Source organism: Drosophila melanogaster, chromosome 2L (genome assembly GCF_000001215.4).
Source record: "Drosophila melanogaster chromosome 2L".
Classification (NCBI taxonomy): Eukaryota; Metazoa; Arthropoda; class Insecta; order Diptera; family Drosophilidae; genus Drosophila; species Drosophila melanogaster.
Window position 1 is genome coordinate 15,459,890 of NT_033779.5, and position 69,489 is coordinate 15,529,378.

The 69,489-nt window shown below is 42.6% G+C and overlaps 3 protein-coding genes and 5 long non-coding RNA genes across 11 annotated transcripts; 4 read left to right on the forward strand and 4 right to left on the reverse strand.

Moving 5' to 3' along the window:
* Positions 1-3,364: 3,364 nt before the first annotated feature.
* Positions 3,365-3,777, forward strand: lncRNA:CR44863 (long non-coding RNA:CR44863). Its single transcript, NR_124283.1, has one exon. It is a non-coding gene; the product is annotated as a long non-coding RNA:CR44863 (long non-coding RNA).
* A 5,277-nt stretch (positions 3,778-9,054) lies between these two features.
* Positions 9,055-9,638, reverse strand: lncRNA:CR45353 (long non-coding RNA:CR45353). The gene has a single exon (NR_124284.1). It is a non-coding gene; the product is annotated as a long non-coding RNA:CR45353 (long non-coding RNA).
* Positions 9,639-16,703: 7,065 nt separating this feature from the next.
* Positions 16,704-18,371, reverse strand: sna (snail). Its single transcript, NM_057384.4, has one exon. It carries the CDS (start codon positions 18,216-18,218, stop codon positions 17,046-17,048), a length of 1,173 nt encoding a protein of 390 aa, NP_476732.1. The 5' UTR covers positions 18,219-18,371; the 3' UTR covers positions 16,704-17,045.
* Positions 18,372-24,839: 6,468 nt separating this feature from the next.
* Positions 24,840-25,656, forward strand: Tim17b2 (Translocase inner membrane 17). 2 transcript variants are annotated; one of them, NM_001299027.1, is made up of 1 exon: positions 24,840-25,656. In NM_001299027.1, exon 1 carries the CDS (start codon positions 24,948-24,950, stop codon positions 25,476-25,478), a length of 531 nt encoding a protein of 176 aa, NP_001285956.1. In that variant the 5' UTR covers positions 24,840-24,947; the 3' UTR covers positions 25,479-25,656. The 2 variants fall into 2 exon arrangements, with proteins under 2 accessions (NP_001285956.1, NP_524746.2); NM_080007.3 differs by having other exon boundaries at positions 24,840-25,600.
* A 151-nt stretch (positions 25,657-25,807) lies between these two features.
* On the reverse strand, positions 25,808-26,062 carry lncRNA:CR45293 (long non-coding RNA:CR45293). The gene has a single exon (NR_124285.1). It is a non-coding gene; the product is annotated as a long non-coding RNA:CR45293 (long non-coding RNA).
* Positions 26,063-39,237: 13,175 nt separating this feature from the next.
* On the forward strand, positions 39,238-45,129 carry lace. 2 transcript variants are annotated; one of them, NM_057266.5, is made up of 4 exons: positions 39,238-39,535; positions 42,228-43,337; positions 43,402-43,664; positions 43,810-45,129. In NM_057266.5, the coding sequence occupies exons 1-4, from the start codon at positions 39,332-39,334 to the stop codon at positions 44,024-44,026; spliced, it is 1,794 nt and encodes a 597-aa protein (NP_476614.1). In that variant the 5' UTR covers positions 39,238-39,331; the 3' UTR covers positions 44,027-45,129. The 2 variants fall into 2 exon arrangements, with proteins under 2 accessions (NP_476614.1, NP_001285957.1); NM_001299028.1 differs by having other exon boundaries at positions 43,810-44,702.
* Positions 45,130-55,931: 10,802 nt separating this feature from the next.
* On the reverse strand, positions 55,932-56,838 carry lncRNA:CR44864 (long non-coding RNA:CR44864). Its single transcript, NR_124286.1, has one exon. It is a non-coding gene; the product is annotated as a long non-coding RNA:CR44864 (long non-coding RNA).
* A 5,274-nt stretch (positions 56,839-62,112) lies between these two features.
* lncRNA:CR43761 (long non-coding RNA:CR43761) lies at positions 62,113-64,104 on the forward strand. 2 transcript variants are annotated; one of them, NR_073783.2, is made up of 3 exons: positions 62,113-62,962; positions 63,037-63,484; positions 63,542-64,104. It is a non-coding gene; the product is annotated as a long non-coding RNA:CR43761 (long non-coding RNA). The 2 variants fall into 2 exon arrangements; NR_073784.2 differs by having other exon boundaries at positions 63,037-63,314; positions 63,372-64,104.
* Positions 64,105-69,489: the final 5,385 nt, after the last annotated feature.

Here is a 69,489-nt window from a genome sequence, read left to right on the forward strand (position 1 = left end):
GCCCAAAATCCGATCAAATTGCACAGAGACCCAGATCGCCGAAAAACAAACCGAACGGCTAAAACAAACTAAGACCCCGAATTAATACTAATTGGACTGTCACAATCCATTTGGCAGGCTAAATGCCGGTTGTGCCAGCAGCCCCACATGCATCTATTGGATGCAGTTTCAATTTTTGGATACAGATACAGATACAGCCACCCACCGCATGATCGAATCATTAGTGAAAGGTTTTAGGGCACTTGATCGATCGGGCTGGCTCGTTAGGCCCCAATAAATGCACTTAGCCATCGAATACAAGTCAAATATTTGCACAACCAAACGGACTTGGCAAAAGATTGATTGTGTTGACTGATGGTGTTGTGGATCGTTCGCCGCAATTGGCCATATTTTCTCCACTGCAACAGTGGCAACTGCAACCTCCGACTTGCAGATATCGTGATGGCCCCGTTTTATTGATGGATTAAGGGCGATTACGCGATCGTTGTCCGATTCAAGTTAGCATAGAAAAGGCAAAGTGGCTGAAGGGCCAAAAAGCAGTCGTAGCTCTCGTTGTTTGCTGAAGACCATAAAACCCCGATCCGAAGATGCCGAGGATAGTACTCTCGAGGGAATATTGCGCAATCGATAATCATGACATCGGCGGGCCCGAATTGAGCTGTCATGTCAGACGGCAGTTAATCAATGCGGCCCAGCGGAAAATACATAATCAAATTAACTGCCAGAAGAGAAGTCCGAGTCAGGACAATGCTGCCAATGTAGGCCACAACGGAACGAACAAGACGATTGTTGTCTAGCAATCTCTTGGGCTAGAAAATACAGGGTATTAAGGGGGTGATGAGCTTTGTGGGGATACTTGATGCATTTAAAATAAAGAATATAGCCGGATCACTGTTAGTGCAGTTATACAATTAAAGTTTAATTATAATCAATACTTCAAATAGCTGATATATGTAAACATTATAGTTATCATCTTGTAAGTAATTCCCAGCACATAAAGAATATGTGCAGAATATTTGGATTCAAACTGAGAACCTACCATTCGAATCCGCGATTTCTAAGATTGACTCGATTTAGAGGTCCGCTTGGGGCGGCAAGTGATTTGATTGCTGGCCATTGCCCGGGGTCGGGTTGCGGATAGGATTCGGGTTGGGATTGAGTCGCCGATTGAAGACCGGATCGGGGTTGGGGTCCGGCAGTGGCTGACTCAGTTCAAACAAGTTGCTGGCGGGAGTTATGAAATAATGCATTATAATTTGCAGGCAATTGGCTGGATGGGAGATGCACCTTGTGGTATGGGCATGTTTGTTTCTGCCCCTTTTCCACCCGCTCCTCGTAGAGGCACTTTGGCTCCCTCTTTGTTTTGCATAATTGTGGGAAACAACCAGCGGGTTTTTTTTCGGCCAATCGAGCTGGACTTGCTAAGTAGGCTAAGGTTCGTTATGGCATGCCTGGCCACTGACTCAGTCCCTCCGAAATCCGTCCCCATCCAGCCTTCTGGTATTTGATAAATTGAGCGCCTGCTATCGAGGGCTATCGGAACGACGAAGTGCAGGCAGCTATCGAAGGCGATCGCCGTTGAATCGCAGTGATTAATACGGAGTCCCAGAACGGAGATGACGATGCCTGGGGAACAGGTTTCCCCTGCACTTGGCGCCTGCTGCACAGGAACAAAATTCAATATATATTTATGATTCCATGAATGAGAAAGCTGGTAATAAGGCCGCATTTATAAATTGCATGTACCAAATAAAATAATACGAATCATTACAATTATAAGCCGAAAAATATAGCATATAATGCCAGTTGTAAGAAACTTTTTTTAACATAGCCAAATAGTTAATATATATTTGGTATCTCCATCTAGTTGAAGCCATTTTAAGCCTTTTTTTCCTGACTGACAGATCTGTCACCTCTCCCCCCAGCTTCAGCACACATCCAGCCTGGACACGATTCCAACCCATCCGATCGGATTCAATCTGTCCCGGGGCGATCCTCATTAGCCTTGCGCGCCTTGCTCCGTCGCTCGCTAATCAATTGTCGCCGTATTAAGGTCGCACTCCACTGCCTTTTTCAGTCGCTATCAGCACTGCCATCCCATTTTGGCGCTTCATTTAAATCATAAAACAAAGTACGACTCCCAGATTTATGATGTGAGATGAGCGACTGCAAAATGCGCTGCACTTGAGGGAGAAGGTAAAGTAGTTATCATAACTAAAACAATGCCTTGGCCATATGATATTTTAGACTATTAAAAATCTTTAGAGATTTTAATATTTATAAATTATACTATAGAGAAAATCAAGAAAACTGATTCACTGCATGCTCTACACAGATTTCGCAGATTCACTCAAGTGTGTGACAGCTTGCATTTTTGGTCGCCGTTGGTTTGCCTTTGCTTTTGCTAAATGTGACACTGAGGCTACTGTTCGTAATGGTGTTGGCATTAAAATGGATTACACACCGAAAGCGGCTGCCTGAAATTAACCGAAGTATCTCAACTGAACCGAGCTGAGCTGAGCTTTCGCCCGGCGTGGCCCACTCCCCAATTGGCACCTGTGTTTTCGGATACCCGATTGGAGTTGGAGTGCCTGCCAGGCAACCGGACTGGTTTGCGGAACACATAAATATGTATAAACCGAGGCTGGCACATGGAAAAAAGGTGTTCCTTGTTGGTGCGTCTCTGTCTGCGTCTCGGTGCTTTAGTGCAAAGCGGCATTTATTCACGGCATTTCGATTTCAATTACGATACAAATTGTCATTAATGTTGGAAAGTTGTTTTCGCAATCGTCGGGCGGAAGATAGCGCCGCCGGATCGAAGGAGATCGGGGGCGGTTAGCCATGATTTTGATGGAGTGGATAGGCTTAGAACACGGCCAGGCCAGAGCGACTATCAACTGAACCTGTGTCACAATTGATTGACTTTACAGCAAACGCAGTTCGGGCTCATAAAACAAGCAGTTCTCCCCTTTGCAATGGAACGAATGGTTATTAAATGCTCATAAACCACAATTATAATTTCCATATCTGTTGCGCTTGTGCACCGAAAAACCACACCTCAGATTTACTTGACTTGCCACACGAAATACGAAATACGAGTGTGTGCCGAGAATTCTTACTCATAAATAAAACATTTTTAATTTCCCATAATTTTTGAACCGCAGCGCACTGCAAATTTCTCGTGCGGGGAGTGTGTCCGATTCGAACAATATATAGAACGATCGATGAAGAAACCCCGATTTCCGATATCCAATCCCAGTCGCTTATTAAAGTTACACTTGAAAAAAAAAACAGTACAGTGTGTGAGAAGTGCCAACGCACATTACTTACATATGACTACATATTTTAACAGAATATTGGTAAAAATAGTTTCAATGGTAGTTATTTTTCTTCAGTGCAAGAACAGATCGACTAACCTGCGACGACGTCTTCAGGCCAACCCAAAAGAACTTCCGCGACGAACGGCAAACACGGGTCACCGTTATGCCCCAGTGCCACCCCCACCGCGCCTACCTATACCCATTCCATAACCGAACTGATCTGAGCGGGGTCCTCCTTATGCATACCACATACTACACCTTGAGTCAACGAATCGAACGGACAGCGCCTTAAAATTTTATTTGGGTTTGGTGGCCGCCCTGTCAACGTTCCAGCATTGCGTACTTGTTAAAATATGTTTTCGATGATCGCACACGTGTGCACTGGGAAAAAAACTATGCTGCCAACTGGCCTTTTATTACTAGGATATTACTCACTAAAAGAAATATTTGTTAGGCGAAAAACAGCCAGGGATAAGTTCCATCCCGAAATTAATATTATAAAACTTGTAATATTACCAATATTAATTTTTGATATTATTTATTTCACTACCTGGGATCGGAATAGTTTTATAAAATGTTTTTAAAGGTATAGTATATATTCCCGCAGTGCATTCACACATTTGCTTGTTTGCCTTTTGAAGCGTTGTGTTTTTTTCGTTTATTTCGAAAGCGTTGCCCAGAAGATGACAGCGGCGACTTGGAGGTGGACTTGGAACGGCGATCGGTGCGTTATTGAAGCGAAACAAGTGTTTAGTCACCCAAACAGAACATCGCAGGTAATATGGGTGCTCCTTCACGAAAGCCCCTACAAAGTGCTTCTCCTTGGACACAAGTCAAGCTTGTGGAGCGCACCCCAAAGCTGTCATCCGACTGCGTGGCATGCCTTATTTGGTTAGGCTTCATTGAAGGTGCACCTTTGTTACGCTCAATGAGCGATATGTTTGTCGTCTCTTAGGAGGTAGCACATCCACTTTGTTGGCGATCGCCATTCCCGTCCCCATCACCAACCTCCTGAAGCATCGCGATCGGTAATGGGTTCTATATGTCTGTTTGTAGCATGTGCCCGGTCAGTTTTGTTTCTTACGACATGTTTAAGAGGTTGGGGTTAAAGTAGAGCGGCTTTCCGAGAATTAGGGGTATAATTAATGCTCGTTGGTTTCCGGTCAGCAGATTCACTCAAATTAGAGAAGTCCAATGGTGGAACCTTATATGCAAATAGGAACTTAGCTAATGAAGATTACTACATAAATTAATAAAGATATCATAGTTTTATTATACGTTAATGTCCTGATCTTGAAATGTAATTAAAATAACTTCTTATTTTTAAAGCAATTATTATGGTGAGCTCATCGAAAAATGTTATTTGGAAAATTATTGTTTAGCGATGTTCTAATGCATATTCATAACATAGGTTTGCGCAATCCATCTGTAAATTCTATTTTAAACTTTCCGTTTTTCAAAAGAAATGGCCTTTCTTATGGGCTTACCCGCAAGATCAATGATCTGCGATCGACCCAAGATTTACGACAGCATTTCATAATTTATGTCACATTCTAGGGCCAAACCGAACCATTTGAAAATACCCCCGCCATAATTATGGAGCCCCGCTCCTGTTCAGTTGCAAAATGATCGGCAGCTGGCCACCCCGCTTTGCTGTATCTATCGGATCGATCTGGCTAAGCGCATCTCCGCCGTAAACCTTATGACATTTTTATGTTAATGCAACTTTTGACTTGGGTTGCTGCTCCTCCGGTTTATTCCTACCGAATGGCGCCCGCCTCGATTTTATTACCTTCTAAATGTTGCGTTAAGTCCGCCATTAAACGATCGACGCCTGTGCCGTATGTTTACAGATTTGTCGTTATAATTGCTTTTTAATGCCTTATCTATCGGACCGGTCTGCCTGCCCGCCTGTCTGTCTGTCCCCATATCTTTCAGGGCTTGTGGCATCATCATTAGGAGGGCCATTTAATTGTCTCGAATGAATTGCTGCCGCTGCTGAGCTTTGGAGCTGCCCAAGGTTACACAGAAAACAAAATATCTAGTTGTTAGCTAAATACCTAATGGCAATAACAATAAACACAATAAAGTTCATTCAGACGTAATCTTATTGATTCAATATTTTAAACTTCGATTAATGTGCAAAATAATGCATGGTATTGCTCAGATATTTTTTAATTACCTAATACATTTTTTTCCCAGTGAACAGCTTCCTTATCAACCGATCGCATTGAGTTTACGCATTCGACAAGAACCCTCTGGACTTTTCTGGGTGTGTGGGAAATCATTTGTGAGTCCAAGGGGGGTCTCCCAGATTAATCAGCAATGATGAGTAATGGTCAAATGTGAGGATCACACGCACACAGCTCCCAGCCCGTTGGGCTAATTTCAATCCTAACTGATCCCAAGCCACTATAAGCCTAGGATTTGTGGCTATTCCAGATAGCAATGCCTAACGTATCGTGACACCTCTTAACCCCTGCCATCGCTACCATAAATCACCAAGTATAAAATTCAATCCGCTTAAATTGCTTAATTATTGAGCAGGTCTTGGGCGTTAAATTTACCTACATAAAAATACGTCATTCCGGCTGTGGTAATTCACTCATATTAATTTCAATTACACACGCCGCACAATGCAATTATGCGTTTGTGAAAGCGCGGGGCGGGGGAGGGGGCAGCAGCACACTGTCATGTAAACCGAAAATCTGGCAATTTATGTGATCAGCGGCTGCGATTTCAATCAGCGAAAAAGTCGCGCGCGGCGATATCCAGCGTTGAGAAAAAAAAAGCAAAAATTACTCAACACCTTCCCAGAGAACTGCACTTAAAAATACTTTCCAGTTAACAAATGATATTTAGCAAATAAGATGCGTTGTTAGTCGGTTGCCAACTAAAATGATCAGGTTAAAAATTGATCAGACACTTAAGGCATTCTTAGACTACTCGTTTTGATTTAAACCTTTATTTCTTTGCCCTTGTAAATTATTAAGTTTGAATTTATTACGAGACCAAACTCGATTGTTTTCTGTGTACCTTGAACGGATCTGTAGCTGCAGGGCGAGTTTCTGGCCGTCGTCTAAGCGCGTTTCAAATTTCTTGTCCCGCGACTCGGCGGCAGCGGCAAAAAGGCTAAGAAAAACAGGCAACTGCAATGGCAAACGGCAGAAACTTTAATTAAAGAACACCATAAAAGTGTCGCCCGTGCGATCGTAATTATGAATTTAATCTCAATTAAAGCGTTTATCTTGATTTTGCATGTGGCCAGGCCGGGACCACTGTGGTTGCTGCGATTGTGACTGGGATCGAGATTTGGACTTGGGTGAGACCTGGTCCCCGTCTCTGGGCAATTTGTTTGCCCAACGTTTGGCCAGTGAATTTATTTGCATTATCCTGCTCCGGCTGGCGTCGCACGTTCCTATGACTGTGGCTAAAATGTTGGCCACTATCCGAAAAGCCGGCGCCCGGCTTTTATTTGCTTGGACATGTGCAAACACCTTTGTTGCATTTAGCAGATAAGCATTTTTTTATATTTTCATGTGGCTGCCTAGCCAGTTATCAATTGGTCAAAGTTTTTATCTACTGTTGAGCGTGTTTTTCCCTAAGAGTTGTGCATTTCAATTTGCCTTGAATCGGCTAACTTGTTACTGATAGTTGATCTAAGTTTAACGACAGAGTATCCTTGTTAGTAGCAGTTAAAGTAAAAAAGAACACGCTTACCGGCTTACATTTATATATCTTTTCATACTTTCATATTTATGATAACTTTCATATAATAATAACGTTGGAAATCAATACAATTTAAGTTATACAAAACAAGACGCTTTCCATTTCCCGGCACTCAAAGCTACATATTTCTCATGAGGTTTCCTTTTTTACGTGTGTCTGCAGTTCCGCTTCGGCTGGCACTTGAATTTGATTAGTTATATGCCAACTTAAGCATAAAATATGATTCCTGGCCAAGAGTTAACGGGCTCCAATTGGCTTTGACTTGGCCCGAGATCATTTATCAAAAGAATGTCCCGACGCACTCTAAACACCTACACAGAAAGAGAGGGATGATCGCGAAAGAGAGAGAGAGAGGCAGTCATTTGGATAGCTGCTCAAACAAACGATTATTGGCTTGTAATTTCCGACTATTAGTAACATTTTGCGATGACAACCAGCGCAGCTTGGGCGATCCATAGACGTGGGCAGAAAACCAATAGGAGATCGTTCTTTATCAGATCCCTTTTTGTGATGAAACGAAATTACTTAGCTATTTTGATATTATCTAAATATTTATATTTTTAATTTTTAACTTATTTAATTTATTTTCAAATAAAACCTTATATTTCTTTGTATATATGAAAAAATTTGCATATATTAATGTAATATTATATTTTGTAATATTAAGTCATATTAAAAATATTGTGGTGATTCCATGAGCCATATTTCAAAGTATTTAAAATACAATTCCCAACTCTGCTGTGGGAGGACCTGCCATTTGGAAGAACTCCCCAGCAAGTTGTGCAAATTTGACGGCAAAAATCAATTTGAAAACGATTTCAGAGAAGTCGTGGGCGTCGCCCGCGAAAAGGAAACGCCAATATGACACGCTCAGCGGAGGAGGAGCCACTTGGCTGACTGGGCCAGGTCTCATGTTACCACAAGCCGAGCTAAGATCCAAAGCCCGAAGCCAAAGCCAAGCCAAAGCCAATGCCTTAGCCTAAGCCAAAGCCAAGAGCATTAACCAGCTATCGACGACGCTGACGGATGGCCAAGAGTCCGAGGAGTCGCAGCCGGCGGAAGATAAGCGCCGCCAAAGACAAATGCGTCTTGTGGGTTCAGAAAATCGCCGAGATTATTACGATTTTTCATAATAAATTGTGGCAAATCAGGCGCTCTGGCATTATAAGGCATCATTAACAACGACAACGACAACAAAGTCACAGCGGGCGAGGCAACTTCGCTCCGATCCTTTCACCTCACCACCCTTTAAGGATCCTCCAGCGAGGCGCAAGCTAACACTGTGTAGGCCAAAAGCGTTAACAAGTCGGGCCATGACGTTGCAGGCGACTCTTGAAGACGCAAAACTGTGAAAGCCAAGGCACTTGGGAAATAGCTTGTACGATTATTAAAGAGTTATTCTGATTATATATACTAGTTTTTGAAATTATTATCACGTAATATCAATTATTTTTAAAGTATTCAAGCCTATTTAAAGCTACAATATATAGTTTGCTACAACTTGAACACAATGCAATGCTAGAGAGACGTCTGTATATTATATATAATATTTTTCATTTAGTTGACCAAACATTTTTTTGAGTGCCTTGGGCCCAACAAGTGGGAAGTGCTTCACGTTCCGCTCCATCCCGACCAGGTCCGGTCCAGTGCGTTGTGGTGCAGTGTGGTGCGGTCCGGCCAAAGATCAAGCCAGCACCACCAAAGTTGGCGCTGTGCGTGGCGCTCGTCGGTCTCCTGCGAGTTTCTTTGAAGTCCGATGGCAGCGAGCGGCCAAAGTCGTTTATGAGCAGAATGTGTACGCGTTGATGACGCTGATCTGTGTGCAGCAACAACAACAACAAGAGCGTCGCATGTGCGCAACATCATCCACATCTATTGGAGCAGAAGGAGTAAAACCCACCTAGGAACCCACTGCAGCGAACTCCACTGAACCCAACCCAAGCTAGAGTACACTCAACAAAATATTATACAGTGTAACTAACTAAAATAGCATATATTTTGCCCTATTTGCAAAATGCTCTTACTTTTAGTTTGATTTCTCACATACAGTAGCCTATTTACGTTCGATTAGTACCAAATGAAATTTTCTGCCTGTGTATGGCCAAAGAAAACGCCAAAACGAGCCGACCATGTGCCGCATTTACTTGTCAATTTGTTTTTTGGTCAACGTTTAAATAATGAACTCATATTTGCAACTCGGCCCGAGACTCTGTGGCTGTGTTGCTGCACATGCGGCGCATGTCATGTTGCATTATGGTCGGCCAGTTGCCACATGGTCGCTGTTCGATGTTCCTGTTCCCCAGTAAAGGGGGTTGCTCAAGAGGGGGAGTGGGAGTGGGACTGGGCATCGCACTTGCTGTAACTTAATTCCAGGAAGGCTTTTGACCGACCGCGCAACTAGGAAATGCCAACTCCCAAGCTGCAGAGGGTGGCCGGTACAATAGCTCGAATGCCAGCTAAAAGGAGTTCATACGTAATGCGGTAAGGTGGTTGAGTTGGTGAACTGGGTGTGGTTCCATCGGTCTGTTCGTCCGGCAATTGAAAGTGGAAGTCGAAAGGAGAAGGCGTCAGGGGGAGGAGAGCAAGGTGAAGGGCGAACTTTGGCATTTAAAGGAAAAATGCCTATAGCTTTGAAGCATCTCGAATTTTGTAAATAAAGTATTATAGCAAATGCTATAGCAACCGATATGAATGATATTCTTATACAAAAAATGGTTTCCTGCACCGTTAAACAAGAACGGTATTAATTTTTCCTTGGCGCCAGTTTCATTCACTTTTCGCACATGACAATTAATCCACAGCCTGATCAATGGCAGTGATATTGGAGCTCTGGCATTGAACTATATGGGGGACTCTATAGGGACAACACCCACCGGAGATCGAGAGCCCGGGGGCAATTCGAGCTCCAATCGAGTGGCGATATTATCGGGCGTCACCAGCGACGCCATCTCTGACAGATTCGACGTCTCTTTCGGCTTGGTGGCAAAAAGTGCATTGCATTCTCATAATTTGGATGCAGAGTTGCTGAAATAAAGAAATCGGCTTAGAATTGATCCGAGATCGGGGGCGTTGGTGCATTGGAGCACTGGAGCATTTTCAATTTCAATTTGTTAATGCGCGAGGAGGCATGGACTTGGACTTGGAGCTGAATCTGGGGATTGGGGCCTCGGTTCTGGGCTTGGCCACTTGTTTGCATCAATTTGAATTTTAATTGAAAATGCGCTGGGTCTTGAAAATACTAAGAACAGCACGCGAATCCAAGTCGGAACAGAAGACTGGCGCCAGTTGTCGGCCGACTCATGTGGGTGGCTATATAACTTCGATTCGAACTGATTTATGGCAGTTGGTTCCGCTTAGCTTTGGTTCTGCCTGCAGGTTAATGCAAATTGCCAGGGCTAAATGAACGCGAGCTAATTAATTAAGCTATTCATATGGAAATTGTGAACATGTAGTGCTTTAATTTTCTGAATTATCAGATTGGCGTTTTATGACATTTCGAAACGGACATGAGTATTTCCTAGCAATAGCCATTAAATGCTGAAATGTACATAAATATGTAACATAATATATGAATGCTATTAAAATTACTCCTTTGAATATAAATATGGTGAAACCCTTTTTTGAAATTTTTGGCCCTTCTTGATTAATCGCGGTTGGATTCAGAGTCTAACCGCTTATCAAAACACGATCAGAATGTTCAAAATGTTCTGAAATATGCGGCCGCACGAGGACCAAACAAGGAATAATATCCCGGACACACCCAATAAATTTCGAAGAATGCTCAATCCTTTTACCATTTCCAAAAACTCGATCCTGGGGGTTGCAACAGCACATCGGAACGTCAGAACATCAGAAGTGTAGCGCACAGGATAATGAACCCCCGATTATGGCCAGAAAGTGAAGCGAATGAATTCATTAGGGAAAACTGTCGGCCGACCGACCGCTGACCCTTTGGTCAAAAAGGGGCACTTGGCCAACTGTTGTGGGCCCGTACCCGAATCCGAGAAATTGATGAAAACTCACCGAGCCGGCCCAGCACACGAACGGCACACGAAGGACATGAGCGTGTCGTGTTAATTGCCACTAACTATACGATATAAAGCGGGTCGGAGCGGCGAGCCTATCGACGTTGTTTGCGGGGCGGACAGCCAGCCATATGGTGCCTCGCGAAGATGTATCTATTTTGGGCAGTACTGGAATTAATTACGAGCTGACCAAATTTGATCACCGAACTGCCGTTGGCTTATTGTGGATTAGCATCAGAGGTGAGTGGATGCCATAGAAAAAAGCTAAAGGTATGAATTTCTATGTACATTTAAAAAATATGTTTGTAAGTTGATAGGAATATTTAGATACATAAGAGTTAATAGGAATCCTGCTAGCCATACTTAAGCAAAATATATATCAAAACCTTTTTTCTTATTCTTTCTTTTCTTTATTTGATGATCGCATAAATGAACGGATTGCATCCTAGTCAGTTCGAAAAACGTTTGAAATAGTTTTTAACTTCCTTTTTATACAATAAATATAAAATATATTTAATATAATGTTACTAAGCTGTTAAATGTGTTCCTCAGTTAACGAATACAGAAAATAGCTATGTCAGCACCTCTGATATCTGGAGCGGCATAAGGGCCGCTGAATGGAGAAGACGTCCTGCCACCTGATGTCTGATTTGATGGCCAAAAGGTAAACGACTCGCATTGGGCCCTCGGGAATGGAATTTACGGTTTCACTTTCAGCGTTCAAATCAGAACAGGTAAACGTAGTCCGCCGATAAGCAGACGGTTCTAGCCAACAGTTGTGCGTCTCGCCCAAAGATAATGTTAATTGCCCGGCGTTTACAATCTGTTAGTTTATGGAGTGTTGCCAACACTTCTGTATCATCCTATCGCCGGCTCGTTAAATACACTTCAAATCGCTATCCACAGCGGAAACGGAAGAAAGTCTTTTTTCTCATGAATATTTCAACGGTTCGAGCGTCGAACAAGCTACGTCATTGTATGAGATCATAGAACCCCAAAACTATTTGCATATACAGCATACGCGATTGCCTATCATAACATGTGCTGAAGAGTCTGTCACGTGAATATGTCACGTCTTACAAAATTTCTCAGTAAATCGGATTATATATATATATATACATAATATATTCATTAAAACTTAGCCTATTGTGTAAGATTATATTTATTTTTTATGTTTTTCCCCTTGTAGTAATTGCTAATAACAAATGGTAGTTGCACATTTTACTACTTTTTTTACTTTTATTTTGCTAAAGTAATTTTTGAAAATGGAGTTTAATCTGTTGAAAGTAACTTTAAATTGTTTAATTTCGTTAAGCACATTGCATGAAAAGAGCGTTTGACAGCTTAAGCTTCTGCAAAGTCTTGAGAGTGGGCAATGAACTCCCTTATGAAATACAGACTTATTCCCATTTTAAGGGTCATATCTACTGTTTCTAATACACCGCGATGCAAAAAGTAGGCCCATCTGAATGAAATGGATGAAAGTCCCATACATAAATCATTTTCGGCATAGGCTGTCGAGCATCGGCTCAAGCCATCGCAGGGAGCTGTCTATTTTTGGACACCGAATCGCATCTTTTGTAAATTTCAGTGCGGGATTGGCGGGTGGAGTATTCCCCGATATATGGTATATTTGTAAATGCTACCGCATCGATTTGCGTGCAATGTGTGTCAAGTAGATGCAATCGCTGGGCGAAGTGAGCTCTGGATTGGATCCCATCAACTGGAATCGATTTGCCTGCAAATTAACGAATCGGATGTGCCTGGAATGAGAGAGGGGAGCGCTACTTTCTACCCTTTGACTGTACTTTATGCAATATTTATACCTGGATCGTGGCTCTTGGGAAATTCAAATTGCAGATGAGCCCCAGATGATGGCAGATGTCAAGCAGGAAGTGAAGGTAATTTTAGTGTGGCATATAAGGTGGCTAATTAGGCGGAGACATGGCCAAATCATAACCACAATTAACCGTTTGGCGAACATGTCGCCGGCAAGGGCAATCAGTCGACCAGCCCTGGGCGATCGTGGCTCTGGCCCTGGCCCCCTTTTTGCGATCCCCATCCCGATCCCTATCCCTACTCCGATCTCGAGATGATGGGCCTAGCAAACACAGAGCGACATGTCAACTATAACCACCCATCGATCGGGCTTGTCGACAACTCAGAAGAGTACAACCATCCAAAGACAAGTAACAACATTTATCAACGCTCGCCGATCTACAGCAGTCCAGGCACGAAGCCTACGAGGGGGTTAAGAGATGGTGCTGCCGCCTGGGTTATGGTTGATGCTTTGGCTCTGGAAGCTGGGGGATTGGGGCGATCTGCCTGCCTCATCATCAAGTTGATGGCCACAGGAGTCTCAAGTCCGCAGTCTCTTGACTGCACTTAGCGACTACTAACGCCAGGTTTCAGCGGTCATGTTACTCAAGAATCCACTGGCGAAAAATGTTTACAAGCTTATGAAAAGGGAAGTTAGTAAACTAAAAGCTTAATAATATATGTATTTAAGAATTTATTTTATTTAAATAGGAATATTTTTGCATTTTCAAACAGCTGTTTGTATATATTCAATTGTTAGGAAGATTTTATGGACAAAAGCCAATAGATATTAGAGTGGCTTGTATTTAATATTTAGCCCACAGTTTTTGAAGTGTCGAGAATAGAACCTATGCGGTCTGCGACTGGCTTTACAGTTAAGGTCACTGATCGCTGACAGGTTGCCATCCGCGATCCGCAGGCCGGTGTCGAATGCTGGGCACGATCATTTGCATGTGCCCTGGCATAAAGCATAAAGTTGAGCTCCGCTGGATGGCGGGATGGAGGAATGGCTGGATGGATCCAATGCGATGCGATGCGATGGACAGTTGTCGTGGCTGGGTTGTCAGCCGGCGGCGCAATTTCTCTCCGGGATTTGATTTATGCCATGCGATCGCACATCGCTCACTTGTCGGAGTCGGATTCGTGGACCCCGGAGAGGGGATGGTGGAATGGAGATCTGCCGATCATATCTGCTGCTCCACATCAGCGCTGCGATTAAGCAATATGTTTTTTTTTTTTTATTCCAGATCAGGCTTACCCACACTTACACCCGCTTATCTGGCATCTCCCGACCGCTTACGAAATCCGATTCCCAATCGAAATCGAAAATCGCTAGTTGACTTGGCTGGCGATGTGTGTGCGAGTACCAAGATTAATGTTGATGCTTTTTCAATTACAACTCTGGCAGCATACAAATTTGGAGTAAAACGTAATCGCTCGTAATCTCAGACGTCCTAAACGACGACTTGGTCCACGATTTCTGCCCCATACCTGGTCCTCCTCCTCCTCCTCCTCCTCCAACTGGCAACTCCTGGCTCCTCAGCTCCTCCGACTGCTGGCTTTCCACTGAGTGACTGCCTAAGTGGCTGCTAGCTGCTGAATGTTAGATGCTGGATGCCTGAGTTCGGATTGGATTTCCTAATGTTTGTTTTGCATGAGCTTTTTGTCTTGCCTTCTCCCCTGGCATTTCTTTTTTGTGAATACGCTTGTTGAAAGTATGCCGACTTAAACAAAAAGTTCGGTACAATATATGAAGCAGTAAGATAGTATCCCTTTAAGTATTGATGATATGAATGATATAATGATATTAAAAGTCAAAGACTCAACGTTATTTAGATTTGATAAAATTTTTAATATGGCTGAGACAAATTTGTCTGGTAGAGTATTCGCTCCTCGCTTTTCAAGACTAAGCAATCTTTTCTAGTTTTTGCTTGCGCTTTGTGACATGCGCCGCTCGCTGATTGCCTGGCCTGATCCTCCTGTTCCTCCGCATGCTCCTTCAGCTCCTCCTGATCCTCTTCTGTCCCTCGTATTTCTTGGCAATTACAAATGCCGCAGCTTGTATCTCAGCCGGCCATCGATTTGTATGGCATGGAATGGGCCGCGTACTCGAAATCGGAATCGCATCCACATTGGAGGCTCGGATATGTGGCTTCCATCGATCGCATCTCGTTTGCTTTGTCAATTGCAATTTGTTATCGCGTTGCCGGACTAATGGGGAGTAAGTCCCCGATCTCAGATGGCTCTGGGATCGATTCCCTGCGCGGGATTTGCATTCAGCGAAGCGTAAAGATCGACTGACTTTTGTGGTCTGTGATTTCTTTTGGCTTCCCTTTAAGCGGTGATTAGCCGCAGGACAATGGCAAAAAAGGATGCCGCAGAAACAAAGGGCGGAAGACTTCACAGAAGTCGGTCGCCCAGCTCTCCCAGTAGGTCATTGGGTGAAGGAATCTTGGGCAGACAATCGGGCGACAGGTACTGCGTTCTAGCCATTGTCCACCCGGCAAGGTGTTTTCCTTACAGCTGATGCATTGTGACCAGTTGCATCTGTGCTGCAGTTTTTTGCAATTGCACAAGAAACGCGCTCTGATTACCGTAGAACTGGAATGATTGGTCATTGTCTGCATTGGTTCCTTCTGGGAATGGATTTTTGTGAGCCTTATTTATGACCAAAAGGTGTTGCAACTGCAACATAATGTCGCTAATGCTTGTCCCATTCCGACACACCCGCATTCGATTATTTATGTTTTTAGAGTCACACATTTACGGGACTTCCTTAAATAATAAAAGAATCGTTAAATGTTTATTGGCAAATCTTACAACTACTGAATTGTATCAGTGAACATTTCTGAACTAATATCTATTAGAACATGGCTATTAACAAATTGAATCCAAATACCCACTCACCTTGCCTTGATAACCATACGTGCCTAAGCTAAAATATCCACCCATATCTTGGATTTATTCCTCATACCTGTTCAAACTAAAGTATTATCACCGCGCGGGTCTAATCAAATAGTCAGATAAACCTCGACGGGTTCTCGGTTTAGAGCATGCTTCGGTGGTAATCCAATCCAATCAGGACCTGAACTACCGTCTGCCAGTCAATCAGGAAGGACTCGATAAGCAGCCGTCGCTACGTTTATCACCTGCACTCCACGGTCCTCTGGTGTCCTTTGGTATCCTTTAGGGACTCAGGACGCATGCGCCGCCATCAGTTCGGCAAAATGCTGGAAAAGGATTGCAGAAATGTAAACGTGAAGCGATGTCGGTGTCAGCTAATTAAATATTTGCATTGGCAAAAGGTGCAAAACGCCGAGCGATATGGATTGAAATTGATGGAATGCTATTAATGGGGGCGGGTTAGAAGGAAGTCCCCGAAAAGGAAAGTGTATGACAAATCGGTTCCCTGTTTGCACATGCCAAAGGTGTTTTCTCCGAGAATTCGATATTGCTATTGTTGTGATTTCTGTTTTTCGAGAGGGTTGGCGGAAATTGTCACAAAATATGAACAGGGGCAGACCCCAAAATGCGGATGTTTGGTTTCCTGTTAATTATTGTACATTTTGAAGGCACATAGAAACTGTAGAAGGAAAGATTACATTTTTTTAATGCGTTTCGATGAATGCTGTTACTACCTAAAATGTTTTCTATAACTTTTGGTTACAAATTTTTAAATTTTTTTATTCACATCTGTCTGTATTTGAGCCCAAATATTAGTGATAGAATTTAAATTGAATATTTCTATACAGTTTCCTTCTGTGAGAATTTCTTTCAAAATTGTTAAAAATAATAAAGACCATATAAATTTCTTTTCGTGAGTTTTATTTTATAAAAATATTTAATTCTTCTCTTTAAGCTAGGAATAATCTTAACAACAGTTGGCTTAACAGTACTGAGAATACATAAATAAGGGTATATTATAATTAAATGAATAGATTTGGTAAAATGCTGCGTGTGACAATGAGGCAATATACATGAACTTAAACTTAGAATACTATAGCTGAAATAAATATAGTAATAGTAGCACCAAAACCGAATCGACTTAGTACAAACTTATAATAGGTATTGTCTGTTTGTTTGGTCTTCGCCAGCGGAATGTGAGTTTGCTTAGGTAATTGTGTCCTGCTAAGGGATTCATATGTCGAGAATCCTACGCAATAGTGATGGTGCAGTTGGAGCTGGAGTGCTTGTTCAGGAGCGACATCCTGGAGAAAGATTTGTGGCACACCTGGCAGGCGTACTTCTTGACGTCCACGTGGGTCTGCTGATGAGCTCGCAGGTTCGAGCGGTCGGCAAAGGATCGTGGGCAGTCGGGGCACTGGAAAGGCTTCTCTCCAGTGTGGGTGCGGATGTGTCCCTGGAGCAGCCAGGGTCGAGAGAAGGCCTTGCCGCAAATGGGGCACTTGCAGGGCAGAGTGTGGGTGCGGATGTGCATCTTCAGGGCTCCAATGGTGGTGTACAGCTTTCCACACTCCTCGCAGGAGTGGGTCTTCTTCTCCTGATTACACTCGGCTGCCGGGCAGTGGAACTGACGGTGCTTGGACAGGCCCATCGAGGTGGAGTACATCTTCTGGCACTCGTCGCACTTGAAGCGGTAGTTTTTGGCATGATTGGCGGCAACACTCGCCGACGAGGCACTCATGGCCGGAGTGTAGGAGTATCCCGATGAGCTGCTTACACTGGCACCGCTGCTGCTGGACTTGGCCTCATCGAAAAGGTGGAACAGAGCCGGCAGTGGGATGTCATTTCGCACTGAAAGATCCTCTGGCTCGGAACCGGTTTCCAGATCGGATCCGGGGCTGGAGGGCGGCGTCATCTGCTGGTAGCTGTAGACCGACTGGGGCGAGGCCATCGAGCTGGCTGGCGAGGGGAAGGCGGCCAGATGGGGCTGATAGCTGCTCCACAGGGCAGAGATCGGATTGCAACCGGCGGCCATCACAAAGGCGGACTGGAAGGGATTAATCGTGGTGGGGGTGGCGGTGGTATATCCCGTTGTTCCTGCCGTTAGTCCACGCATATGGATTTCGGTGGGCAGGTAATCCTGGGCCTCCACTGGCGGCGACAGCAGGCAGGAGTTGGAGCTAGAGCTGGAGTTCCTTTCCGGTGTTTTTGAAAGGTTCAGCACATAGTCACGTTTCGGTTCCGGCTGCTGATAATCCTGGGTCTCCTCGTCGCGACCCCGTTTCAGGGATAGATCCTGCGGCTGATCCTGGGCAAACTGTGAGTCCTTGGTCAGGGCCAAGGCCTCCGTTTGTGGCAGACGCTCCTCCACGAAGACAATGGGGCGCTTCTTTAGCGGGCAGCTTTTGTAGTTGGCGGCCATTTTTGATGTGTGTGTGATTAAGTTTTAGTTTCCGGTACTGATCGAGATGGGTAAATCGGGAGATCGGCGATCGAGAGGCGAGTTATATAGTTCGGGATCGAGTATAGAGCGGTGGTTGCGTTCTCAACGAGAGCTGAGGTGGCTGTGACAGGTCAACAGTCGAGCACGCTCTTTTATACCCGGAACTCTGCGCCTCTGCCGACGCCGCTGTCGCCATTTGGTGGTGGTTCTTCTTCAAAACAGAAAAACACTCGCACGTGTGCGTCGCTACCTAGCAACAACAACAGCACTTTTCCCATACCCTTATTGCGTATTTCCCTCACTTCCCTCTACCTGCTCTCTCACTCTCTCTCTCTCTCTCTTCCTCCATTTCCCACCTCTCTCTCGGAAGAGCAGACGCAGGCGCACCCTCCCAGGAATAAGGATCCCCCGTATAAGTTATGACAGATCTGGTGGCTCTCCAATTTCCCGATACGCTCACAACCCACCCGTAATAACTCGTGCAGGTCCGGGTCCGAAATGCAAGTTACAATATCGCCTCCCTACCTATGGATCACCCTAAGTAATTTTCTATTTTTAAGCACGAGTCAAATAGGACTCCTAGTACTCTTCGTTCATGGGGTGGTTTCCTCACTTAGATTGAGTGCTTCAAGTACATCTGCCGATGCTCTAAATTCGGTTTTTGGTGGGGAGTTGAACCTGAGCGATACGCACTGACAAAAATGACACCTTCGCAGAGAGGTGTTCCAAAAATAGCACTGATAATGAGCCGAATTCCGAGACACCAAGTGTCAACTCTGGGGTGCACTCTACGCTGACTTATGGATCATCTCCAGTGGCTCATTGGCAGCGATCGATGAGAGCTAGGAAAACATAGCTCAGGGCATAGGAGATGTCATTAAAAACTTGACAAGGAATAGACGAAGAGTGTCAAGTCTCCTGTGAGCTTGGATCGAAGAGATCTCCTGTTCCCACGATTGGTCCGTGAAAGAATGACGATTCGAATACGAGTTACACATTTTAACTAATCCCATGGTCATCTTATTAGTATGTGAAGTTCTGCTGTCTTAAAATCAATTCGATTGATAACGTAAAAAAAATCATACTGCCCCTCAGCATCCAGCTGAGTCCTGGACGATTCCCACAATTCTCGCTTTCCAACTCCCCTGATCTTTGACTCCTTGCCTCATCGCGCACACACAACTTTCCCAGCTAGCACCTCCAGACTTTCAAGCCACCCCTCCAACTATCGATGGGAAACTTTCCCAACTCCCACTCCCGCATGGAGGCTGACATGCAGACTTTGTACCCGGAAAAACAGACAAGCCCGCATAGCCAAGTCCGATTTTCCGCGTCGTCAAAAAAAAAAAACCAGGCGCGGTGGTAAAATTGGAAAAAATCCATAGCAAACCCAAAAGTTTTGATAAACCCAAGAGGTGACAAAAAATTCCAGCGCGGAATTCCAATTCCCCGCGATCCTGCAACCAATGGCGTGAGGGAAGATGGGAAATGTCGAGCCAATAACCCAGCCGCATTTCCATTTCGTATTTCCCTGCAATGGATTTTCCTTCGACGAATGTCCGGATGTGGATCAGCGAAGGATTTAAAGTAATTTCCCATCTTATCCAATTACGCAGTCAGCGAAACTCAAGCAAAACAAGCCACGACGAGTGGAAAAACTGGCTGGGGGTTTTCTATATGTCCTCACATCCTACCTGGTGGGTCATCCCGGATATCTCGGTTATTACGTGTGTTATTCCGCGCAATGATCGCCATGTCACATCCATGCACATATCTACCTAATGATCACTACGATGAAGTCCTCGGCCGCGGAATTGCCCGATGAGCACCGCGGATAACCCGGCCAAGTCCTCATTGATGTCGCGGGAAAATCCGCACTTGTCGAACCCATATATCCGTTGAAGTACCTGACTTGCAAAAATTCCTGGTCGGGTTGGCCCGCTCATTAGTATTAGGTAGATTGGCGGCCAGTGTTTTCCGCTTCATTCATTACTTCATTATTTTGGGGAAAACCCTTTCGGGGGTTAAATACTTTTTCCCCGACTCGCTCGGGATTTCTGCAGGTGCTGGGATGAAGTTCGATTTTCCATAGACATTGTTGTTGTTCTTGTCAATTTTTGCTGAGAATAGGACCGTCCCATTTTTGCACCTTGTTCCCTGGCTCATTTGTTCAAGTTGACAATGAAGAGGGAACACAGGGATCTACAGAGCTCGACTGACATTGTTCGAAGAGGAGCCATGCGAAATAGTAAATCCGAGTCACAAAACAGAACTAGGTCGACAACCAGTGCAAAAAGGAGACATTATGAACGATGATCGAAATGTATTTTAAGAACAACACATTGAACTTTGTAATTTTATTCATAATTAATGTTACGGAGCTTGTAAAAAATGTTTTTCGTTTTGTTCTTCTTATTAAATATTCGCATAAAACACTCAGAAAAATCATATCACATTTTCGCCCAAGGATAACTGTAACTGTTTTTTCAGCTTCCTAGACTGTGTTTCTCTAACCAAAACCCCCACTCCTTCACAGGCCATCACAGCCTAACAGTATATCCAGGTCACCTGGCCTGGTGAACCTTTTGCAAAAACGAAGATATAAAGAGGAGAGAGAAAAAGAAAGGAACGAACATTAGGGATACCACCAAGGAAAACAAACTATGGCCCAAGATATACGATGTGTGATGTCGTTGACAATGAATTGTTGATTACTATACTACCCCCAGGTCAGGCTCTCCTTTTTTTGGCACGGAACAAAGGAGCTGCGATCCATAAATCGAAGATCGGAGAAGCAGGGAAAATCACTGCCACGGGCTGTATGTGTGTGCATGTGGACCGGGTGCATTGCACAATCAATAGGTAGGTTCGCGGCACAATGGCCAAATACAGTGGAGTAAATGTTTTGAAAAGCCAGCGAAAGGAATTGCTTCTCGGAATCCTTCGGCGGGGCCGGCGTATCAATGTCCTTTAGCCAGAAGAAATCAAAAAGTTGGATCACCTGGCCGTATCTGTCGGCGTTTATGTGCGGGTGCGGGTTCCATCGCTACCTGTGGCCCATTGTTCGCTGCAAATAGTGAATGACCCCCGACCCCGACCCTGGCGGGTCTGAAAATCTAAACGGACCCCAAAAACCATCCCAGCAGCAAGCTCTATTGTCGCAAGTCCTGCACTTGTGGCAGCTGCCTTGACTTCCAGTTCGATTCCCCCTTGGCTTCCCTTCTTCTTTGAGGTTCGACGCAGGTTTCGCGCCTATTCACGGTTCGTTATCCTGTCAATTCAGTGCCGACATTACAGATCCTGTTGTCAGTGTCCTGTCGTCATCGCTGCCCCCAACGTTCCATTATGCTACGGCGACTAAGCTGATTAGGGGACATCGCGTGTGTCCTGCTTATTGGCCACACTAAACACTCTGTTTAGCCTATTACACGTGTCTCCTAAATGAAGTGTGTAAATATTATTTAACTCTGTTGCGGTGATTACGGACTACATAAAAAAAGGGAGAGTTTTTTGTCTGGTGAAATTTACTACAGGGGTTGAATGTGATTATTCACTAATGATTATAGTGATTTCCGCTTGGAAACGCTTCCGAAAAGGAGAGCCACCATTTTGTGCTTAACCGAATTATACTTTCTTCTACATATATATAAAAATAATAAAACATATCCCAATAAATTCATTTTGTTATTATTTTGATTAAGTTAATTACATATAGTTGAGTTAGGGAAAAATGGAATTATCAGACTAAGAAGTTTCTCATTCAACCAGTGGTTTTTTATATTACTTTATCCCTAAATATATGGGACATCTTATCTCCTTTGCCAGACGCCCACCACGTTATGCCAGGTCAGGCCGATGAAACAAACTCCCCTATTAACAAGATTTCCAACACCTTTTTGGCAGGACCTTAGATGCTCCTTGTGCAGAGCAAAAAAAAAAAAAAACCCGCACAAACACAAAGCAGACAAGGAGCCGTTAAGAAAAAATCATTGCACCGGGCGGACGGGTGAACGGACAACAACAATGCACCAAGGAAACCCAGAGGATATCGCATCTGCGCCTGCGGGCAGGCAGGAGCATTTTGAAATCAGGAATCAGCACAAATCGGTGCTGGAAATAATGTCAACTCGAGGGTGGCGCGTTGGTGGCTTGGCATTGACAGCTGCAGCTCAGCCCAGGATTCTTCTCCTTTGGCGCGTCTTCGTCTTGGGCCATCGGCTTGGGTTTTTCGTTTTCAGCTCTTGGGTTTTGGTTTTTGGCAAGATGTGCATCTGTTTGCCCTCAGCCCAAAAAATCGAGACTTGATTCGGACGTTGACTTGCATCTGCGGGCGTACAATGCTGAGTGCAGAGATGGGGAATTTGGCGAGTACACCAGGCAAAAAAGTATGGCAAAATTGCAAACAATTCTAGTTAATAAAAATGTTTGCATATCTAAGTATAGTATTTTTCTACAAATTGTAGTGTTAAGTAGTATTACTACTCCCATATATTATACACACGGAATAGGACACTTTAAAATGAGCTTAGCTAGGCTTATTAAATTTCTAGAAGATTTCTTAAGCTAAGATTTCAAATTCATTATACTTTTTTTTAAGTCAGTCGGTTCTACGAATTTTATTTTGTACTTAAAGCAAATACTGGTTTCTTAGAGTGCATTAAACTACCGCATTTATGATCGACATCGGAATACGAGTAATCACAGTCAGGGCACAGGACACAACAATAGTGCACCATTCGAGATTTTTCAGCATTTCTTTTTTTTTTTTGGCGGCAGGCCCGGGGTCCTACCTGAGTCACATCCTTTGTCGACTCAGGCCTGCCCTTTGATTTTGAATTTTTGAATTTCATTGCCCGGCTGGAGGCTGTCGGAATTTGAATTGGACTGCTGGGGTAATGCAACCGCAATTGTTTCGCCCCCTTTGTTCTGGCTGGCGTTTTGGCATGTGCAGGGATTCTCTTCGAGCGGGCAAATGAGTTCCGTTCTGGATTCCCTTTGTAGTGGGTTATGCAGATGCATATTCCTTAAGATATAACAAAATGTTGCATCACAGCTGCCCAAACACTGGCCTCTAACGGAGCATTCGGAGATCGGAAGATGGAAAACGGAACCGTTTTAGAGATCATATCTGTTCGATATTATAATTTTTGAGTTTTTACTGTTTACATAATCATTATTGTTTTAAAAAACATTGCCACAATAGATTACCAAACCTGCATTTCTGTAGCGTACATTGTGGAGCTCGATTTACAGTTGTAGAATGCTGTTCTTAAAATTTTGAATATGGTTTTAAATTGTTCTGTATCCAAAGACAACTGCAGTTTTTTTAATTTCACATAATACGTTGGTATTTTAACAACAAATAATGTTAATAAAATTACTAAATGGGCTAGTAGGCCAATTCCATTTGGCCTGTGACTTCCCAGAAAACTGTAAGGCTCGAATCTCCGGAATTCGTGGGAAACCCATGGTCGGATCGCGTCCTAGAACGGAATGGCCAATCCTTTCGCATAATGTGCCCACATTAACACCACATCGATCTAATCCCATCTAAATCATTTATAAGCGACAACAATTACCGTGGAAATGAAGATTTCATTGGAAATCCCGCAGCAGTGGCAAACAATATGCCCAGTATTTACATTTACAAATTATATATAATGTCTTATCCTGCAGCCATTTCCCGTCAAATGATCCCCGATAACCTTCTCGGGAGTGAGAGCAATCAATCGAGTGCAACACGTTCTAACGATTTACATGTCAAGTTGACGAGATTTGTCCTGTTGAACAATGGACTGGCGCTTCGTGTGTGTCCAGGTGTCCCCTCATACTTAAATGCCTGCCCATCGATTTCGGTTTCGATCGGGGTTTCGCTTTCATTTGTCACTGCTGTCTGACACCTTGTTATGCGGAGATATCCATCGAGGGCCCGAATGCGAAGACTTCCCCCTTTTTCGAGCTAAGCAAACACAGTTGCGGCAGTTTCAAAATTTCGATTATGCTCGCGTGATAATTATGCATGCAATCGTAAGCTTCCCTCCTGAAGTAGTTTGACATACGCAGTATAAAATAGTATTGGGTCTGGAGTTCTGGTTTGGTTCGGCTTGGCTTTATCGGTCGACGACAATCGGTCTCATTGTTTCCGTTTCCCACCGTCTGGCTTTGCCTTTGTACGAATTGCGTCTTTCGAATGGCCCCATCCCCATCCCAATCCGAATCCCAATCCCCCGTCCCCTCCCCATTCTCGAGCCGAAGTTGTCCAGCTGCGGCAGTAAATTTTATGGTTAACTACGGTCCGACATTTGTGCTATTTAACCTTTTTGTGCCATTGAGCTTCGGGGCAAAAGATCCCCGATCCACGTGCGACTCTGTTTGCTCTGACTCTGGTTCATATGCTAATGGGTGTCTGGTGGGGGCACAAACAAAACCAAGTACTTCTTACTTACAACCTGTAGTTTGAAATTTGAGTTCCTGGACATGTTCTCCATGATTTTAAATCTACTAGGTATGTAGCAAGCTTAGTCGCACAATTCACAACAAACTCTGGAATTGACAGACACAAAACTCATAATTTCCTTATACATATCGAGCGACGCCAAGTCACATATAACTCATTTGTAGAAAATAAGCAGAAGGCTTGAAATTTAGCAAATTCAGTTTTTAATTTCGGCCAGTGATAGGAAATCCTGCCAGTGGAAAAGTGCAAAGATGGAGGAGTATTCGCGGGAACCGTGTCCCCATCGCATCGTCGACGACTGCGGAGGAGCCTTTATCATGGGCTGCGTTGGAGGCGGGCTCTTCCAGGGACTCAAGGGATTCCGGAACGCACCACAGGGACTAGGACGCAGGGTCGCCGGCAGTGTGGCTGCCATCAAGACCAAATCTCCGGTGATAGGTGGAAGTTTCGCCGCCTGGGGTGCAGTGTTCAGCATTGTGGACTGCAGTCTGGTCCACTTTCGCCAAAAGGAGGATCCCTGGAACTCGATAGTGAGCGGAGCAGTTACTGGTGGAATTCTGGCCTCACGCAATGGAGCGGCGGCCATGGCTGGAAGTGCAATTATCGGTGGCGTACTGCTCTCAATGATCGAGGGCTTAGGCATATTTTTTACACGTTTCGCGGCGGAACAGTTCCGAAATCGTGAACCGCATATCATGCCTGATGCCAATGAAGGATACGGTGACTTCAACTCTTCCGGATTTGGATTTCCGGGTGCTCAGCAGGCCACTGCAACTAGCTAAATTCCGATTTTTCTTGTCTGGGTATATTAATACGTAGTCCTTTTTGATTTTCATAAGTGCTAGATTTAGCAATATTCCATTTGAAAAATTCGATGACAATAAAATATGGACAAAATTGCAGTATTTCCATTTAAGCTGTTTTTGCAAAGGAACCAATTTATTAAATTTCAAACAATTTAACACGGATTTATAATTATTAAAATACAATTAGCTGCCGTTTGCAGCTCGTTTTGGAAGAAGGAACAAATGCAATTGGCCCTCTTATCGTTCTCCGTGTTAATTCATTCGTATTCATAATCATTATTGCCTCAACAGGTAGTAGGTTGTTTCACACTTGCCCGAATCCACGACAAAGACACCTGACACGTGTCATAGGTCAGCGTGAGATATTGGCAAATGTTTACCTGTTCCAGATGACTACCTGCGATGCTGCGCCGGCGCATAGAGTCAAGTGTCCGGTCGGCGGGTGTGGCCACTTTACAACCTGTCCACTCGAGATGACCGCGGTGTTCTGGCCATTAGACTGAGTGAGGTACTGAGTGGCACTGGCTACCGGCCACATGTCCTGCTCCTAGCTGGAAAGTCTCGAGCGCACTCAAATCAGAACTTTTCCCCCGCAAGGCAAAAAACCAAAGGCAACGCCGATTTCCCAGCAACACATGGACGGTGGGAAGATGGGAAGTCGAGCCCAGTTATAAAATCGTGGGAAAACGCCGCCTACAAGGAAATCCCTTTTCGGCCGACATGGAAATTTCTTGAATAAATGGCCCAAAGAACATATGTAACTTTGGCTCGTGTGTTTTTTTTCCGCGAGCGCCGACTACTCGTAATGTGTGCGAGATTCCTCGCCTTGAGGAATTCCGCAACAAAACATTTGGACACGCCTGGCGCTACGGGAAAAGCACAGCAACATCATCATGTGGCCCGGCCAGGATGTGTGGGAACTGGAGAACTGGGGAATCCAAGGAGTCGCACCTACGCGCATAGTACGTGCTCCGGTCCGGCCAGCTCACACATGTGTAACCAGTACCGCCAGTCCTGTTTGTTTTCCCAGCTCCGCAGTTGGAGTTCCGACATATGTGAGCGGGCCAGGAGAACTCCCTCATGGGAAAACGGAGAGCCCAGCGAAGTCGAAGGTAGGACCAAGGTGAGAGAGACTGGCACATGGGACTTTGAAGGTACACAGCTATCACAGTTACACCGCAAAAAATGTCAACTAGTTTGGAAAACGGAAAATATATGTTGAACCTCTTCTATTTTAAATAATTAAGTATGTAAATGGTATGAAAGGGTATATTTAAATGGTTACGATGGGTTTTAACGATAATCGTATTTTACGAATTTTGAAGTATTTTGTTTAAAACAAACACCGTTTTGTTTAACACCGTTCAAAAATCCATTTTATGTCAATATTTTTCTAAGTGTAGATAAGGCACCAGGCCAAATAGTTCACACCTTCGCCTGGACAGGCTTGAGTTTGGTATTGAAAATGGGTCCGAAACGGGGCATGTGGCAAGCACATGTTTGGCGTTGACCAACAAAACACCTCAATGCGAGAAATCAACCCAAATGGAAGATTTTTCGCATGCTGCGCCCGCATGGCGCTAAACGCGAGCCATTTATCAGGGATGTTGAGGCTAATAGAAAATTCAAGAAATTTCACAGCGAAATATATTTAAAGGATAAAATCTTGGTTTGTGAAAACAAATTTAATAAAGCTGCCAATCTTAAAATCCCTAACGAACGAAATTTTAATATTCGTTTCCAGATATGAACAAGAATATTTTTCTGCGTGGCATATACCTTCAATTCATCTTGAGACCGACCGATGATAACAGATATGTTGATCTGATGCTAGCCTTGGCACATGTCAATGTCAATCGTTGAACCGCATTCAAATTGAGGCGAGGCGCATTAAAGGCATATTTCCGACTTTCTGGCACCTTTCAAGCTCTATGCATTAGAATATTTGCATTTCACTGGAGTGCCCGTTGAATTTGGTATTCCCAAAATCAGGCGCCAAAAATCTCATGCATATATGACACACATTTTAATTGGGACTGGGACAAGTCTGCAGGCAGACCAATGCATTTATTACGCGACTTGATTTTAGAATTCCTAAAAAGCTACTGCTAGGTGAATAAATTAGGCTCCAGCCCCCAGAAAACCTTGCCTGAGTTCACAACAAGTTCAAGGGTGCTACACAGCAAAATGTTGGAATTTAAAAATATATAACAATAAAATAACATATCAATAATTCATAACGATAAAATAAAAATATCAAAACGATAAGGATTATGCATAAAATATATTTTTTTGTATCATAATAAATACCACGTATTTTTCGTGCTAATTTGGAATTAAGAATATAATATTTTATCTGTATCGACTGTCCATTCTACGTTTTCAACTTGAAGATCATTGCACCGGATCATTGCACCAATTAGAAGGTCGAGTTAGGCACTCCAAAAATGTGTGCACTGCAATAGTTTGCAAGCCAATGGGCAATGACTCTTTTTCCCATGTGGCATGATCTACGGATTGTCCGAGTCCATTTGCATTATTTCAACCGCATCGATAATCGCTTTCAATTTTCTACTGCCGCTTAGTATGCATGCGGTCCATTTGCATGTTTTCGGCTGATGAAATTGATGAAATCATCGTCCAGAGCAGCTGTCGAAAGTTCTTCGTCTTCCTAGGGCAAAACTGCATCCATCAATGATGACTTCGTGATCTGGGACCCGTCTTTTCTTTTACTATCAGCTCTGACCTTATCCCAAAAAAACGGTAATCGCATTCATTAAAGCAGCCATGTTTACACTCACCATCGAAGGGAATGCAAATCGAAATTCTTTGAAATCTGTCTGAAAGCTTCAGGTGATAAGACTTAAATGGAGTAAGAGTTCTGCATTGTCAAACAATTTCTTGGAATTTTCTGGATGTGGTAGGTTAGGACTGAAGGCCCCAAAAAATCGATCATGGAGCCATGGAGTATTGACCTAGTTGAAGGTGACTTAAAAAAAGTGAATTAAGCGCTCTTTGTGAAATGAAATCGCACATTACATGGTATGACCCAGTTTGACCAACTATAACAATATTTATATAATTCTTTCTTAATTTGTTGGTAAAAAATGATACTTGTTTTATTTTATACAAGTTTTTTAAGTAACACTATGACTCTACTTCCTATATAGCAATATGACCAAAGAGTAATAATGGAATTTATCCCAAAATCCCCTTTATGTTATGCAATTTCCTTGATAAATCAGTTATGTTTTCCCATTCCCTCATTAGGTGGTTTCTTGGCCCCAACTACTTTTTAGCTTTGTTTGGCCTGTGCAGCCGCCAAGGGCTCAACTTTGCGCCTTTTCAAGTCATTAGGCTGAATTAAACGCGGCAAACGGAACGCAGAATCGAAGGCAAATGGCAAATTATTCACTGTCAGGCAGGCGAACAACGCAGAATGCAAATGCAAATGCAACGGAAAGCATGGTGGAAAAGTGCAACTGCGGGCAAACAATTGCAGTTACTAAGTACGAAAATATTATTGCCAAATGGTCTCGCCATCGATTTTGGGCGCCTGATAAGCCACCGAGTCAGAGTCAGGCGAGCTGTATCGGCCAGAAATCCATTGTGGCTGCGGCTCTTTTTCAAGGCGAGTAGCTTCAGGTCCTAACCGCCGTCAATTGTTGACTTTAATTTGTTTTATTGGCGAACGACGAGCGAAGGAGCGACGATGTCGATAACGCTAACTAAGCGGGTCAGGGCTGCCGGTTGGTTTCATATTGTCTATGTCTATCGAAAAGTGGGGGTTTCTGGGTTCTAGTCACCATGGGCTATGGTTCACACATTTAGTCGCCGCTTTATGGGTGCACACGTCGTATACGCAACCTGAGCGGGATTTGCATAACAAGGCGGTCAGCGACAAGTCTTGATACCTTTAATGCCTTTAGGAAGTCACTCGCAGCGCTCCCGACCCGAATACAACAAAAAAAAAAAAAAGAAAAGTAAACAGCACATATCTGTTTACAATAACAAAGGGGGAAAAATATCGTGGTTGGGGCTTTCGGTTTAGAGTCCGATTCCGCGTCCAAGTCTCCCCAACTACTCGTATCCGTACAATAGACAGGTCCCATAATAATTGTGCAGTGTGTTGCATGGACCCACTTATCTTTTATGTAAATTACCTGCCATAACAATTTCAGACTGTGACTCCGAGTCCAGGTCGTCGTCTACTGTTACAATTCGGGAAGTCGAATCAAAGGAGAAGTACTTTAATATATATAAATGCGAGCACAATGCAAATTATTGTCGAAATGTTTAATGACTAACTGTTGATGTCACGTCACGAACTCTGGCCAGGTTGCCGACTTTCCTCAACCTCTACAGTACAAGTCCCCAGTCAGTCGGTTCACGAGTTTGTAACGGATTTAATGTCATAAGCGGGCATATCAGGTTCATCCTGGCATCCGTTAAGCAGATCCCCTTGGAAAGTGCCATGCCGCAGATGAATGGCCTCTTTCTATCTAGATTGGGAGCTGCGTTTATTACTACTGGGGACAGATGATCTTCTTTCAGTCGGGAAGTTGAATGTAATAGTGGCTTGCCACTTTCAAAGACAACTATAATAAGTGCTCTTAGTCCTGAGAGATGATATATAATAAATTACTTAGACTATGACATATACTTACGATCGAATTGAAACAAACTTTTAATATAAATGTATGTATTATTATATTATTATATTATATTGTATATTAAATTTACAATAATATTATCGCATTTTTAATTTCTTTTATTGCTTTAAAAATATTGATATTACATTACAATTAAATCACGATTAGATTAGTCACGCTACTTGTTTAATAGTCCACACTCTTTAACTTCTATAGCATAGTCGGCAATCTCAAGTGGCACTCTACCTAATCGGCCCCTCCTTATCAGCTCAAAGTTTTTTTTTCGTTCTTATCAACTCTCCCCTTCACACCAACCCACTCATAACCTTGGCAGTTTTTCCCACGCACTCTTATCAGCGGGCGTATAAAGAAAATTTCATCGATCGATGGCGCTCAGTTCGCAGGGAACAGGAGCGGAGCTATGTTTTGACCTACCCCAACATCGGGATGCCGAGGATTCCAAGGATACCACGGAATACCAAGCATTCCAACGATATATGAACCAGCAGCTCAGTGCGCACGCTTATGTTGGCCTGGAACTTTTGGCATTCTTATCATTTCCCAAGAGGCGTGTGAAAATCGATGCCGTTCGGCGCAAAATGTGTAACGCAGTGGCGTAAAGCGTAGGAACCACTGGCTTCTGGGTGCCCGTTAGCTAATAGTTGAGGAACGGAGTCGGAGCCTGGCCTGGACCCGGACCCGGAGATTCACTGCCCCTTTTTGGAGCGGGAAAAATGTTGACAATCCCCTCTCCCTTTGCAGCAAGTGTAGCATATCCACCCACCTAGCAGAAATTATGACAGCTGGAGGTTCCAACTCACAGGTGTATATACCCTGGAATCCCCCAATGCAAAGGGTGTTTTGGTACAATTGAAATAAAGCTCTGTGGTAATACTCCAAAATGGAAGATTTCGTGTTTGGGATAGATATCCTTAGTCATTCTAAAACTTTTACAGAGTTATAGAAGAATTGTTTTGCAACAATAAACATTCTAATACTCTTCGCGCATAAAAACTTTCAAAAAAGTCACCATTTATGCTCACCGCAAACTCTTTTTTTTTGGCAAAAATAAATTCAGCATTAATTTAAAGTCATTCTGTACAATTGGTATTTCAACTTGCTAAACTTTCCCGAACAGAAGCTCTAGAAAGAGGTACCACTTCGTCGACTACCACTCACTCCATTAAATTGCCGAAAATCGGGAATACGCGCATTCGCCTCCTTTGAGATCCTGCGCTTCTGTTTCGCTTTCTACACCATCCGCAACTCGAATTCCTGTTTCGTGTCGGTGTGTGTTATTGGAGTGCCACGCCCACTCAACCTGCGCATCCCAGTAACTCCCTACTTAGCCATTAGCTGAATATTTCCGCGTGCGTATAGAGAAAGTGTGTACCCATTTAATTCGGGGACTTTCGTTGGTAGGTGGGATTTTGTTTTGGGGTGGCACTGGGATGCTGCCACATTCCATCGCTAGTTTAGTATGCGTGATGCTGTTGGCCGTTTTGGTTGCCTGTTAGCCTAAAATGCGTGTCGCTGTGATAATGTGATGTGTGCAGCGCCTGTGTGCGGCGATAGAGAAATGGGGGTGGCAGAAAGTGGGTGGGAAAGTTTGGCGGAAAAATGGTGGTGGACCTATTCAACGCAGCGACCATTTCTGATCGCCCGTTACATTTGAGAAGTAAAATCTACGCTATGTCGTGCACTTGAGCCAATCTTCTCTATAAAAATATATAAAATTTAAATCCCAGCTAACATTTATTTGAGGCGAAGGCAAAAAAAAAGAGAAAAATGTGGCAAATAGGATTATCCAAAGGAGACAGTTTCCGGCCGGAGTGGAGTGGGTTGGCCAGGGTGACGGCTGCTGCTCAAGTGAGCAACTCCAAATCCGCCACTCAACCGGCGTGTCCTTCAAACTGCAAACCCCCACCACATTTTTATGCTCAGTTTTTTAAAAATCCCTGCGAAACACGCACACAAGTGAAAATGTTGAATTTTGGCGCCTTCGTCGACCAGGCGAGCAGCAGGAACAGAATGCAGGACATGCGTTGCCGGGATGCGAGAGAGCCAGAGAGAGGAAGGCATCAACCCTTGTTGCCATAACAACAGCAGCTGCGCGCGCTTTCTATCTCTCACTCTCTCTCACTCTTTCGCTATTCATCTCTCTCTTTGGCGATGAGGTCCTTTTCGCATTATATGCTGTCTCAAGGACTCTTTAGAATATTTTTTACCCTGACCTCGTTTTCACTCTCGTTTGGCACTCTGAGGCCATCTCGCTCTTCGGAATGCGCAACCGGAAATGTCGCCTTCGTCCTGTTGCTGTTCGCCGGTTCAACAGGATGCTTTTTGCGTTTGATTTCAGGGACAAATATAATGATTGATGGACCCGGTTGCTATGGCAAAAATCCCATTGCGTGAGGGAATGTGCCGGCAGTGTGTCAGTGTGTGGCAGAGCAACAGCTGATGCGGGCGGAAAACCCCCGCGCTGTGGGTGGGAAACTTTCCGGGTGAGGCAAGGTCACAGCTGACAGTCAGGGATTCCCCTCTGATATACCAGGAACGAACCTTGCCAAGGAAAATACACTTTATTTGCTATGAGCAATTTTTTCGAATAATTGTATTTGAATTTTATTAAATGCTATGCCAACCAACAACTGCAGTTTTGCTTCAAAAAAAAGTAAATATTAATATACAATATACACAGTAATTTCATTTGAACTTAACAAGAAAAAAGGTTAAGTTTTTTGCCATTTGGTACATTTAATTCTAAACGACAAGTGGTCATACGATTAGGTAACCCCTGTCCTGGGGCGCTTTATTCCCCGCCATCGGAAACCGATTAGTTGCCCGCCACATGACCCAAACCGACCCAAATAATTGTAATTTATATGCCAAATGCCGAAAATAAAATCGAAACTATAATAAATGACTGACCGGCATTAATGAAAACAAAAAATCCGCTGCTGGCCGGTGGAAACCGAGCTGGGACTAATGTGAAATGCCTCGAAGAGATTTGTCCAGATAACCAGATTCCGTTTTTCCAGTTGCCAAATGTTCGTTTTCTTTTTTCATTATTTGGTATATTACCGCACACGCCCTCGCAGTGACCACGCCCACGTGGCAGCACCTCCGCCTCCATTCTCTTTATTAGAGTGGACTGCGAAGAATTTTGGGGAGGGAGCCGTCGAATGGTAGCCCTGGTTTATCTATCACCCACCTGGAAAGGTCAAAGTTGGGGGCTTCCCCTGCCCCCATCGATTCCCCGGCCGACAATCCTTGGTGATCTGCACGTTTCGCTCATTTGGCTAACGTGATAATAAAGTGCAAATAATATGCCTCACACAGTTGAAGTCGAAAACGAAAATTTCAGACAATTGTTGGTCCAGGCAAGCCAACTCTCGGTGATCTTGCAACTGCGATATCTGCCGCTGCTGCTGTTGCTGGTTGCAGCAGCCTGTTGCAAGTTTTCCGCAATCGATGCCACGGCAACAACAGAAACAACAGCAACCACGGCGGCTACAACAGCAACATGGCATTATCGCTGATGGAAATGCACCTGACGCTGGCTATCACGGCTCTTTGCTGCAGCTTGTGGTATTTGCACGACTTCGGCTGGGGCGTTGGTTGCCACTAAAGCGAAACCGAACTGAATCGCAGTTCAATCCGGCTAACAAAAGTCGGTCCATTCTAACGCACTACTCGCCACTCGTAAGGTTGTGGGCAGCAGCAGTTGCAAATGTACGAACACTTAAAGAAATAATGTTATAAATCAATGAATTTATCATAGAATCATAGAATTTTATAGAAGATGAAAAATAAAAGAAGTTATATAGTGCCACTTGCAACAGTTTTAATAACTTGATAGATTGGTTGAGTAGGTTACTGTGCCTTTCGATTTTCAAAACTTGGCAAGAATCTAAGCGAAATTCTTCTCAGTGCAAGTGCAACAACCGGAGCCAGAGCAAAGTGCAACGCCAACCCGATTCTCGGTTTTCGCCCGCAGGCTCTTCTCTCGACATTTGCAAAAAGCTCCAGAGCTGCCTTCAACTGCCGCTCGTTATGCGGCAATTACTCGACAAACAATTTTTACCTTTAGCCCCAAGTTCAAATTTCAAAATCAAAATCAGCAGCAGCGGCAGCAGCGGTAAAAACCTGGACCTATAGCCAGGTAATTGGGCTCCTCTCCCCCACTCTTGTAAGATTTCCCATGGGTAACCTGTTGGAGCGGCCGTCCGGCGAGCAACTGTAATCACTCACTCAAGTCGGGGGATCTGCACCGGAAAACTTGTACTCCTACATACGTTTAAAATAAATATGATTTATATAGATAGATACTTAGGGCGGGCAGTTTACTTTTCAATTTGATATAAAAATCAATATATACCTTTTTTCATAAGCCTTTCTGCATATAAGCGTAATTTAATGATGAAAAGCGGAGTAGCCCGACTTTTTACCACTAAACCTAGTACTCTATGCATTTTTTTTGCTGTGTTCGACTGTAGCTGGGGGAACCACTTGAGCGGTCCAAGGTGTTAGCCAGTCAGTTTGTCAGACTGCCAGAGTTCGCATAGGGACACGAACTTCAAATCAAAGCCAGGCTAAGTGCCGGTTTGTGGCCCACAAAGGGACGCCAGATTTGCATGTGGCAGGCCGAGCTGGGAGCTCTTGGAATGCGGCTGGCCATATAAATAGTTATAGATTGTTGCGCTTTTTCGGCAGCCTTGCCGGCATCTCACAGGTTGCCTTCGGAAGGGCAGACAACTTAATTGTGATCCACCGCGAATTGCTGCCGGTGCATGTGCATTGGAGGTTTTCCATCTGGGAATTTAGGTTGTCAGCGGAATGTGCACTTCCCATGGCCGCAAGAGCTGAAATTTCATTTCAAAATTGCAAAAGCTAAGAACTCCATCCACCTCAGGCGAAAATTCAAATCATTATAATGTGTGTTTTGAGGTTGAAGCGGTAGTTCTTTGGTTATGTTTTCATAACTATGACATTCTCATTTACCACCTACTTAAGATAATAAGTTTAATATGACAACTCACTTACTTATAGTTATATAACTTATAGTTTTTTCTAATCATATAATAAAACATAAAAACGCAGCTTGGCTTATTCTTCATTCATGGCAGGAATGCCTTCCTTCTATTGAAAAGTCATTTGCACTTCCACAGAAATGCAACACTCCGCTGGGGAATCTTGGCAACAGGATTTAAGTGAAACAATAACATAATTTGTGTTCGATTAGACCCCCCATCCCCCTTCGCCAGCTTGGCCGCCCACAAATACAGTGGAAATTGGCTATAAGCCGGGCAATTAGCAAACATTTTCACGCACTGCACGCGTTCGCGATGTTCGTCGAGTGTTCGCTGATGGCCAAAACGTGAGCGAGGCGTGAGCATAAATACGATGGAAAATGGCAGTAATTAACGAGAGTGGAAATCGGATTCGGAATGGAAATGGGAATACGAGATGTGGCGAGGAGATTCCCCCCATCCGCCGGCAGTTCAGCGCCCGTTTTCATAAACATAAAAAGCCAATTTCAATAACATTTTCGATTCGCGGCGGGTTTTTCGGGTTGTCGATGCAACATGAAACGGCGGCAGCAGGCAACATTTGCTGTTGCTGTTGCAGCAGCAACAGTTGCTGTTGCTACAAATTTGTAGCAGCTAGAATATCGTTTATTGAAACATTAATTGCCCATGTGAAAATCACTGCTCGTTGCCATTTAGCTCAGTTCGGTGGCCGCCCGCCGAAGTGAATTTGCGTTTTTTGCTGCTCCTCCGTTTTTTCCTCTTTTCAAACACTTGTTCAAGTCGCATTTGCTTTTCCTCTATTTTTCCTTTGGGGTCGGCGAATGTTGCCCTCAGTCAGCTTCCTTTTGCCGATGCGATAATTGAAATTTGATGTTGGACATTTTTTGTACCATTTCTGCTGATGTTGTAGGAAATTTTGTCGGAGATGTTCACTAACTAGTTTGGGGAGATTTTAAAATACTACTTAACGTTCAAACACAACTAAACGAATCAGTTAATGGAAATCTTACCACTTCTGAGTAATTTGTTTAAAATAAAGTATAAAGTATGTTTGCTTTACACTCAAAATGTCCCCTTGACAGTTCTGCGCATTCTCGTAAACAATTTGTTGAGCCTATGCTAATGTTTTGGGGTCTTGACAGTCAACAATTGAAATGCCTTCAATTGCACCTCACAGCTTAATCGCAAGGCACAGTCAAGTCAACAATTGTAACACCTACACTGGACAACACAAAACGATTGACAACCTGAACTGTCAACGCATTGAAAATCGCTTGAGTGACTGCCATAGGTGACCACGCCCCTTAACCCTCGCACCAAACACTGAAAACAAAATTATTTCGTTAGAAGAATATTTAATTCAGACAACATGTTTATATGTTTTATATTTGACATTTTTATCTATTTTATAGTTTGTAGGTCTTCTTGTTAATAGTTTCAATTCATTCATTTCGTATCGAAGAGAATACAAAAGTAATTTTATTTTTTTTAAAAGTGTTTCCATTCGACGCCGGTGGCAACGGAGGCAGAGCGAGAAAACATGTCCACACAATAAGGAAAAATAAAAGAGTTTCCATAATGAAAATGTCAACCCGTTGGCGGAGTACAAAGTCCATTTTATTGGCCCGGGGGGAGTACTTCGGGTTGGGGCAGATAAATAAGAGTATAATACGGCAGCAGAGGTAGACAATAGTTCACAGACTGCAACTGCGAAATATCACGCGTGATTCATCGGCTGCGGCAGCAGCAACAACGGCAACTGCAACACCCACGCACGCACAAATGCATGTGGAAATGCAAATGCGTTTTTTATGCTTGTTAGAGCAACGCCTGCGTCGCCCGATGGAAATTGTGAACTTTTCTTGTTTATTAAGCCAGCCAAGTCGTAATTATGCAAAGCGGGCCAAGAGCTACAAGTATGCTGCTGATGGAACGAGAGCGAATACTATAACTAATTGTATACAAAGGGGCCACAACAAGTTATTACTAAGGGCTTGCCAAGGATATTTATATCTGGATTAGTGCTCATAAGTTCGCAGAGATTTCGGTCTTAATTATTAATCTTACTACTAAATATTGTTTGGTAGAAATGGTATACAGAAAATTTTAAATTACAAGTCACTTCATTTACGTTGGTGACTAATTAGCAATATGATACCATTTTGCTGGTGAATTTCCCAGCAAAGGCGGCAAGTCAGATTTGATCCGGTAATTTGATTACACAATTGCCAAATATTTGTCAGGACCGAAAAACGACTCAACTGCCATTGTACTTGAACTCCGCACTCGATAAGCGAACCAGCCAAAGTGCAAAACCGCCAACATGCAACCAACAACAACCGGCAATCGACAACTAGCAGCAACACCAAAAATACACAGACAACCGAAATCGCAGTTAGCGGACCGAAATTGCAGACAGAAACACGGTTTGTGGCATTCAAAAGCGATTTGCACCATCAGATCATCGAGATAAGCATTAAGAATCTTTGACAGAAATTGGCTAGCTTTGAGATACAATGCATTTTTCTCCGTTTTAGGGATTAACTTGGCATAGAAGTGCAAAATATAGAAATAAGTAATAATGATCGAAGTCAACAAATTCATGAAATTTTCAACTTTACATTATATACTTTCAATGTCATGAGATTGTCAAGTGGAATATAAAAATCCTATTTAATTTATTATACAATATTTACATGTTACTAAAATAGACCAAGTAATAATATATGCTATATTTTAGAATATCCTCATCCTTGATTAAGTGCTTTGAGAAATAAATGAAACCTTCTCGAAAAGGGTATGTGATTTTCCCTCTGGCATCGGCGGAAACTTTTGCCTTCAGGGTGCCGCTGGCGTCGATCGGCAATCGCTGGATGAAAACCCGACGTGACCCGCTTTCTGGGCCTGCGGCTCAAAGGGCTTCAGCCCTGACAGTAGCACCCACTTTGGTGACTTGGACTCAGATTGGGTTTCAAATTTTTGGCATCTCCGGCTACGACAATTTGGCAATCATTTGCATATCGATGTAGCGATCGGTGCAGCTTTTGCCGGGGAACGTGTTGGCATTTTGCAGAGGCTACATCTGCCACAAAAGCTTCCAACTCAATTAGAAGCCTTAGCGTCGTTTTCATGTTGTTTACCCACAGTTGGGATGCGGCGCATACTGAAAACGAAACTGAAATGCGAGTTCAATGTTTTGATTTTGAAATGGGCTCTGAAAATCCTTGAAAAGTGTCATCGGCCGGCCACAGCAGATTAATTTACAAAATAGTCGAAATTCTTCCGCAATAAAATGTGAAGAAAAACAAAAGCCTGCGGTATGGAGATGATCTATTTATGAGGCGAAATCCACTGCCCGAGACGTGTCTCCTTGCGGCAAAGAGTCAACGCACTTCGCAGCTCATGAATTTTACTACAATTGCCGCTTTACGCACTTTTATCTGAATATCTGTTGCCTGAAATTCTGTTTTCCTCCTTTTCTTTGTGCATTTTAATCTAATTTATTATTGCCGGCGAGGCGGAATTTTTCTTTGCGTAAGTTTTGGACCGATTTTAATGCTCAAGGGGAAAATGCTTGACGTGTTAAGTCTGAAAACTTGTGGTTTCTAATATGTAATGGAATATAAAACATTATTTTTTTTAGCTTATCTCCCACTTAAATGATACATTGTTGAACCCTCGTATCATATATAAATTTATATATTTTCATTAAATTGCTGTCAAATAATTTAAGTTGAACCCCTATGTGACTAAAATAGAAACCATTTTAGTTTAAATAAATTTCTTTGAAAATCTAATTAATACAAAAATCTACTTCTCTTTTGCGACATCTGGCGCTCAGAAAGTATACTAAACAGCACTGTGGCTTGAACTGCTTGCATGGTGGAGGTATTCGCTAGGAGCTGGCAGTACTAAAAGCAGAGAACACAACCGGAAGCGTTATTCCACAAAATGTGGCCTTTTAAATTATATGTGAAAATACGATAAGTACCTTAAAATACCGAAGGCGCGCAGTTTTCAGTATAACAGCTGGCCGAGTAACTGGCCACACCATTCCAATTAGAAAGAAACCTATTTAAGCAAAACGCATCGATCTCTCCGTAATTTTTTGTCCGCTGAGTAATCGGAAATCGGCAACGGAATAATGGGCAATTTCGACGGCGATTCTGGAACGGTTTTCGAGCAGAGCTATGCGACGACCAACGGAAACGGAAAGGTGCCGAATGGCAATGGGGCGGCAGATCTCAGTGCCCCGGAAAAACAGGAACTTCTCCGGAAGTTCTCGGCACCCGCGTACACTGAAATTCGCACGCGACGCTGCCAGCCGAAGCCCGCAAACGACGCCCAGGTGAGCCAGGCATTTTCGCTCAGTGTGCGGGGTGAAACGCGAGTTAAACACTTGGACGAAACGAAAATAACGAGCTAAAAGGCCATAAAAATTGGCCAAAAATGTGGTTCCATAGCTGGTTCCATTCACCCTCTCGCTCGCTCTTCCAGCCGGCGAATTATTGATTTTGTGTGAGAGCGAGGGAGCGCGCATAAGAGAGAGGGAGAGAGAGTGAGAGTGAAGGCGTGCGTCAGCTGGAGAATTTCGGCCCAATTTTTGCTGCCCTTTTTGGCGATTTTCCTCCGCTTTTCCCGCTTCTGGGTCATCGGGCAGCCACAGCTGTTTTCCCTCCACTGCAGTGTTTTCCTCGCGTGTTTTCCTTTTCGCCGCGAGTGCTGACCATTTGGCGTATTTTGGCTACTTCCGGATGATAGAAACTATTAGAACTCTGCGGAAATATCCTATCATCATATACGATCAGAGAGTTATTTCATAAATTGTGATCATGAAAGGCAATTTGTAGTGTTGGAAATTAAAGTATTGGGCAATATTATTTCACTTTCATTATTATAATTTTAAGTAGTCTATACATTCCTCTGAGATAGCTATCTTACAATTGACTAAGCCCTAAGATAAGAACATCAGCATGTTAAAGTAACTTAGATTTCAGAAATTTCATAATACCTATTTTAGATGTGCGTTAAACTGTTTGGTACGCTAGTCCATTTTACCACATGCACTCTCTAATCTAGCCATTGTCTCTTCTTCGGCACTCCTGCACTCATTCGAAATTTTCCTAGTGACTGGAGTACGACCCCAAAGCAAACACACACATAAGTACGTAGTTTGGGTGCACAATGTGTGTGGGGAGAGCGGCACAATGCTGGTCTGGTCATAATATTGTCATGCCACGCCATGCCCGGCTCGCCTTATCAGGCCCATTCCACCAGTCTTTTACGTAAAGCCTCGCAGAATGCGATTCGCTGGTGAATCACAATGCTCCGCAATCTCCGAAGGCAGCGGTTTTGGGTGGGCGTTGATTTGTCGGTGATAAGAGTTTTGTTTTAAAATTCATGGACTCTCCCTGCGTCTGGGCTGCCAAAGAATAACTGTTGGCGGGTATACTTAACCGATTATCATATTTTTTATTATTCATAACTTTTTAAAAAGATAAGATAAACATATTATAACATTACATTCATTGGGTAATTCCGATACAATTCGATCTTTGGGGAGTGAGCAATTGTTAGTTTTCTTTTAAGTACCTAAAGATTTCATTATTGGTAGCTTTGTATTTCTTTTTTTCGGAAAGTAATACAATGGTTTACATAAAATTTATTTAATGAAATAGTTCCGTACCATGGCGACAACTTATTGAAATCATTCAGCTTGATTTAATGGCAACTAAAGACCTTTTCAAATTTTTAATCACACGAAAATAATGTTAGCGCGTGCAAGTCTCATATCTCCAATATCAACGGATAGAAAACTTTTATCAGCTCGGCAAGATTACAGTATGCATGATTTCAAAGGTAAAGGCTTAAATAAAAAAGAAATACTTAAGAATATGAAATTGCCAAAGCAATTATCTACTGACTCACAGCTAATACTTCTTGGAATCCCCACAAAATCGGTTAGAACTTGGCGTGCGCTGGTCGATTGTCAGTCGTTATCTTGGACTCCATGGATCCCCAACATATGGAAGTCATTATCTGGATCCCACACCATGCTCCCTACTTAGCTGTCCTTCTGTACGCGACCCATAGCGTAATTAGTATTACACTTTTTCTATTTATTTATTTATGTCGGTTTCGATTTTGATCTTTCTACGGTAGCTTCGAGCTCGTCTATATACCCTAACACTGGGACTCCATTAAATAACTAGGCATCGCGTAACCCACTTGACTTTTCGCTCCCCGCACTCCGTCTCATCGTATTTAGTAAACAAGCCCGGTGGCAAATGATAATAAACACGAAATATTATTGTCGCCGACTCGTTATTGTTATACGATTAAGCTGACGTTCAACTATATATATTTTTCGGAATATATATCTGCAGTTTGTGTTGCTCAGTTAATGAGATATATATATGTCTCGTATCGGATCCTTTGGCCAGCAAAATCAATAAGCAAATGATATATACACTTAAATAAGTACGTTAATTATAACGCTCTATTTGTTAGCTGGTGAGGTTGAAGTGTGCCAAGTTGGGCACACAAATACTATATACATTTATGGCTTCCCCTGTATGATTTTTGTGTCTGTCTCTTTTTGTGTGACTTCATGTCGAACTCGGCTCATGTGAGCGGTGGAGCAAATTGTTCAGCAGTTATCGTGTGATTGTATTTATATATGTACATACGTACCTTGCATATATGGATCTTTTAGTTAAATGTTAATTGACTGATGAATTGACTGAACGCATAGAAAGGGCAAGCAAGTGAGAATGTAGAATTTTTCATTTTTTTATAAAAGCGTTTACGCATGAGAACTATAAGTTTTGATATACATACTCGTATAAATGGGTATTACTGTGCTGATCCCTTTGAAGCGAACATGTTTACAATCTGTCTTACAATTTCCCATCTAGCCCGTCTAACAATATTGATTATTTGCTCTTTGATGAGTGATTTTCAATGGAAATTATGAAGATTCACAGTGATACCAATGATAGCGATAACCAGCCAATAATCGTTCCTCTCCCCTCTTACAGAGTCCCAGCTCGATCAACTACCATCCGGAAAAGAAGTCGATCCCCAATGGGCATGCCTCCATTCTGGATCAGGAGTCCAAGCCCAACCAGGCAGAGGGCAAACTTTCGCCGGAGCTGGAGCACTTCCAGAAAACCTCCTTTGAGGAGGTGCCTTTGCACACGGCCTGCCTTACGTATTTGGGATTCTATCTACTGATGATCCTGGGCTACATCAACCAGTTGCTCTTCGTGCCCAAAGTGGCCACCGAGAAGGGTCGGGATGGCTATGTAGCCCTCTACGATGCCTTCGAAAGCTTCTACTCGAGGTACGTTTACAGGAGAATCAAGGATTGCTGGAACCGACCCATCTGCAGTGTTCCGGGAGACGAACTCACTCTAAAGGATCGCGTAACCGATGATTATGGATGGAGTTTCAAGTTCACTGGAACGGAGACACGTTGCTTAAATCTGGGATCCTACAATTACCTGGGATTTGCCGCCGCTACTGGACAGTGTGCTGATGATTCAGAGGAAAGTGCTCGGAGCTCTGGACTGGCATACTGCAGCTCCCGTTGTGAGCTTGGTGACAACGAGCAGCTGCAAGAGCTGGAGGCTCTAACTGCCAGATACTTTGGCGTGGAGGATGCCATTGTCTTTGGAATGGGTTTCGCCACAAATGCGTTGAACCTTCCCTCACTGCTGGGACCCAACAGTCTTGTGATTAGTGACGAAAAGAATCACGCCTCCATCATTTTGGGACTGCGTTTGTCCGGGGCCACCACCAAGGTCTTTAAGCACAACAACATGCGCGATCTGGAGCGCGTCCTCCGTCAGGGTGTGTGCTATGGAAATCCCAAAAAAGGTGGTCAGCCATGGGACAAGGTTATGATCTTGGTCGAGGGCATCTTCAGCATGGAGGGGTCCATAGTCCGTTTGCCCGAGGTTATTGCTCTGAAAAAGAAATACAAAGCATACTTGTATTTGGATGAAGCTCACAGCGTGGGAGCCATGGGTTCCCGTGGACGAGGAGTTACAGATTATTTTAATGTGGATCCGAAGGAGGTGGACATTCTGATGGGCACCTTCACCAAAAGTTTTGGCAGTGCTGGAGGCTATCTCGCTGGATCCAAGGTATGCTTGAGTGGCTACACTTTCGCATATTCCTCACTTATCAATAATCTTTTATCCTCCCCAGAAACTGATTGACTTTCTCCGCACCAACAGCCACGCCCATTGTTATGCTGCTTCGATCTCGCCACCCATCGCACAGCAAATCCTTACCTCCATGAAGACCATTATGGGTGAAGATGGCACTGACATTGGACGCAAGAAGATCCACCAGCTGGCCAGGAACACACGTTACTTCCGCCGACGTCTGGCTCAGCTGGGAGTGATCACATACGGTCACGAGGACTCCCCAGTCGTGCCCATGCTGGTGTACCTGTTTTCCAAGATTGGGTAAGAATGGGGTCATAAAACCAAAATAACTTTTGTCATTAGATTGTGCGTGGAGGAGCATTTCATTTTTTAAAAGATCAAACGGGAAAAAACTTCAATTATCCTGTGGAGTCTCTTTTTACTAAACTGCATTTTCTCTTTGTAGCGCTGTGGTTCGCACCTTGACGACTCGCCACATTGCCGCGGTGGGAGCTGGATTCCCGGCCACACCCATCATGGAAGGACGCATCCGATTCTGCCTTTCAGCCGCCCACACCAAGGAGCAGCTGGACTTTGCCCTGGAGGCGATAGACGAGATTGCCGATGATCTGGGCCTAAAGTATTCTCGCAAGCCACGCGATCCGAATCCCGTCATTTACTAGAATCACACGCACACACATAGAAGTTAAGCTTGGGGAAATGGTAACCTCCCCGATTGGTAAACCAAAACTACAACACAGTCCAGATAGTGCTAAATCAATCACGAACGGTGGCTTACATTGACCAAGTTTCAGTTGCACTGGGCTTCTATTTATGACTAATTCTCTGGTTATATGCCTTAAAAGGGAAGATCACTACAGCAACAGAAACAAAACACTACAGCACATAGCTTAAATGATAAAATATTATTAATTATTTAGCATTTACCTCTACGTAGTTGTTATTGTATATGTAAAATCCAATCGTCTTCTTTGGTCGGCTGCTGCATTTTAAGTATTTATAGAAGAGAAAATGACAGCGCAATGTATTGGGCAAATCAGGGTTTGGTTACTTTTATAGCTAAGCTAAGGGAAGCCCCTTTTTCGTGGGAAAGCCTCGAGCACCTCGCTTCTACCAATTAAGCATACTAAGCTGAGCCAAATGTAACGTCTAAAGAGTCAGCGATACAATTGTAAATCACTATTTGGGTAAGTCTTCGGGGGACCCAAAAATTGGGTCAACTTTAGGGCATTGTCAGGAAATATATATGTATAATAATTATGTATTATTGATCTTATTTTTCCACCAAAAAAATAAAGAAATTGTTGCTTTATCTAATAAACTATATTGGAATAGCTTACTGTAAAAGTATTCACTGTACGGGATTCTTAAGTCTACTAGTGTAAATATTTATTTAAAATATATAAAACTTGGCGGGCAGATGAATCTTAAAGTCGAAAAATGTTTTGCCTTGTATTTTACATAAATTTTGACACAACTTATGCGACCTCTACAGTTAATTTACAGAAGTTGGATACTCGACGCAAATATAAAACACATATGTAGAGAATCCGCTAAGTCTAGGGCCTTAGTTCTTATTTTTGAGAAAATAAGAAGTACAGTGGCCATTAATTAAATAAAGCTACTTCTTGAACCATTTTTAATTAAGTAAATGCCTGACTTTTAAGCGATAATTAGAGATTAGCGATATCAATTAAATCGATATTGATAATATGTTATTTTAGACGATTTGGAAGTAAAATAAATAAAATTTGTTTCAGTATCATTTTGGTTGCACTGCCTCCTTTCTTTAATTTAAAATACATAAACTCCATTTGCAAGGGGTCAAGTTAATTTAAGTTTATGTAATAGGAATAGCAATCAATTGACAGTTCGACTTTCAAATCGTTCCTACCCAACACGATTTCACACTTAAAGCGTCGAAGCCGAACTACCAATCCTTTGAATAACAATTTTCTAATTAACAGTAACTCATGACATCTCTACATCGCTCCCTGTTTTCCTTTTCCGGTGCTGACCACAATGGCAAATAAATTCCAATTGTAATTGTCTCTGCCTTTTAAGAAATTAAGACAAAAGGCGAACAACGCTCAGATCGAAGGACAAGAAGGAGTTTCGAGAGCGGGTGGCTTGTAAAGAGCCGTGTTGGTTTATGGGCTTAGGCAATACTTTCAATTTTATATTCTGGACAATATTTATTGAGTGGTTCTTGTTGAATCTGTGGGGAGTACATGTAAACTGAATTTAAATATTTTGCATGAAAGAGAACATTCGCTCGTTAAAAGTGCATTTGAATTGTTTTTAAAGCAACACGTTACACAGGGCACTCAAGGATTTGTTAGTACTGGTTCTCTTAAATATTTTTATTAAGCTATATCGAATACACTTAAATTACCGTGTTTGCAATATTTTACCACAATCTGTGCTGTGATAATTCTGAAAATATACATATATCCCTTGGATTGGAAAGTTGAATAGAAATGACAAGGCCACATCAGTTTGGTCGGCTTAATTTATGTGCTGCGCTCTGTTTACTTTTTTCAAGCTGCCAAAATGGAAAATGACAATACACGTCGGTACACACATATATTTGTGTATTCTATGCAAGCACGTGTGAGTGGGTGGTAGAAAGTGGGCGGACTGGGAGGCTGGCTGGTTAGGTGGAGCTGCTTTCCCATCCAACTTGGTGTGAGTAATTGACTACGTGCGTATAAAGTTTGTGCTGGCATTTTACCCGAGTACTGGCAAAGTGGCTGCAACAACAAGGGCAGCATTTTAGCCTGCCCTTGAGTGTGGTCAAAATTTCGGGAGTAGTGTGTGAGTGTGTGTGTGTGCAATCATAAATATGCATCCTGTTGGCCATTTGTCATGGCTTTTTGCCCGATGCCGCAGACAAGAGTCTGCATCTTCAACACCGCAAGTGCCCCAGCCCGTATTCGAATGCTGTTTTCCAAAGCGCCGTTTAATAGAGATTGATAAGGATATGCGGCCAATGGGGGCCACCGATCGGACTATCAGAAAACATCAGCATTTCTGTGGCCTCAATAGCATGCTTTTATTTTTTGCTTCCTTCGCTGGTCCTTTACAAATTGCTGATGCGATATTCGCGTGCACCTTGTTCATTTTACCACCTGTATGCGTACCTCACTCGCTCACGAAAAACATGTTCGACATCAGGAAAATCCATATTTTTCGACATGAGTTTGCCATTTGGATCTGTAAGTAAACTATTTAAAAACTTTTAAATTAATTAGTATTTCGTTTAATATCGAAACTTCTTTACCATCTGGTGATTATAGTTTCGTTAATAGGAACCTATGCAGAAATTCCTAATTACGAGCAATTTCATATTTATTATATCTTTTCAAACTATTCTCTTTGAATTTGAGCTATTTGTGAAGAAATTTTTCGTTGCCCCCCGGGACTCGCAATAGTTGTTCCTAAGTTTACAAGCTCTCAAATCCCGCGGTTTTGGTTCACAAATACAATTTTAATGTTTCCGCTTACTTTGCAAAATATGTGAGCAAGGTAAGAACACATTTGAGTTCTATTTTTCTTTCTTCTCATATCCCCAGCACGGGAAGTTGCATTTTGTGTGTTTCATAATCTGATAAAATGTTGCAAAAAGTTTACCCTCGTCAAGCTGGCGCAAAGGGAATTTATGCAATGCGGAAAAATCCAAGTCCGAATCCCATTTGTGAACACTCGAGGCATGCAAATGGCGGCTCCTGAGTTATGCGCATACTTTTGATAGTCACTGTGTGGCTGAAGGGGTTGATTGAGTGGTGTTACACACCCTGCACTTGGCAAAGTCACTGATAACCATACGGCGATCAGAATGTGGGAGTTAAGCCGATCCTTGAGATTTTCGGATATTTTTTGTATGAAATTGCAGTGAATAAATCGTATAAAATAGATTTAATATGAGTGTGTTATACTACAGCAAAATACTAAACAAAATAAAGAATGTGAACACCTTTTCTCCGAAAAATAATCAATAGTATCTTACTCCGCTTCCTTGGCCTCCTAGAATACATTCCCCCTTTCGGACCAATTTTGATTTCCATCAACTCGGTGCCAGGACATCGCCCATCAAAGTGCAAACAAATTAATCTTCACCCCGTTGGCTGGAGTGGATTGCCAATCTGTTACACGACGCAGGGCGCAGTCAAACACTTCACATCGGATGCTATTACTTAAGCACATGTTTTATAATACGATTCGCTGGAACGATTTTTCATGGGCAAACGTGTCGCCCTGCTGCTCAGTTATGGAAAAAAGAAAACTGAGGGGAATCTGGCGTATAGACGTGGCCAAGGACAATCAGTCATTTGCCATAAAGGCTGGCAATGAGACGTAGTTTGACTTTTGTTGCCGCTCAAGGATAAGGATATGGGGATATATGTCTGCACTCGCTTTGCGCCAACACTTTTCATTCGACACACACGTTAATCAATCACTGCACCCAAGTCCCCCCCAAAAAGGTAGAGATTTAATCAAGGAATTTTCCGAGATTTTCGCCAGCAAATTTAAATGCCTGCCGCCTGGCTCTGTCCTTGTGCCTTGGTGTGGTGACCGCAAATTAAATTTGTTGTCGAATGCTCTGAAGGACCTGGTAAAGCAAAGGGAAACCCTGGTCCGACCGCAGTTTTCTAATTAATTCCATGGGCAGATAGTAATGACATTCGAATCCTGCAGACACCTTAGCACCTGTCACCAGCACATGCTAAATGTCCTGGCCCACAACTTTCGGCTCGAGTGGCTGCTCCTTGTTGGGCATCATTAAGTTCTGTGTTTTGCGGGCCGACGGCTTCTTGTTAACATTTATGGTTATTGTTTTCTCCAGACAATGTGTGGGCGTGGTCATGGCTGGGCACCCAAATATGCAAGCAATTTGTTGGCCCGAATTAAAATATCTGCTGGGCCAATAATATGCTGGCAGTCATTTATATTTTTCAAATTAGATGATTAGACCGAAGTGGGGGTAATTGAACCTTGATGGTGGATATCGAATTAGGGTTGTAAATTTTCGGTGATCGATTTTGTTAGCCTTGTTTGAGTAACATATGTATATGTATATCTAATTAAATTAATTTTATTAATGCTATAATTGTATGTTTGGGAATCATGTACTAATTCAGTTTTTCCAACCAACGCTTCTATCATTAGCTGCCTAAAGGAAATTAAAAGGCGTAGGCTAACAAATTTTGTATTTCTAAGAAGTACAAATCAAACAAGCTTAAAATAGTGTTTCCTTACACAAAGGTTCTCTGGCGCTTTGGATACCATTCGTTGGTCAATAAAGAGCGGGAGTAAACATAGATCCAGATCCAGCTTTAATCGGGCATTATTGGATTCCTAGACGACTTTAATTAAACGGAACAAATACGATGTGGCGCGTATTTATTAAGCACGGGTATCTGTTAGGCATCGCATTAAAATTGAGAGCACGTCACGTGGCGTATGCGTAATTTGATTATTAATTAAATAGCTGGCCACGAACATCCGGGGGCATTTAAATGGGGGCCAATCGAATTAGGCCAACAGAGGCGGAGAAATCCCGTCCAGATGCCGAGGCCACGAAAACAATGACCCGTGTTTAATGGCAGGCACAAAGGACAATGGCCGACAGATCCTGAGCAGCGTCCACATTGCGCTCCAAGGAGTAATGAGAAGTAAACAAATCAAATGAGATTTATTATGTGACACGCATAAAACGAGGACAATCGCACGGCTTAACGAGCGGGAACACCATGTGAGCAGGACTACTTCGGAAGTATGCGGCAGGGCTCCATTCTCCGGGACCATTAAATCAATTGAGTGTAAGATGGCACGCACGAGACTCGGCCACAGCCTCCATCATTCCGTTTCCAGCCAATTCCCGGAAATGCTTTCTAATTAACGCGCCTCATTTAGCAGACGCCTGGCTCGCCACTTGGAGAAATGGCAAAGATCAATCCGCTCGGGTCACAAACACTGCTCAAAGTTTAAAGTACTAAGTGGGTTTTGTATTTGGTTTATTGAGAGCTGTACACTTTTTTGATAGGATAAACAAAAAAGTTTTTAGGCAACTAAATTGCTTTAAAATAGTCTACTGATGGAATAAGCAATGTATTCACAATAAACGCAGCAATTATTTTTCAGTGCAGCATTTTTCTGAAGCCAAGAATGTACAGAATAATTTGATATCAATCAAAGACTAAACTGTCCTCAATCTTGCAGAGCTCGTTGAACATGATCCGTGCAACAACACCATCGACAGGATTATGGGGCAATTATGTGCAAGTGCTTAGCGCATTTCCCAGCTAATTAGCCATTTGGACAACATGAACTGCTGCAATTCGGGTGTCCACTGCCAATTGAATACGCAATTGAATGCCCAGCGGGCTTTGCCTGCCTGACCTGGTTGGCATCGGAAATGGTGCGGTACTGGGTGATAGCTGGGGTGTGGAAATAGAGCCCTGCAGCCCTTTCCCTGCACTCCGTACGACACGGCCACCAGAAGCGCGACAGATGATGACGATGATGATGCGGGGGACAGAGCCACCTGCCAGGCAATCAAAGGGGAAGCCTAGCCCCATTCTCTGGCCCATTGAAAGGCTTCTGCCCGTGGGAGTTTTAATAGCCTTTTGCATTTGGGCTGGGAGAATATTCTCATTGTGAAATCGACAGCAGTATGGAGTCGCCCTTAAGTGGAATTACTGAATGTGCTGTGTCCTGTGAGGGTGAGTGGGAGAGAGAGAGAGGAAGGTACATGTATGGCGAATCCGGCAACACGTGTGAGCTGCTTTGGATCAAATTCCAGCAGCTTGTCGGGAAGCACAAGTAAAGCAACTGAGCATTTCTCGTTTATTATCTTGGCATGACTTCTAGAATGACATACAATTCAACAGCTAAAATCAGAGCAAATGAAAGCAGCTAAGATCGCAAAAGTGTTGTTCTAGTGCAGCACCTATCACCAAATGAAGCTGCTGTATTAAATATCTCATACTTTTCCAAAGTATCTACAAAATTCTCGGACAAAAAGTCAACATTTTGTTAGATAAACATCCATCATAAATATATTTTATATAGATCAGTAAAATTTCGTTTTGATAACCTGGAGAGTCGGAATTGAGTGTTCCCATACGAAAAATAAATCGTAATAAAATTTAAAGCTCTTCCGTCATTTTTTCCACATTTTATCTGAGAAGTATGCAACGCATTCGTATCAAAGGAAAATCGTGAAAGGCAATGGCGAATGCAGCTGGCAGCGACAACTGGCGGAAGTAATAGCAACATAATCGATTTGATGCTGCCTGCTCCTTTATCCTGGCTGCAGTTTGCAGGCTGCGGATGTGGATTCGGATACGGAAGCTTGCTGCTCTTGGCAGGAAGTAATTTTCCAACAGTCACAAATCTGAGAAATATTAAGGTTGCTTATAGCGCAAAGACGCTGGATTTGGATATTGAAAATTGTAAAAGTGCCCAAGCCGATAAGCATTGTTCAATAGGTTTTCCAGCTGGGATTACAGAAACATTCGAGTGTATTTAAAGGGGATTTGGCCAAAATGTATTAACTGCCAGATGTGCGGATATTTTGAGTAGAGAAATTTATATATAAGAAAAATGTAAAACTACCAAAAACTTGTCAACACATTTTTTGAGCAAATGTGTGTAGAAAATCAACTTGAAAGACAAGTCGACACAAATCCTGCCAGCTAGAATGTTAAACAAAACTGCGACTCCTCTGAATGATGACAGGATGACAGGCCCCGTAAATGGCGTCTAACACTAACAGCGAAGAAAATGCTAAAAATTTGCTATAATGCAGCAAGCTGCTATCATTTGTTGGTGTTACTGTTGCCGTTGTAGTGTCATTATTTGCCATAATACCCGCGATGTTGCCGTCATCAGTTTTGTCGCATTTTTGTTAAGCGCAAAAATCATATTTTATATTCCTCAAGGCGACCCAGTTGGCCAAGATAAGAGCGTGCTCGCTAGAGAGGAGCTCGTGCCCTCCATACTTCAAGCTCACTCAAAGATGGGCAATTATAAATAAGCTTGGTATTGATAACAAAATTAAAAAAAATCAAAAAAATCAAAAGGAGGTACATTTATTAGATAAAAACCTCTTATAATCACTTTCATTGAATGTGCTTTAGGTAAGAACTTAATGATTTACCAGCTCTAAATAGCAATTGCCATAAGTAAAAGTGTTTATTAATAATTATTCCTACACTTATGGATTGCTTAACATATATTTTTGTAACTATTACTTAAATTTCTTACTAACGTCTCTGCTTTTCGCTCATCCCTGGCAAGGACATTAACACGATTTCGTTCACCTGCTGCACTGTACCTGGAACTCCGCACCTCCGTTGCTGGTCCGGCTGCCACTTTTACATTTTAACATAATCATAAATTTTTATGCGGCGCGCCGTCTGCAAGGAATGTGCCGCCCATCGTCCTTCGCTTCTCGCCGCTCCGTAGTTACAGTTGCCTAGTTTCGATAGTTGGTCTCTGGCCAGGCACCTTGTGGTGTTGAGGAGGCAAAGGGACCTTCGTTCTTGCTGCTTACTTGTTGCTCGCACTCAACAAATTGTTTCCCCCCACCGAGCCTGGCCACCATCGCCGACCTTCTTTCGGGGGTAATCGTAATCGTATTTTGCCCCATCAAGTGTTTCCCTTGAGCTGTTTCCGTTTCTAATACATTTCCCCTTTCGTTCTCGTAGAGAGCACGTTCCACGCTGGCAGGTAAAAAGTGGCGTATACGTAATGTCTTCATTTCCATTGTGCGGCGCTGGAGTTGCGTGTGCCAATTTATTTGAAATTTATGCCCCGAGGGCAAGCGCCGATTTTGTTTGGCCAGCTGCATTTTTCACGCCCATTTCGATTTATTTGAATAAGGCGCAATAAAATTGATAGCTCCAAATATTTTTCGTCATGGAAGACGCGTAATGTTAGTCATGGAATGGGTTAAGGAAATAAATGGAAATGCTGTGATGAAATTGATGTTATCTAAGCTAACCAAGCTAAACACATGTTAATCAAAAATAAATTAAGAATATCTTATATTTAGTCATATCTGAATGCGTTGTAAAAAAGATTTTAAACAATTTGATCCCTAGTTTAGAGACATTTTTATTTCAATTTCCATTCAAGTACTTTGCATTAGTGTTTCCAAATGCTAATTAAATATTCTATGGAATATATTTTCAATTTACGCTCTTCTCAGTGCACAATATTATTTAGCCAATTCCCCATACAATTTGAATTTGCAAATTAAATCCGGCGCTTTTTTCCTCTTACGCCTTATCAATGAATTTGATTTGATTTCGGTGTAAATAATTTGAAATTCTATTTATGATTTAATAGTAATTGATATTTCTGTTTGCGGGCTGCGATTTTCATTTTGTTTCGTGAAAAACCAATTAAGCTGCAAGTGCGCAAGCCAAAGTGAAACATAAATACCAAATCGGTTTATGTTTGATAACCCAATTTAATAATTATGTAAATGCATGCGTTAATATTTCGTAATTGCATTTTGGGCCCACAATTTAAGAGCTTAGGCCAGCTGGCCCATCGAGTCCGAGAAACTTTTTTTTTTTGTCTACTTGGCTGTGGTAATTGCCGCAAGCGTCTGGCTGTTTGTTTTCTGCAATTGCTGTGGTCTGGGCAACTTTTGCGGCCAACTCAACTTTTCTGCTGGCGCCGCCAACAGACGACACACACCGAAATACATTTTCGCTTAATTCAAAAATTCTATAAATTGTGTAGCGTTTATAAATTGTGTTAAAAGTTCTTCCCAATGCCGGGACTTTTCGCAATTCACCATGCAATGCACGTAGCGCCAACTCCCGGAAAGTTGGGGTATGGGATTTCAGATTGGGTTCGGTGCTATCTCCCGCTGTCGCTGATTTCTGTGAGAGACTTTTACACGTGGTTTTACGTAGGGAAATTTGTTCCTGAATCCAAATTCGCCAAAAAATGTGTTCAGAGAAAAATAAAACTAAATATATAGTCAATAAGTCGTTTATTATATCTACTTATAATTTAACATGCAGTTATTTGGTCTAAAAACCTGATTTTACAATTTAGAATTTTTTAGGAGCTTTCGCATCGCAGAACACCCACATTCCACTTCTATCACTGGCACACTCGCTGCTTACATATCCACTCCGTTAACTATCGCTACTTTGCATTCTAAGGACGTTTAGCAATTATTTCATTTCGAGGAGGAGGTTTAAATGTCTCGCCCTCAAACTGCTGGCGCTGAAAAGTTTTGGGAAATGATTTCGAGTGCATTAAATCGGTTGGCTTGCAACAAATGCGACTAATTAAAATGTGGCCAGGGCGAGGGGTGCTTTCAAAGTTCTCCGCATCTGCCGAAAGGCGGAGTTGTACTATGACTTTCCGCCGGCGTTCCTGTTTAGCTGTTTAACTGTTGAACTTGGGGCCTAGGCGCAGATCCTGGAATCCTAATGACGGGCGAACACCTAGCGTTAGCTGAGCCATTTGAAAGGGGAGACGAGAGTCTGGAAGTTTTTGCTCAAGCGTTTCGCGCAATTTGCTAAAATAATTATCCATTTTGGCGAAATTCAAAGCGGCAACACTACAACTTTTAGTTTTCAAACTTAAAACGAAGTAAATAGCACAAGCCGCAGAAAGAAGCTTTCAGTTGGGAATGGAGAAAATGCTGTTAGGAAGTGAAAAAGCCGCAAAAGAGTTCAGACGTCAAGGGGAGATAAACGGCGCAAGGATAAGCAATTTTCACAGATTATTTATTCTCCGCATAATAAAGCAATTAAAAATAACATCTTTATATTTTTTATTCCATTTTCTACTCTTAGCTCGCCTGAAGTAGTATATTTTGAGGTATAAGTGCTAAACTTTAAATAATTTTCCGAAATTTTTGATGAAAAACTTAAGTGGATTATAGCACAAAATATAATGAGCATAGTTTTTGGCTAAAAAATAATTTTCCATGAATAATTAAATAGGAAATTTAAGCATCAATTTAATTTTTCTACAGAAATACCGTAGTATTTCCTAGCTAATAATTTGTAATGCTTAGTTTTGAAGGCTGCAATGTCAATTGACTTTATGTGTTAGCCCGCCCACAGTGAGAAATGTGTACTAGTTTCCCGCCCACAGTGAGAAATGTGTACTAATTTCCGGCTTCATTACGCTTAAAACCATTAGGAAAACTTGTGAAATGTATTCCCGTTCTGCCAGAAATCTCTTCGCCCTCCTTCATTAGTAGGGAAATGCCGAAGCTCTCGACGTCCTCTCGATTCGCTGGGATCGACTTACTCGACTGGGATGATTGAAAACGCATTAGCCGGGAAGAGTCGTGAAACTCCGAGCGTAACTGTTGCCTAATCAAACATGGAATCGTCTAATCCTGCGGTATGGAAATGAGTGGCACTCATAATTAGAGTTGCGCACTTGCGGGGCCACTCGAAATGCGATTTTAAACGGCGTTGACATCGATTTATGCCTTAAAGTTGGCCTCTGCCAACCGCAGCAGCAGCTCGTCGAAAATTTATAGTTCGCAACTTTACTTCGGTGGTCAGACATCAGCTGGCTTATCTCCGACCGGGTCGGAATGGGTCGAGTCCTTCGGTCTGTTTAGTCCTGTTCAGTGCTGTTCTAGCTTGGTTTGGTTAGGGAGAACACAACCTAGCCGGCAAGTGCAAGTGAAAAATGAAATAACTACTTAAACAAACCGGCGAAGGAAAGCGGAAAGTCTGTTCAGTGAAAATGGGAGGAGAAATTAGTAGGTCTCGTATAGAGCGAAAGAGATGATGCCCTTACTTTGAAAATGAAAATAAAGAAGGGAAATCTGTACTTAGAAATAGATAAGAACATTCAATGTGTGAGTCAGTGTATATGTAGAGTTATAAGAGTATTAAAAACAATAATGATATGAGTTATGTGATTTAGGATCTGTTTTTATTTTCTTTTGCACAGCTGACCATCTATAACCGCAGTAAGGGTATGATGAAGTAATGTCTCGACTGTCCTCCGGAATTGAAGGAGACAAACACTCGGATCTTTTCAAAGTGCAGCAGAAGCGGTCGGTGGAGTGGAAGCAGGAGGAGGAAGGAAGCTGACCGGCAAACGCAAACAAACTTGAAGTGCGAACTGGTCAATAGTCTGAAATAACAACAAGACAATAACACTGGCAATAACTTGTGCCACTCGAAAGGGCCGAGGAGCAGGCAGAAGTTCCCTCCGGGCGGTTGGTCAAGTACTTGGCAGCTGGCCCCAGGGCTCTTAATTAATTTTTATGAATTGCACGGAATTTGCCACAGCAGAAGCTCGTTTTTTGGCAAGTGTTTGCCACAAGAATAAGACAATGGATCCTTCACTGGAGAGCCAATTGGCGAGACGATGACGAAGTGTCGGAGGTTGCATTTGAATAGCCCGCTTGGGGAATTTTCTGGTCCTGCTCAAAAGTGAACAAGTGGTGGCACGGCTAAATTGGCCAGAACACTCAAGGGGGTCTGGAAAATGTTTTCACAAACCAAATTGTATGAAGAAAGCAGAATATCCGTAAATAAATTTAATATTCAGACTTTTGACTAGACATTTGCTATTACAAATATAATAAAATGGCGAATTATACATCTATTTTGTGTATAGTTATTTAGTTATCACAAGTTAGCATATTCATATATTTTGTAAAGAAATTGTTTGTAGTCTTGAGTTGATAACATTACATCTGCGGTTTTTACCACTGATTTATCGCAAATCCTACATCGTTTGGCTTAGTATCTAGAAATACTTCATCAGCAGCTACCCAGTGCAATTTGAGCATTATCTACCTGTTCCATTTTCAATGCCGGAACGATTAACTAAACTGTGTGTGTAAGTGAACTGTCCGCAGCAGTTTGCGTTGATGCCGCGATAAATCCCAGCAGTGCCACATTTCTTTCACCCAGGTCGATGGGCGAATCCAGGATCCCAGGACTCCTGCCACATTGTGCTTAATCGCGCCAATCCGATGCGGCGGGTTAAGGTGTAATTATGTGAGGCATTCACCCGGCTCATATCTGACGGTTCTATCTTGGCCAGGTGGTGGGCTGCCCAAGAAGGCAACAATAAATTATTTCATTGCTGACCACAAACAACTCCACTTGCTGCTCTCACGTCCGCCATTAAGCGCCGCGTAAAAATAGCTTGAAATATGTAATTTTCCGGTTCAATTACGGTGCCAGTGGTTACCTTTCGAGTGGATTGGGTCTGTGTCCTGGTTTTGGTGCTGGTTATGGACCCGGAACTGGTCGTGCTCCTACTTCTCCTGCCACTCGGGGACCGCGAACATCCGCATGGGGCCAAGATGCATGTCCGCCGATAAGGTCACTCTGTCGGACTCTCAACTCGGCGATGTGCGGTCAGGATAGACTCCGTAATTTGTAGTAAATCTCTGGGGCAGCGAGTCTTTTCTGACACTTTGAATAGATCCCACACACACACACACACACACACACGCACATACATACATAGAAACACACACAGGCACACTGCGGTTGTTTCGGGAGATTTTGAAAAATTCATTTACTGCGTGCCGTCATGAAGAGATGGAATCCAATTTGGGCAAGCAAATAAACGGAAATTTAATATTGATATTGTATTTGAATTTAAGAAGACCTTCGATGGCAAGCATTTAAGTAAATACGGAAAATCAACAAAATTCCAGTCACAAATATGCTGTTCGATGGAATCCAGTGTCGTAAAAAATAAAATCAATGCAGCTGTCAGTCCGGCATAGGATATGGATATAGAGTGGGCCTTAGGGTTAAGCAACTCTCCAGTTGGGGCAAAAATGCTGGCAGCCGAGTAAATTTTAAACATCGCACGTGGCCATAAAAACCAGGCTAACAAATGTGCCCGACGCTGTGTGGGTCTGCAGAACGGGAAACTGGGAGGTGGAACTGCATTTTAGCGCCATATTTTATGCACACTTAGAGTCACACACAGAGCCAAGAATCCGAGGACGCAGGACACCGAGTGCTGCAGTGTCAAAGGCAATGCAGGCAAAGATAAAGAACCAAAGGAGCGAAGAGTGGCTCGAAAACAAAAGTTTAAACAATTTCATCTTTTTTTTTTGACCCAGAGAGAAAATGGAAATGGTAAAGTATGGAAAAGGCTCGGAAACGGAATTGGGTTAAGCAAATGCCGAGGACCCGCACAACAGTGCGTATAATGAATATTAATAAATGCGTCGCGGCATTACTTCTACGCCTCGTGTTGCCAATTAACAGCTTAAAGACGGACAGACAAGACAGTTTGCGTGGCCAAAAATTGTGAGGAGCCCGGGCTAATTGAATTTTAATTAATTAACAATGTTTGAGGGGTAGTCAAGTGTCGAAATATTGGCCTGGAATGACCGCCATCTGCCGGGCCTAATGAAAATCTGATGGAAAATGCTGAGAATGCAACACATTGCCGAAAATATTTCACACAGTGGGTAGCCTGTTGTAATTGTTGTTCAATATGCCACATCATTTTCGGCTCATTAATCACTTGGCCATTTTCATTAGAGACCAATCATTTTCGGGCCAGTGGAATATTCCTTATAAACTTAATGGCCATTAAATTGAATGGGAGGGAGCTGAAAACAGAGTATTCTTATTGTCTAAAATCAATAAGGAAATGATTTGAGTTAAGAAACGGATGGATGATATAAGTTTTAATATCTAAATAACTATTGGTTAGCAGGAATTGCACAACAAAGCAATTTTAGAATTTTCAATCATGATGATTTTAGTCTCCTTTAGAAAGATAAGTACCCAAAAATAGTTAAAAATCATCGCAAGTAATCTTTCAGCTGAAAACAGAGATTTACCAATCCCTACAGGGCTTCGCTTTTATGTTTCACAACTGTCTGGGCAATCTGCAAACTGGTTTTAAAGTTTTCGCCTGGCTTACAGTCATTTTCTCACTTTCCTGGCCCAAAGTCGAGGCAACGTGGCCGTTCAATTGGAAAGTTGTATGGAAATGTGTTTCCAAAACTGCAGCCGCTTCCCCATCGAATTTGGCGGCATGTGAGGCACGTTCGCGAGATGTCGCTTTTGGCCATTTCGCTGCCATTTCGATGCCATTCTGTATGGCTGTATGACAATTATCGATCAGTTCAGCCAGCTGCAGGATAAGGGAAGACTGAAGGGCGGGAGGCGGAACCACGCACAATGGCCGAGCTTAAATGGGACATCGCATCCTTGGCCTCATTTGCATAAATGACGCGAACATCCCGCATGTTGTTGGGCCCTGAACGAGCCATTTATATGTGCATATGCAGGGAGCACAGGAAGGGGCGGGAAACGACCATCAATGGCCAAGGGTCCATTTTCCCCGATTGCTGCAACAATTGTTGCATTAAGAGTCCTTCAGCAATTTGCGGAAAAGCTGCGTAAAATGTTTCATGCCAACGAAGGGTTAAGGGCCTAAATCAGGACCTTCAAATGAAATGTCTTCATTAAATTAAGCTGGGCAAAATTAAAATGCCCCGCTGACGAGAATGTAGCAAGAAATATTAGTCCCGGCCAGTGTAATTGCCAAGTGTTTTATTGCCAAATTTTCGGAGCACTAAGTCGCCTCCGCCGTCGTCTAACGTCGAACATTTGTCAAGGACTCGACTTTGCCTCCTTTTCGTGATCATAAATTCTCGGCTCCCTTGACTTTTCGCGCGGAATTCATTAGTTTGTTCTGTGTCTGTGCTCAGCTGGGCCAAATTAAATTACGTTTAATTACTTGGCCCCGGCTCATAACTTTGGCCAGCTCTAGAGAATGCCTTCCGCTGATAAAGTCTGGGACCAGTCCATATGTTTTTCCGGTCTGTCATCGTTAGACAAATGTCCCCAAACGCCTTCGCTCGGAGGACCCTTGAAGATATTGGGCATTCGGAGAGGAAAGTGCATCTGCAGTCAGAGGCTAAGGCATCTGCAGCTGAGTTGGCCCAATCACTTTTGGCCAACAGAAGTGGCCGTTGAAAAGTGCCCTCAGCCTGCTGCCGACATCTGGAAAATATTTTTGTTGATTCTCGAGTGGCGACAGCCGTCCAAAACCGAGATGAGATGCGTCCTTGAGCAGAAAAGGATGGGACAAGATAAGTTAACGTACGGTAAGGGTGCCGAATAACGGACGAAGGCTAATACAATTGCAGGCCAGATATATTATGGTCCAGAATCAACACTTGAGGCTCAAGTGTTTATGTTGAAATTTTGGTAAAGATCTATCATTTTGGGTTGAATTAGTTGAACACATTTTAAATACTATGACTTACTCATCGTTTTCTTAATCAGTGGTCAACCCATTCAGTCAATTTAATAATATTCTTAAATCGTTTCACTCATGTTTTTGAATTTCGCGTTGGTGAAATTGACTTATACATTTTTAAACAGCACTTTCCAGTTACCTATGGTAGAATTAACTTTTCAGAACCATTTTCCCAACCTGAAGTTGCAGTCAACTTTCTAATTACCTCAACTCCGCTGGAAAATTCCACAACTCAAATCCTTTTGCCGAAAGCCTTTGTTTCTATTTGGCTTTGGCCAAAACAGAACCAAAAATAAAGTTGGCCAATTTCTGGTCCAGGCACTCGATACCCAAATTGATGTTAAATGGCAAACTATAAAAAATAAATCAGTGCGAGTAAGTTTGCCTTTCGATGCGAGGGCATGGCCTCAATTAATTTCAAGTGTGGGTGGGGCGAAAGCAAAAGTTTTCCCGTTTTGTTAGTTTTTAAATAATTTTCCCAAATTTTAATTGAACCCAGCGAGCATGAAGCGCTTTTAAAGCTAGCTTCGGCAGCAGCAGCTGCGATCCGAGCTTCACTCAACCGATTTGCAGTAAATAACTTTCGCCGGTCGGTCCTTCGTCCTTTTTACCATTTTGCCGGCCCGTTGATGTGTGTGGCTGACCGCAGCATGTGGCCGCCGGTCGCGTTCTTTCTCGCTTTTCTTTTTTGGGATGTTTCCACATGCATCGCACACGCATATAAATAACAAAGCGAGCAGGAAAAACAACAAATGGCCGACCAACAACAAACGCAAACGTGGCCAAAAGGCAGCAAGTGTAACTAATATATCAGCGCAGGCCACTCGGCAAAAAAATAAATAAGCGCAATCAATCTACATATGTAGTTGAAACAATAATAGCACTTACGATAGGTCGGTCATAGGAACTCTGCGAGTACATTAACCTTTATAAGCTTTTCCATTCCATAAAAAACAGAACAGCTTTAAATGGAATATTAAACAAGAAGAGTACTCTCTATTTGCTTGGCAAAATATTATTTTTAAAAGTGATTGCCTGTGCAAGTATAGCAAGTCAATACATCAAATGAAAAGAGAAACTACCAAATAAAAGTTTTAACAAAACACCGTCTTCATGAGTTGATAACACAAAAAATGTCTGTAAATCAACTTAATAATACTTTTTTTTTGTATAAATAATGCCCAAAAGTATATGGAGTGTTGATTTAATGAAAAAAAGAATTATATTGCTCCAATTAAATATATAGACTGTTAGTGTTTTGTATAAAGCATATCAATTATAAACTTAAACCCTTTGCGGTTTCTGGTCCATTCTCTTGCATATTTAACTCTGTCCGCTATCCAATATTGATTTAACTTTAAATATGTCTGTATTTCAACATTGATTGAAGTCAACACCAAACTCACATTTCATTCGGTCGGTTGCAAATATTTGTGCTTTTCTCGTGGCAATTATTAAACTTAATCAAATGAAAACCGCGCGCCGAACCTCAATTAACTCAGCTATAAAAATCATTTGCGGTCATTTCGCGTTGGCAAAACAGAGTCAATACTAACAAAAATCGAAAAAAAAAAAAAAACTCAAATCGAGACGGATCGAACGCATTATAAATAAACGTGCGAGCACGATATTTATCCACATGTGTAAACAGTTTTTCCAGGAAGGTGAGTGGCTCCAGTGATATGTTGACCGCAAATTTATATCGACTTTGCCAGGACTATTCGCACTCGTTCACATTGAAATATTAATGCGATTTACATTTGTAATTATGTGTACAATATTTTAATTTGCATAATTTAGTAACTTGTGTGGCCGGCCAGAAACGACAGGTGAACTGGCAAGGGTCCACCGCTGTTGACCTCCCCGCCCACTTTCAGCCAAATTAATTTGCAATAGTTTCGCTTCGTTTCGCATTTCCAGATTTGCCAGATTGAAAAACTTCTGCTAACCAGACAATACCAAAGAGCAGGGAATAGAATCGATGGCCAGAAGGTCGAGGGGAAGGTAATGAAGCATTTGCTCCGGACGGCAATTGAAATGTTTATCCTCGAGTACGCAAATCCAATTGCCAAACGAAAATCAGATGCAATGCATTTGCATTGTGCCAGCCGACAGAGATGAGAAACTTTTTGAAATGGGTGAAGTTTCTCATAAATTATTTGAGAGTCTTGAGATTATCAAATGGAATTTGTCTAAGCAATTCTATGGTATAATTTTGAAAATTGTGGTATTCAACTTCTTTTTACATTTAGCACAAATCACATTAAAATGTTTATATAGAAAGAAGCCAACTCAATTATGAAACCGAGATAAATAGTTAATAAGCAGAGAAATAACAAAAGAATATCTAATATTGTAACACCGAGCTTAAACTTTCTCTTTAAATATTTACCAACCTACTCGCATAACTTTAAAATTATTTTCTTTTTTTGTTTAATAGGTGTTAAGGTATCAAGTGCAAATTGGTTAAGGAAAGAAGGGCATTTAGCCTTAAGCACAACTCCATTTCCCGATCTGCCTTGCTTTTCCTGCACAGACATTTTCCAGTCCGTTTTGGTACGCCCCCGGCATTGGCAATTCATGCGAAACATTTTGCATGCTCAAAAGTTGCATTTTTGCTCAATAAAATCGCAATAAAGGCGATGGAGGGGATAAACTGGACATGCGAATCGTTTCGGAGTCCGATATCCTTTGTTATTCTGCTAGGCAAAACATTTGCTCAGGGGATGTGCCAGGATACGGGTATTCTCGTTCATACGGCATGAGCAATTGATTCGCAGGCACTCGAACGGATGATCGAATTAGGGCCAAGACCAGGATCCGGCCGGAGGACCAAGGACCTGGAAACCGGCAGGCAAGTACTAAGGACTTTGCATGGCCAGCTGTCCGGCTGCCACTTTGGCTGCCCTCTTGAGTGACAAATTAGCCACTTTGGGGCTTGTAATTCCCGCCGTCGGAGGCGACAACAAGAAATGACCGCAATTTGCGCCGGCCGCCGAGTGATTGGTGAGCCTTTCCAGCGGACAAGGATCCTGTGCCGCACTCACCTACAAAACGGAATAAAGATGCTCCACGCCAACAACATAGACAGCCAACCAGCCAGCCAAGCAGGCAATGACAGTTATAAATAGCCAAGTAAAATTGTCAAGGGGCAGAAGGTGACAGACGGAAATTACACAAAAAAAAAAAAATTAAAATAAAAGTGTATGCATTAATTCAGAAACAGAAAGTAAAATGCCAGGAACTCATGTTTATCAGTTTTAAATTATACGAAAAGCACTGCGATTGGCAATGTAGAACATAACAATTAGCGGTTTATTTTAAGTAATCAGGTTAAGTTTTCTTATGTAAAAATTAAAATTCAATTAATATGGCATTTATAAACATTTAATTTTTTATTGTGTAGTGAACAGTGGCGTCAGCAGAACACGATTTTTGCTCTTGTTGTTTGCTTCTTTCGCCGCACACAAAACTTCCAGTTTATTCAAAGTTACAGGACACGCTGTCCCGGCAACCAGGACATATTCGCCATGGCAACATGGTCCCGTCGTCCTCGCTGCACTGTCAGCATCATTATGGCTAATAAACATTGCCATTTGCGGCTGGCCAACACAGCGAGATTCAAAGGGAGAGGACGAGTGCAGGACGAAAGGGTCTTTCGTCACCCCGGGACTCAAACAGAAGGTGAAAGTTACTCGACTTATGGGCAAAGTTTCACTTAATGATCAATGAAAGTTTCAGAAGAGTCAGTGGAACTGCAAGTGGTTAAAGGTCTCCGAAAGAAACAAATGAACAACTTCTTAAAGATATTATCTATGTAAATCAACTACTGCGCATTATTGCAAATCATTCAGGTATCTTATTACTGTTCCCCTTCTTGTGATAATATTGACATCTACTTCCCAATTAAGCCAGTATTCTAAACCTCAGGACATGTTTTATTTTTTCCTACTGCATCCCAGCTGACTTATGGAAAAATTAGAATAAGGTCAAAGAGTCAAAGGTATGAATTCGTCGGCCTGCCACAGGAGCCGGTAATCATGGCAGAGCTCCAACTTTCCTGATGAATCACTTGCTAATTTATCACCTGGATATTCGTGACCCTTGTGCATATGGAGGCCCAGAGCACTCGCCTTAGTTATTATATTCCATTCATGAAACTTGTATTTGAGTCTTCATCCTTGCCTTATGGCCATGCATCAAGAGTGTGGACAGACCTGCAAATTGTTTGTAAATAAACTGGGCGAGAGCTGGGGCGTAATGCATTGAGTATCTGAACGCATAAACATGAGCGCATAGACAAGAGCAGCTTAAGACCATGTTTGTGCATAAACAAATTAAGTTTCCAAAGGCAAGAGCCCAAAATGGAAGGAGTAGTCGAAAGCAGCAGCTGATGCAGCAACTTTCTCTATGGATTTCACCTTATAAGCCCCCTAAAACCTCCCGCTTATATACATATATCTTATATCTCCCCATTTACTCGCATTTTGTGTCTAAACTTCTTATATTAATAGCAAAAGGTGAGTGCTTCAGACTAGACAAGCTGGCTAAGCGGATGCTGCTTGCTAGCTGCTAAAACTTGCCCAGACTCGTCAGCTTCTAATTAATTATGAAAAGTGCCACGCCCACACCACACGAAACACCCACAAAAATACACATACTTGCCATGAGCTTTGGCTGGTTTATGGAGCGCGAAAAAATATAAAAACTGCCAAAGACGGGTGAGCAAAGTATTTAAAGTTTATCAAATGATACGACTACGAAATATCCTATGAAGCGCTGAATAAAAAAGTTCTTTCAGTTCTACAGTTTATAGGCAACTATAATTACTATGAAAATAAAATTTTGGTTTATCTCTTAGATCTACCCATTGATGTTACAGGGTATTCGTGTTCTGGGAGCCAAGCTAGCCTATCTGGTCGTGTAAAAAACCCCAATCCGCGCACAGAAGCCGCTCCACTTAACGGTTACCCAGCATCCAACACATTCCGCCTCCGAGAACACACACAAAGCAAATTGCTATAGTCAATTTAATTAAATTTGTTTGTGGGCCCAACGAGGCGCAGTTAACTCCTAGCAAAAGCCCACCGATTTCTGGAGGGGGGATGGCTGAACAGGGCGCTAGATGGATAGTCGCTGGAGGCAAAACGAAATCCAAAATCCTCGCGAGTCGATACAAAAGGATGCGTTTATCTCAATTCTATTTGCCCAAAGGAGGGGAGATTTCCCGTTTGCTGGCTTGGAAGCCCTTTTCAAATGTTTACCGTGGAATCTTGGCAAACGAGATTTGTCTTGGCCAATAGATAGCAGCACGAAGAGCGAGATGGCAAAAGAGCTGGCAGCAATAAAATTAAATTTCTTCGGAAAAGCTGGAGGTTTTCATTAGAATCGAGATAGAGCGACACGGCACACATTTCGAAATCAAATTGCAATTTCTTTACAATTGTTAGTTTGAACATTTTGATGATTTTATTTCTGGCATTTGCTGGCAAGCAATTTACATTTTAAAATGTTTCTGCAAATTAATTTATTGGATTCTCAACGATGTCCGGCTATGCATATTCATAATATCCCTGCCATTATTTAATTTGGCAGAGGACAATGTGGCAACTGGCCCCAATTAAAATCCTCATTCAACAAGTTGGTTTTAATCCTCGCCTAAGCCTAATTACAATTTGTTAATTTCGCTTGCCCTGTCTAAATGGCAAATAAAACGAAACCATAATTTGTTTTTTTGTTTGTTTTTTTGTTGACCTCAGGCAAACACGCGTCGTATGCGCAATTTATTTACAGCCCCACACTTTCATGTGCCATTGGTTGATTGCGTTGGCTTATTTAAACATTTATGCGTTTTGTTTGTGATACGGCGAATTCTGGTGCCCTTGGCAGTTTTTCAGTTTACAATGGAGAAGGGCAAACCTGCAAGATGAATTTTACTCCACTCAGTTACATGTCTCGCCACCTTATTCAGTACGTCTTCCGTGGCAGTTCTCGTTTAAATTGAATTCAACCACTCATTAGTAGTGCTTTGAATGCAACAGTTTGTTGCCTGATTGCTTGTTGCATTCATTAGTCGCTTAATGCAATTGCCATGCACTTTTATGCAACCCAAATTGAACTAACGACGAGCGCTCCATATGCGACCTTGTGCCTCAGACATGTGGCGTATCCTTTTCGGCAGCAGCAGAATCCAGCTCAGCTGTATACTGCTCCACACACTCCGCCCTCAGATGGCAGTATCGTCAATCGCGAAGTAATTGCATTTACCAGGCACGTATGTTGACGATAGTTAATTTTGTAAGTGTATCTTGATATCGATTGCAGTTTGCCGGCGTGCGAGAGTGTGTATGTGGAAACGGATGCCACTGGAAAACGCAGGAACGAGAACAGTGCACTGAAACTAAAAAGATAATCCACAATATAACTTAAATTTTAAAATCAAATTTTAGTAGGCAAACCATTTTTCTGGTGTTTTTTTTTGTACTCAAGTAACAATCTATAAGTTAAAAATTCTGTTAAACACATGCATGTATATTGTAAGCTATAGATTCAGTTTAATTGAACATTTGATGAATGAAAACAAATCGACACACACCGTTTCTCCCTGTGGAACATCAACTTATACTCAACTTATTTACGATGGCGAAAATTCGAAGAAGCCAGGGCCGAAACGCAATGAGGCGGAATGCCGAGGAAAAATGCAATTGCCAAGAAAACGCCACGAGCAACCGACAATGATAGAAATTCCGCTCAACGAAAAATCCCCCGAATCGCGATCCTTGAAAGTGGAATTTTGTGCTACGGCAATTATGTTGATTTCTACGTCGAAAAGGGCTTGTCCAATTAGTTGGCCAGAATCGCTGGTTAATTACGGACCGGGTTCATGGCAAAGTCAGGGATAAGGAAGCCGTCAACTAAAGCGACCAGCAAACGCAATCAACTCTCAGGTACCGAAATCATCAACAGGATGTCCCGGAGCGATCTACGTCTCAGGGCCATAATGGATTTTTAAAAACCAATTTCCGCTCCATTCCGGCGGTGGCTGGCGAACAAAAAACATCGAAAACTAATAACCCGTTCCGCTTTCGTTCTCCGGGGAGATCGGGGAATAGCCGGAGCTACTCAAGCAGCTGCCAAGGAAATTGTTTCAATTTCGAGGAATGTTCAAAGGACGAAAGTACGTCCGCGGGAGGTGTGCCGTGCAGTACGATTAAAATTCACTTTCGCAATATTTATATAGAAACAAATTAAATTTTCCCAGCTTCGGCAAGTTTTTGGGCGAAACAATTTAATTTTGCCAAACAAAAGTCGACAGAAGAAGTCCCCAAAAAAGCAGCCAAAAAATTAAATAGGCGAACAAAAAAAAAAAAAAAAATAAAAAAGAGAGCTGAACTTAAAAATTTACGAGGCTTGAGCGTCCTGTGGCCATAAAAAGGAGTCGGCAAGAGGCTAAAAGTCAAGCCATTGACTGACTAGCCAAAGTTCTTATACGAGCTTCGTTCAGTGTATATATGCAAGTACGTGAGTGCTTGCGCGCTTGTAGGTGTTGCCGCGGCGAATTGAAAAAGTTTAGACGACCCCGCCGCACCCAAAGCTTTATGAGCCTCCCTCGCGCACCGCTCCTTCTGCTTTAAGGATGGCGGCCTTTTTACGACCGTTTTAATGGCGCAACAGCGGCCCCAAAGAAACCGAAAAATCTACAAACTTTGCCGGCGGTCAACCAAAAGTGGCAGATGCAACAGCTTTAGCGGTGAACTGCCAAGATGGAAGGTGCGCCAATTAAACCCGAGATGGCAGGATGGTATCCGATACTCTAAAAGTTGATTGCAGGATTGCTTCCCAGTGTTATTTCATTAGAAGATATTTGATTTATGCATATTCTAAGAAAAGGAAAGCAGAATTATAATGAATGGCAATCAAAAAAAGCTTTAGAATAAAAAAAAATGAATCTACAAATAAAATCATTATGGCGAAATTTCAAATAACGTCACCCATATTATCATGCGTATCCTGCAACTACTTCTACTAGAAACATTTTTCGTGATTTTCCGTTCTGGAGAAGTTGCCAAAAGCTGTGGATATATGTGGAGTCCCTAAATTAAACTTTGGGGTTGGTGGCAAACGCAAAAGCAAATGGCAAATGGCTGACCAGAAGCCGCGGCTAGAAAGTGGCTGGGAAAACGGCATAAAAAGCGGATACAACGCCAGAGGCTGGCATGTGTCCGCGAAATATACGAGGCAGTGACCGAAGGGGCGAGGCGGCGATGGGGCGTGGGCGTACCATAAATGGTCAGAAGCCAAAGGCCAGAAAAATGCGATGGCCGAAGCAAAGAACAAGTAGCCGCAACAGGCGGGGAAAAGCAACTGGAGCCAACGAGCATTAAAAAACCCCAGAAAACAGCAAAGCCACAAGGGGTTAGGCTATTGGACGCGAAAGGGGGCAAAGTCGCGGCAAACTTCAATTTGGTTTTGCGCTTTGAGTTCCATTGCGATTCAAATCGCAGTAGCCGTTGCCATCGATACCATCAATTGCGCGACGAGGCGGTCCAATATTCCGCTCTTTTGGACGGTGGAAAATAAAAGGATAAGTTAACGAAAAATCTATATTAACAATGTTACCCCTTGGAACTTTATACTACTACTGATAAGTATTATTCTACTAGCAAATATCCGTGAAAAGAAAAAATATCAAAACTCTTTTAATATCTAATAAATTAAATAAATCAAACGAACTTATACAAATAACCTTTTACACTACGAGTAACAGGTATAAAAAGTTCGATTTGAATTAATTGGTAAAAGAGATCCCTATATTTTGTTAAGTTTTTTATTTATAAGGTTAATTATTTCTTAAAAATATAACACAATTTTTTTTACGAAGCACTACCGTCAATTTGCCAACCAGCTTTTCGATTCGTCCCATGACACTGCCTCCGAAAAAATTGTCAACCCACTGACCGTTGCTGCTCATGCTTCGACGCCTTTGCAATCGCGTTTGGCATTTGGCATTAATGGCTGCAGGGGAAGTTGGTGTTGGCCAAGAGGGGCTGTGTGGGGATGTATATTGGCAGTAGCAGGAGATGTAGCATCGCGGCCAAAACAAAAGACGAAAGGAAACAAAGAAACCGCACCACAGTCGCATTACACCCATCCGCCCGCACCGCCGCTCGTCTTTTTATTCGAAAATATTCATTAGTCCGAAGTGGCATCGATCGGAGCGGGAAATAGCGATATATACGATGTACTCGCATGGCGATGGTATGTGTGCAGATAAAACTTTCCGCTCATGTCAGCTTATAGTTTTTGCAGCGCACAGATTTCAGATTTTCTCCTGGCCATAAATTTTCCGGATAGCCAACTATTCAGCACTCAATCCCCGACCGACCCCCTCTGTTCCAACGGACGCGAGCTATTTTGGTAAAAATTTTAATTAAAATCCCAGACAGTTACACTCGCCGCGATAGAGAGTTGTACTCGTGGCATCCAGCTCAAGTGCGTCTGCCGTGTGCTCAAGCATCGCCGAGCGATTGCCACAAACAGCAATAGCGCAAGATTTTTCGAGCCAAGGCGCCAGGATGGCCAAGATGGCAAACCGACAACTGCAAGCCGGAAGATAGCGGAGTAAACGCCAGCAGCACGTACAGTTCTAATAAGCTGGAGATATTGTATTTGGGGAAAATCCTTTGTTTATATGGAGTTCAATTTGACTCAACAAAAATTTTTGATATCTTAATATTAACCTTAGTTATAACCAGTGTTTGATATCTTAATATTACATTAAGGAATCTGGCTACAGTTCATTAAGCTCAAGAACAACTAAATAAAAGAAATACTTGTAAACAAGTACTAAAATATATAA

Excerpts from the sequence above, each read along its gene's own strand:
- sna (NM_057384.4), bottom strand. The coding sequence starts at position 18,218 with ATGGCCGCCAACTACAAAAGCTGCCCGCTAAAGAAGCGCCCCATTGTC.
- Tim17b2 (NM_001299027.1), top strand. The coding sequence starts at position 24,948 with ATGGAGGAGTATTCGCGGGAACCGTGTCCCCATCGCATCGTCGACGAC.
- lace (NM_057266.5), top strand. The coding sequence starts at position 39,332 with ATGGGCAATTTCGACGGCGATTCTGGAACGGTTTTCGAGCAGAGCTAT. Across the intron at positions 39,536-42,227 it reads AGCCCGCAAACGACGCCCAG|AGTCCCAGCTCGATCAACTA; the intron begins GTGAGCCAGGCA and ends CCCCTCTTACAG. Across the intron at positions 43,665-43,809 it reads TACCTGTTTTCCAAGATTGG|CGCTGTGGTTCGCACCTTGA; the intron begins GTAAGAATGGGG and ends TTCTCTTTGTAG.